The sequence below is a fragment of the Fringilla coelebs genome (genome assembly GCF_963513975.1).
Source record: "Fringilla coelebs genome assembly, chromosome: 10".
NCBI classification, from domain to species: Eukaryota; Metazoa; Chordata; class Aves; order Passeriformes; family Fringillidae; genus Fringilla; species Fringilla coelebs.
Window position 1 is genome coordinate 25,227,323 of NC_140036.1, and position 61,549 is coordinate 25,288,871.

The 61,549-nt window shown below is 51.8% G+C and overlaps 8 protein-coding genes across 9 annotated transcripts; 6 read left to right on the forward strand and 2 right to left on the reverse strand.

Moving 5' to 3' along the window:
• Positions 1–1,796: 1,796 nt before the first annotated feature.
• On the forward strand, positions 1,797–2,819 carry GPR171 (G protein-coupled receptor 171; the record flags this gene model as incomplete). The annotated part of the gene is made up of 1 exon (XM_084212285.1): positions 1,797–2,819. One exon carries the CDS (start codon positions 1,797–1,799, stop codon positions 2,817–2,819), a length of 1,023 nt encoding a protein of 340 aa, XP_084068411.1.
• Positions 2,820–9,297: 6,478 nt separating this feature from the next.
• Positions 9,298–13,934, forward strand: CLRN1 (clarin 1; the record flags this gene model as incomplete). The annotated part of the gene is made up of 3 exons (XM_084212204.1): positions 9,298–9,550; positions 12,559–12,738; positions 13,669–13,934. The coding sequence occupies 3 exons, from the start codon at positions 9,298–9,300 to the stop codon at positions 13,932–13,934; spliced, it is 699 nt and encodes a 232-aa protein (XP_084068330.1).
• A 2,069-nt stretch (positions 13,935–16,003) lies between these two features.
• Positions 16,004–22,430, forward strand: MINDY4B (MINDY family member 4B; the record flags this gene model as incomplete). Its single annotated transcript, XM_084212287.1, has 15 exons — positions 16,004–16,215; positions 16,469–16,496; positions 17,019–17,156; positions 17,404–17,576; positions 17,756–17,813; positions 17,879–17,998; positions 19,019–19,110; positions 19,222–19,243; positions 19,373–19,510; positions 19,899–19,964; positions 20,524–20,594; positions 20,755–20,824; positions 21,146–21,304; positions 21,378–21,558; positions 22,339–22,430. The coding sequence occupies 15 exons, from the start codon at positions 16,004–16,006 to the stop codon at positions 22,428–22,430; spliced, it is 1,620 nt and encodes a 539-aa protein (XP_084068413.1).
• A 2,523-nt stretch (positions 22,431–24,953) lies between these two features.
• Positions 24,954–26,491, forward strand: SIAH2 (siah E3 ubiquitin protein ligase 2). The gene is made up of 2 exons (XM_084212080.1): positions 24,954–25,351; positions 25,893–26,491. The coding sequence occupies exons 1-2, from the start codon at positions 24,980–24,982 to the stop codon at positions 26,448–26,450; spliced, it is 930 nt and encodes a 309-aa protein (XP_084068206.1). The 5' UTR covers positions 24,954–24,979; the 3' UTR covers positions 26,451–26,491.
• Positions 26,492–30,969: 4,478 nt separating this feature from the next.
• On the forward strand, positions 30,970–36,413 carry ERICH6 (glutamate rich 6; the record flags this gene model as incomplete). Its single annotated transcript, XM_084212473.1, has 9 exons — positions 30,970–31,182; positions 32,000–32,098; positions 32,175–32,332; positions 33,279–33,343; positions 34,136–34,527; positions 34,657–34,742; positions 35,085–35,237; positions 35,505–35,730; positions 36,156–36,413. 9 exons carry the CDS (start codon positions 30,970–30,972, stop codon positions 36,411–36,413), a joined length of 1,650 nt encoding a protein of 549 aa, XP_084068599.1.
• A 937-nt stretch (positions 36,414–37,350) lies between these two features.
• On the reverse strand, positions 37,351–43,627 carry SELENOT (selenoprotein T). The gene is made up of 6 exons (XM_084212398.1): positions 43,424–43,627; positions 42,148–42,258; positions 40,934–41,060; positions 39,611–39,698; positions 38,740–38,891; positions 37,351–38,070 (listed from the first exon to the last, which is right to left on the reverse strand). Exons 1-5 carry the CDS (start codon positions 43,585–43,587, stop codon positions 38,767–38,769), a joined length of 615 nt encoding a protein of 204 aa, XP_084068524.1. The 5' UTR covers positions 43,588–43,627; the 3' UTR covers positions 37,351–38,070; positions 38,740–38,766.
• Positions 43,628–43,737: 110 nt separating this feature from the next.
• Positions 43,738–56,859, reverse strand: EIF2A (eukaryotic translation initiation factor 2A). 2 transcript variants are annotated; one of them, XM_084212228.1, is made up of 14 exons: positions 56,826–56,859; positions 55,718–55,787; positions 55,362–55,436; positions 54,637–54,755; positions 53,519–53,618; positions 53,074–53,156; positions 51,868–51,941; positions 51,570–51,714; positions 50,483–50,599; positions 47,437–48,008; positions 46,092–46,208; positions 45,124–45,252; positions 44,240–44,305; positions 43,738–44,164 (listed from the first exon to the last, which is right to left on the reverse strand). In XM_084212228.1, the coding sequence occupies exons 1-14, from the start codon at positions 56,851–56,853 to the stop codon at positions 44,099–44,101; spliced, it is 1,761 nt and encodes a 586-aa protein (XP_084068354.1). In that variant the 5' UTR covers positions 56,854–56,859; the 3' UTR covers positions 43,738–44,098. The 2 variants fall into 2 exon arrangements, with proteins under 2 accessions (XP_084068354.1, XP_084068353.1); XM_084212227.1 differs by having other exon boundaries at positions 45,124–45,273.
• A 120-nt stretch (positions 56,860–56,979) lies between these two features.
• Positions 56,980–58,851, forward strand: SERP1 (stress associated endoplasmic reticulum protein 1). The gene is made up of 3 exons (XM_084212197.1): positions 56,980–57,146; positions 57,235–57,310; positions 57,473–58,851. The coding sequence occupies exons 1-3, from the start codon at positions 57,063–57,065 to the stop codon at positions 57,511–57,513; spliced, it is 201 nt and encodes a 66-aa protein (XP_084068323.1). The 5' UTR covers positions 56,980–57,062; the 3' UTR covers positions 57,514–58,851.
• Positions 58,852–61,549: the final 2,698 nt, after the last annotated feature.

Consider the following 61,549-nt stretch of genomic DNA (forward strand, 5'->3'; position numbering starts at 1 on the left):
TGTCTTCAGATCTGCCAGCTAAGGTGTAAGTGTAAAACAAACACCATGAGACCCCCAGAACCTAGAATTTCATGCAGGAGCGTTAAAACAAAGGAGGAACAACTACATCGCAAAGTCCCGATTTCAGACGGGTTTAAAATGTGAGATACACGTGGGGAAGGGGGGAAGCAGAGTTCCAGACTTACAAAAACAAAAGCAAAGGAACTGATGCCACAGTCACAGCCCGCACACAGCTCTCCCCCAGAACAGGAAAGAGAGGGCTCTGGGCTGCTCCGTGGGCACTTATTTCTCTCTGTCGCTGCTCTTCTGGGTAATTCCCACGTGATTCGGCTGTTTGAAGGCTGTTTGAAGGCTGCTGTGTTTCACTGCGTCAGTCAGCCCCTCTGGAAACCACAGCCCCGTTGGGCCGGCGGAGGCAGCCGGGGCAGGAGGTCACACAGCAGCCCGGGGACATCGGGGACATCGGAGCCTGCAGACAATGCTCGGGACACCCCGGGCCGCCAGGACAGGTAGGTGGCTTCAGTCTGTGTCTGTCACAGCCTGTTAGATCTCCAGGAATGGACAGCCCAAAACCCAGCTGCCAAGTGCTGCAGAGGTCGGGCTCAGCTTTGGCCAGCAGCCCTGTCACTGTCACAGCCCGGGGCTGCGTGTGCCGGGTACCCCTGCCACGAGGGACAGGGACGGGCTGGGCTGCCAGGGAGCCCAGCAGCACTGCCTGCCCTCACCCAAACCCTATCCACCCCTTCTCAGCACAAGGGACACCTGCACAGAGCCAGCTGCAATGACCAGACTGCTTTCTACATCATCTTAAACCGCTGGAGTATCTGCAATCTCTTTGCTTTACAAACTATGCAAATCTGGATACAATTTAACAGATTAAATTGAATGTGCAGCAGTTCTCTTATGCTGTACAAAATATTCCATACAATATATAGAAATAGAAGTGTTGCAGTCTGATGCTACTCAAGGCATAAATGTGTTGGTTCTGAGGAATTCAAAGGAACAGCCTTTCCCACAGCCTTTCTCTGTAGCAGGCTGGCACAGTGTAGCAAACAAACAAAAACCCCTCAGTCTTTGAGTGGTATTTAGTTAAATTAGGACCTTTTGTAGGCTTCTACTGAAGCCTACAAAAGAAGCGAGCAAAATTATTTCTTATCTGCTTCTTTCAAAATGTGCTTTTCCTAAAGGCTTCATAAAAACATAAGTTCTCTGTTCAAGCAGGAATGGAGAGCAGCTTGCAAACCTAAGGGCTGATGAGGACCATTTGCTCACCCATCTGATATGTCTGTATATTGGTTGGGCCCTGCGTTCCCTCAGAACTCCCAACTCATTTTTACAGAAAGGGGATGCTATAAATACTACTTTTTTTTCCAGGCATAGCTTCAATCCTTAGGTTATGATGTTTCAGTAGGATTGTTATTAACCAGATGCTTACATAGATTCAAACCTTTTTCTCTGGCATTTTGGCTGGAGCAGGGTGTTGAACCAAACACTGCCAGAAAAGCTGCTGTGGTGGAAATGCTGCTCAGAAGGCTCTGTGTTTTCAGAAACAAATCCTAATACATTCCTCATTCTTCCAGCATAACAACAAAGCTCTCCTGAATATTTGGGAAGCACCATGAAGAGAGAGAAAAATATTTCTTCCTAACTGTATTTTTTTTAAGAATTAATAAAAAAAAATTCTAGGAAAATAACTACTGTTGCTGAGGAAAGGCTGATGGCATTGATGTCCTCTTGGTTCTTTTGTAGGTCTGTGATTCCTCCTGTCAGAGAAGGCCAACTCACAGGAGTTTACAATGTCAAGCAATATTTCTGAATGTCATCTCTATGAAGAAATGGAACCTTTTACCTATTTTTACTACTTGATTTTTCTTGTGGGAATTATCGGAAGCTGTTTTGCACTGTGGGCATTCACACAGAAGGACCAGAAACAGAAGTGTATGAGCATCTACTTAATCAACCTCCTCACCGCAGATTTCCTGCTGACTTTGACCCTGCCCGTGAAGATTATTGTCGACCTGGGGATTGCGTCCTGGAGCCTGAGAATATTCCACTGCCAAGTCACGGCCTGCTTCATCTACCTGAACATGTATTTATCAATCGTATTTCTGGGATTTGTGAGCATGGACCGCTGCCTCCAGCTGATGCACAGCTCCAGGATCTACCGCATCCAGGAGCCCGGCTTTGCCAAGACGCTGTGCGCCGTGGTGTGGGCCACGGTGCTGCTGATAACCGTGCCCAACATGGCCATTCCCATCCAGCGCGTCGAGGAGCGCCCTGGCCTCGGGTGCATCGACTTAAAAACAAAATTCGGGAGAGACTGGCACGTGTTCACCAACTTCATCTGCACGGCGATATTCCTGAATTCCTCGGCGGTGATTCTGATTTCCAACTGCCTCCTGGTGCGGCAGCTGCGGCGGCACGGGCGCGGGGAGCGCGGCGGGCGCGTGCGGAAGGCGCTGGCGCACACGCTGCTGGTGACGGCCGCCTACCTGCTGTGCTTCGTGCCCTACCACGCCGTGCGCATCCCCTACACGCTGAGCCAGGGCAGCGCCGGCGCCGCCTGCCCCCTCCGCCGCGCCCTCTTCAAGGCCAAGGAGGCCACCCTGCTCTTCGCCGTCTCAAACCTCTGCCTCGACCCCCTGCTCTACTACCACCTGTCCAGACCCTTCAGGCTGAAATTCACAGAGACCTTTGCAGCCCCCAAGGAGACAAAGGCGCTCACGGCCGTGCAGGCAGCGCAGAGCCAAGGGCAGAGCTGCAGCCCTGCCTGTGGAACGGCAGCAGAGCCAAGGGCAGAGCTGCAGCCCTGCCTGTGACACAGCAGCAGAGCCAAGGGCAGAGCTGCAGCCCTGCCTGTGACACAGCAGCAGAGCCAAGGGCAGAGCTGCAGCCCTGCCTGTGGAACGGCAGCAGAGCCAAGGGCAGAGCTGCAGCCCTGCCTGTGACACAGCTGCAGAGCCAAGAGCAGCCCTGCCTGTGGAACGGCAGCAGAGCCAAGAGCAGCCCTGCAGCCCTGCCTGTGACACAGCAGCAGAGCCAAGGGCAGAGCTGCAGCCCTGCCTGTGACACAGCAGCAGAGCCAAGGGCAGCCCTGCAGCCCTGCCTGTGACACAGCAGCAGAGCCAAGAGCAGCCCTGCAGCCCTGCCTGTGGAACGGCAGCAGAGCCAAGAGCAGCCCTGCCTGTGACACAGCAGCAGAGCCAAGGGCAGCCCTGCAGCCCTGCCTGTGACACAGCAGCGCAGCATGCCCACCTGCAGCACCGACAGCTGCTGGGGACTGCAGCTGCGGCAGCACTGCTGACAGCGCTCCTGATGAGCTGTGAGCCCAGGCGGCAGGAAAACACCAGCAGGGAACTCCTCTGGCTGTGTGACCCGCTCACACAGCGCCCTGGGCGCACACAGCCTCCCGGGATGCCTTCACCCACAGCTCAAAGAATGGTGCTGACCCCCCAGGCATCAGCAACGCGTGAGAATGCATGTTCAGACTCAAATGTACCTTAGAAGTAATTATGGCAGACATCTGGACTCACCTTCAGCAAGGTAAATACTGTGCATTTACTATATTAAAGGACTTGGTGCTATCAAGTGAAGGAATTAGTAAACAGCAGTTCTTCAGCTGCAAAGCTGATTTGACAAGATTAACCAAAAAGCATTTTAGAGGGCATTATTTACTCCAAAAAGAGATTTTAAACTGCACTGATTAAAAAATATTGTATCTGCTTACACCACACCGGCAGGCTTCATAAATAAATTTCTTCCTCTTGCCAAGTTCCACTGTCTCTCCCTGCTGCTGCCTCAATGAAAATGAGAAAAGCTAACAGCATGTTATTGCACAAAATTCAAGTGAACTGCAAAAGGAAGATAAAAAGTGTAAATATCCATCATTTCTTTTCATCCAGGACTTCAGAGTCACCACATTTCTGACAGTTAAATAACTAAAATGCACACAATATCCCCAGCATTTGCATCTGAGGCCACTACACGTGTCACTCTCTTACCTCTGCAAAAAGTCCAGACTCACCCTAGAGTGACAGGCTTTTCCTATTAACTAGTTTGGTTAGTTCTAAGGTGTTTTATTTAATCATTTTAGCTTACTGATGGGAAAACAACTTCCAGGACCACTGTGAATACAAAAGGAGAGTTCTCTTGCCTGTGTAAATTCCAGATGGAACACAGCCATGGCCCTGTGCTTCCCAGAGCTCCTGCAGCTCACAGCCCACTCACAGAGCAGCATCACCACGGCCTCATGGTTTGGGGCTACCTGTGCAGGGCAGGACAGAGAAACCCCCTCAGCCACACAGCTGATCCCTGACCCAACAGCCTGCAGCTCTGCAGGAGGAAAAGCCAAATGAGCTGTGCTTTGGGCTTCCAATGTACACATTTGCTGTCACTTGCACACATGTGCTTTCTTTACAGTGTTCTCATATGAAATATAAGCTGGAAGCCAAAGAGAGAGAGTTTTCATATTGCTGATACTCAAATCAAAATTTTACCTTATGATAAAAGTTGCATCACAAAGCCAGTGAAGGATGATGTGCTTTGTGAGCAAGAGGAACAGGAGCAGTGTACCCACAGAGCCTCCACCCACTCACCACACAGGATTTACACACTCATTCTTCCAGACCTCCTCTGTCTGTTTCCAGGCTGTGACTTGTATCACACCGACACATTACAGTAAACAAAACAAAATACCCCCAACCTCTAAAGGTGTCATCTGTCAGATAGCCAAGGCTGAAAAACTCCCCAAAAGCTCCATTTTATTTCTGATATTTTAAAGAAACACCATGAACCCTGCATTTACAGAGCAGTAGTGGGATGTAATGAGCTTATATCCAGTTCTTTTTCCTTGGGTGCTCTGCTGATCTCACTTGTCCCTCCCAAGCTGGCCACCATCTCTGAAGACTTCAAAATATCAACCTGCAAATTAAAGAGATGGGATTTTCCTTCTTCCCCCAAGATCAATGGAAGCTACACAGAGCAGTGACCATCACAAGGGCTGGAGCCAAGCACAGCACCCTCAGCAAGTGAGCACTTCACTCAGAGTGACTGGGAATTACAGATCCAAGGGCATGGATCACAGGTGTCCCAGCTTCCCTCCTCAGGAAACAGAACACAAGTTTGTGCTGAACAAGGCTGCTGCACACACACAGCTAGGGCAGGGGGCTGGAGGGGAAATGCTTCTCTCTTGCCCAAATAAAGCAACATGGTGGCATCACCCTGCTGTGGTGAGATGCAGTCAGCTACCAACAGAACCAGGGATGCTACAGATTTCTGAAGACAGTGCAGAACACACAAAAGACTCTGCTCTCCACTGATGCAGACTTTTTTGGGCAAGTTGGCACAGCCAGAGCCATTCCCACTGGGTTCTTGGAACTCGGGGCCCTGGCAGCAGCTGGGACAAGAGAAGCTGAAGGGTCTGACCATCAAATACGTTGTTTCACTTTTGACTGCAAATAACAAATGTGGAGCCACACAGCTTCCTGTCTCACAAAGGCTGTACCTCAGGGCTTCCTCCCTCCCAGCACCACATTTATTCACACACGCTCAGAATGCATCAGCCTCTCGGAATAATCGGGCTCTGGGTTTGTCTAACCTGGGGTCTTGCACTGCAGCTGGTCTGGCCTGGACCAGCACAGACCCTGTGCCAGAGGGGCTCACACTGCTGCCCCAGAGAGCAGCAGCAAGGTCACAAGGAAAAGCAGGCTTGAAGCTCTGTGCTCCTCTCAAGGTCACGGTCAGTTATTCAAGCCACAGAATAAATTTTTTCATTCCAGAGAGATTCTGTACTTTAACTCCTTTAGATGAGCAGGAACCTGGTGTTGGATTTGCTAAGACAGTTAAGGATGAAAACACCCAGACAGGTAACTAAGCAATTTGAGCAACCAAAGCAATGCTAACTGCATTATTAAAATTATTACTAGACTGCTCAGAACATGCTCTACTTTCTCAGTGCTTGGGGAAACAGACTGATTCTGCAGATATTATTTTGCTCATCCTGTCTCTTTCCTGTCAGGCAGCCCAACACACTCAGATTTGGGTCTCTCACAAATGTAGTTACAAATGTTAAATTGAAGCTCTGTGACTCCAAGGCCCATCAGAGCTCCTTTCCCACAGTGGGGTGGGGAGTTTTGTTTGTCTGTGTCATTTCCAGAAAAGTGATCTCAGAAAGACAAATATCAACTCTCTGCATTTGTCACGAGCCCCATTCCTGAGAAACACATTCAGAACAGGACTTTTTCACTCTGAAGTGAAAAACATCTCTTGGCATCATAAGAATTCAGATGGACTTCAAAGACAACATCAGAAGCAAGACTAAATACAAGTACAGAGCCCTAAGCTTTAAAAGCAAAGACTCAAGTGCATAAATATCCACAGAGCTCCAGGATTCTATGTAGTTATTTCAAGAAATTCAACATCAGTCCTTAAAAACATCATCCACTCCCTTCTGTCACATAACATTCAATACTGCACACTGGCTAGAAAATCCTGCAGCTGAAAAAGCTGCATTACCAGGTATCCCCCCACTGCCGAGAGGTATTTTAAGCCATACTTAACCAGGCTGTATTTTGCTACACAGGAGACTGACAAGTTCAAGAGTTTCACCAAGCATTCTAAACATCTTAAAATGGATTAAAGAGGTGAAAAAACCATTCATTCTCAGTTCCCTTCCACGGTGGTACCTGTGACAGACTATGACAGATAATAAAATACATGTAGTTCAAGTGTTAGGTGAAATTTAAGTGGGTTTAAGCCTAGGAAAATGCCACAACTCCTCTGTGAGTTGTCACAGACATGAAAGAGTCACTACTGCATTTTCTAGATCACCCTTCTCAGGACTCTGTTTCTGCCCAAATCCACTCCTGCCCTCACAGGGACTCCTTGCCCAGCTGGGGCTGCAGATGAGTCACACGTGTTCCAAGTCTGGAGCAGTGGTATAATAAAATTGGTATAATAAAATTTATTCCAACTGAAAACTGTACAGTGGTGATACAGACTGTTTACTGGATTTACACCTTGACAATAATCACCTCTGTGAAATCATTCTGAGCTGTGCACAGGAGATGATCTGAGTCAAGGAAATGTCACATGGAAAATACTTGTGGCCAGAAATAAGGTCAGTAGTTTTCTCTGCAATCCCATCTAAAAAGAAAGTGAATTTACTGCTTTATGACACAGAATAGGTTTCTAGATTTTGAGTCCTCCTACTCAGGCAAATCTCCCGAGGAACCCACACAAGTGAAAGAGAACCAGGAATGAGAGGTCCTTTCATGGCTCAGGGCACACAGACACATGCACCAGGCAGCAACCCTGCCCCTGTATTCATTGTGATGTTACATCTTTATGGGCCATCAGACCTTCCCACCAAAACAATTCCACAGCTGCTATCATTATGCAAAACTTCATGAACAAAGAGCTGAGCCTCTGTCAGCTACACCAAGTGCTGGGTTTTGGGTTGCACACAGCCTGCTGGGAGCCCCTTGTCTGTATGGAAACCTGCCACACAAGAGCCAGCTGGCAGAGAATCACAGAATCATTCAGGTTGGAAAAGGCTTCTAAGATCATCACGTCAAACCATTAGGACAGCACTGCCAAGCCCACCACTAAAACACGTGTGATCCATGGTAAAGGCTCAAACCAAGATACTAAAACTGGAAAAACAGGCAGGAAATAGGTTCCAAACATGCTTCAGTTGGGCTTACATCAAAACACAGGCAGCGGACAGCTGTCCTTCAAAGAATATTTTTAACAACAATAACAATGTCACTAGGCAGATGTCCCAGCAGTGGACATGCTATTTACAAAACAAAAATCCTTACAGGCTTACATGAGCTGCCGGCTGAAAACAGTGTACACGACCTCGCCACTTACGGCCTCTTCTGCCAGCGAAAAGCAGAAGTTTATGAAGGAGAAGGAAACAGGAGACAAAAAGAAGACAAACAGCACCGCGCGTGGTGACATCCCCGCAGCGCGGGGAGCGCTCCACATCCCGCGGCCGTGGGGCGGCCCCGGCACCTTCCGCCCGCGGCCCCGGCACCCTGCTCGGAGCTCCGGGACCCTGCCCGGGGCTACGGCAATGCCCTCCCCTCATCCCCCGGGCCAGGGCAGGGCTGCCGGGTGCTCACCACAGCCTGCCCAGCAGGTGACACCTGAGCCTGCGCTGGTGAGGTGGATGTGTGGGTTCCCTGACCGTGGCAGGAGGATGGAACTGGGCGATATTTAAGGTCCCTTCCAACCCAAACCATATTCTGGGGCTTTGGAAGTTCGAGTGTCAAAATGCGCAGACACCATCCATCAAGCACTCTGCACCTCCTAGTCTAGTCAACTAGACTCAGTCTTTAAGCCCAGATGATATAAAATTCTTGAACCACCTGCAGAGCGTGTGCATACCAGTCATAGATCTGATTCAGAGAAAACCCAAGCCCCGTGTTTGCAGTGTCGCAGGCGGTGCCCCTGGCGCTCGCCCTGGCCGCACTGCAGGGGCCGCCGTGCCCGAGAGGAGCAAGGCAGGAGCCCAGCTGCAGCAGGACAAGAGACGCAGGAGCCGTGCGTTCCTGAGCTCAGGGTGGGCTGGGTCTTCCATCAAGTTGTAAGAGAAAACGTATTTGTGTATATTTGAAACCTGGACTGAACAGTTTGCCTGAGCATCCTGCGCCCTGCAGTGTACAGAACAGACACACTGCCCCTGCCAGAGAACACCCTGACACGGAAAGCAAGTGCCCAAATGCAACTGGATACTGAAGTGGGGCCTCCTGGCTTGACTCCTGTATGGTACCTGGGCATTACCTTAAAAAACACCAAAAAAGAAATACACCAGATGGAAAAAAAAAGAAAAACCAAATCCCAAAACCAAGAGAACAAAACAACAACCAAAATATACAAGAGAGCAGCTCAGCCTTACTGGCTTTAGAAGAAAACCAGCAAAAATAAACCCCCTGGAAACTTCCTTGATGGAGAGCAGATAACGAGATAAAGCAGCCAAGCTCGTCGTCTGAACCCCCAACTCATCCACTCCCCGGGGGCTGGGACGAGCAGAGCACTCATCAAATTACAGAGATCTGTCATCCTAAACCCTCGCTATCAAGTGACAGGGGATGCACTGAAACCCCTGAAAGCTGTACAGAAGGGCACAGGGAAGAAGAGCCTTTACAGCATCCTGCAGTCAGGGCTGGCCGGGCGCCGGGGCTCCGGGACGGGGCTGGCCGGGCGCCGGGGCTCCCGGCATCCGTGCCGCCGCGGCGCTCAGGAGCGGGCAGCGCCGCACGGGCAGCCGCGTCCCGCGGCCGCAGGGGCAGCATGCCGGCGCAGCAGAAGAAGGTGCTGTTCTGCACGGCCGGGCTGCTGAGCCTGGCCTGCGCGCTGGGCACGGCGGCGGCCCTGGGCAGCCAGCTCTGGGTGAGGGGCTCCATCCTCTGCAGCACCGGAGCGCTGCTCGTCAACGCCAGCGGCCCGGAGCTGCACAAGTTCATCGGCGACATCCAGTACGGGCTCTTCTCCGGGCAGCGAGTGCGGCAGTGCGGGCTCGGGGGCAGACCCTTCCAGTTCTCATGTGAGTACCGGCGGCGTTCGGGCTGCCTGCACCCCTCCGCTGCCGGCGGGACAGGGCCGCTCCTCGCTCGGGCACCGAGCCCCGCAGCCAAAGCAATGCTGCCCTTAGCGTGCGCTGATCTTCAGGGTCAATAACTTATTTTATGATGCTGATACAGCCTGCCTAATGTCTTCAAGAATCTATTACTGCAGTTACACAGATAGCCACATCCCAAGAGATGTACGATATTTATTTAAAAAGAATATTTGGAGGGTTCAGTGAATCTCTGTCGTCTTCCTCTGTGTGCCAGGATTACAACATTACCTCTGTGCTGTCAAAAAGAATTAACTAAACCAGCAAGAACCTCAGGAAAGAGCTGGGGTACTGGCTGCTATTGAGAAACAAAGCAGCCCAAAAGTTTGCAATCTGTGGCACTAATTGGAAGAAGGACTGGGGAGGCTGACTTCGTACCTGACACACAGAGTGCCAAAGTATTAGTAATGGCTTCACTTTACATTCATAGCCTATTAAGATTCAAGGATAAGAAGATCAATTAGAAAATTATAAAGTGAGACCCAATTGTATCCAGCAGCAGGCAGAACAGGCAGTAAAAGCCAGTTGCTGTGTGCACAATACCTCCCCTGAAGTTACTACAGCACACAGATCACAATCATTCTGCTACAACAGCACATGCAAACTCGTGATTTAATGCAAGGGAAGGTTGCCAGACTAGGTACCTGAAATTATTTACTATATAACATTTTCCAAAAATTGTAAACCAAGTTAATTTGATATAGTATTAGTATTTGCTCTCTCTAAATTCCATCACTAGTCTGTTTATGCCTCCAAAGTTCCCTGTTGATTGCTTTGTGTGCCATCCCAGTGTGCAGTTATTGCACCATGGCTGTGTTCCCAGAGGGGTCTGTGCAATCCCAAGGATTTGGTTTACTGCTGTAGGTGTCACTTAAGACCCAGGGCTGGTCCAGCTGCCAGCAGCTCTGGGGCTGACACTCAGGTTCAGTCAGTGACAGCTGTGAGGGGTCAGGAGCATTCACCTCAGAGAGCTGATCCTGCTCCCTGGGGCTGCAGCAGCCCCCTCCCATCGCCTCAGTACCTTGGAAGCTCACCAGGATCATTCCAGAAAACAGGACAAACTTCTAAAATACACAGCCATAGTTTAATGCACTCCCTGCACTTCAGCATGTCTGAGGAGAACAGACACAGAAAATAGGCTAAATGATTTAGTTCTGTGCTTGTTCCCATTAAGTGCTCCCCACTGACCACTGTATATCTTTTAATTGTAATATGAATTTGCTCTGCCAGCAAACCCAGTTCAGCTAGGGAAAACTTCTGCTCCATTTGTTCCCACTCATTCCCTTCAGTTTCTAGGTCAGTGGTTCATTTTCGAAAGGTCTCTGCCATGCACAGCATACATGGGTTCATTCAGGACCAAGAAGGAATGTGTTGCTTTCAAGACAACATTGCTTCTGGAATTAATTTTTCTTGATACATCACATATAAAATGTTAATAACAGAACCAGCTGTAGACACAGGTGCCCAGGGGAGGATTCAATACCATGACATAACTTGTTTTTTTAAAACAAACCATACAAAATTTCATTATTAAATACACAGTTTTGCATGTTTTCCCAAAGTATCAGATAGTGTCACAGGAACTAGGGCTATTCCTTGTAGGAATCCTGCAGAGGGTAGTGCTGAAAGGGGCTCTGAGGTCTCCCTGGAGCTTCCCTTCCTCAGGCTGAGCACCCTCAGCTCTCCCAGCCCGGCCCCCTCCAGGCTCTCGCAGCAGCTCTGTGTTGTTTGGATATTTGGGGCCCCGGGGCTGGGGGCAGCTCAGCAGAGGGAGCCCCACCTGAGCAGGGCAGAGGGTCAGAATTCCCCCTCCCCTGCTGCTCACCCTGCGGCTCAGCCCAGGGCGGGGGAGGCTCTGGGTGCCAGAGCCGTGGCCAAAGCCCGAGGAGCTCTCGCCCCGCAGCATCCCCCGTCCTGCCCCTGGGACAGCTCCCAGCACGTTCCGCTCAGCCTGCGTTTGTGCTGGCATTGCACTGGGCCTGGCTGAACTTCATGAGCTCTGCAGACATTTGTTTTGTTAATTTCCCTTTCATTTAGTCAGGGGGATAAATGGACTTGATACCTCCTGTCCTGCGCTCCTGCATGGAGCTGCAGAGCAGTTTGCTAGAACAAATTTTACACAGAGGAGTAATTGATGTGAGGCTGCTTTACTCTCCACACATCACAGCAAAACAGCACCAGGCATTATTACCTCACTTTAGTCTTGCCCCCATAGATCAGGAGCAGTGAAGTGTATTTCACAGTTCCTTCCAAAACACCTCCTTTTTGCCAAACAAACAGGAATTTTTAAAAATCATTCTCTCTTGCTCTCTGAATGTCTATTTCTGTGTCCTAGACAAGCAGGACCACAATTTGGAACAGTAGCTTAAAAGCTGCATAAAAATATTTAGAATAAATTATTCCTGAACTTGTGCATCCACAATCACAGCATAATTTCCTTTCCCACGTCACAAACCTTTGTGGGACCTCATGAACACGAATGAAAAAAGTCTAAAGAAAAATTTATTATCCCACTCCCAGAGAAGAGGGGATGGCTATGCCTTCAGCTAAGGGTGATCAGCCCCATAACACTGGCACTGGAAGAGACCTCGGGGACACCTTGTGCCAGACCTGCCTTCTCAAACACAGCTTCCTGGTTTGTCCCCAAAAGATGCTGATCACATTAAGGACCAAATAGCACCCTCAGGAAGGGGAGGAGAGGCTTTCCCTGGAGCTAGTCTCTCTCCCTCCTGGCCAGCCTATGCTTCTGAGTTCCACAGACTTTTTCTGCCTCCAAACATCCATGGAAAAACCATTTCTAGTGAATTATTTCATCTGGTCGCATTTAGAAGAGCAGGATCAAAACAATTATCACACACGAGCAGAAACCCCTGGCCCGACATCAGAGACAACTTTGCCTAGTGTGTATAATAATGTTGTGTTTGTTTTGTTTTCAGTTTTTCCAGATTTGCTCAGAATTATCCCTGCAAGTATCCATGTCAGCGTCATTCTCTTCTGTACAGTACTGATTGTCTTTGCCCTGGTGGGAGCAGGGTTCTTCATGTTCAACGCTTTTGGCAGCCCCTACGAGACGCTGCACGGCCCCGTGGGGTTGTACTTGTGGAGCTTCATCTCCTGTGAGTACCCCAGCCTGGGCACAGCCCAGCATCACCCACTGCTCAGCAGTGGAGGGCAGGTTAAACTGTGGCTGCTTTGGCTCTAAATTGGCAAAAGCAAGGCAGGCAGGAAGGCGTGTGGCTCTGCCACATCAAAACACCTGTTTTCCTAATTGAAGCTGGGAGATGAACTGGGGAAATCCCCCACGAGGGTGGGTGGCAGGGTGGGAATGGGCAAACAGCTGCAGGAGCCATGGCAGAAGAGCCCCAGGGACCCAGAGCTGGAGTGGCATCACTGACAGCCCACACAGTCAGAACCAGGAGCCACCCCAGAGTAGGAAAAGGGGGGAGAAAACAACCTAAATATGCCAGTGATGCAGCTGGTTCCATAACAGGAGGGTTCCAGACAATGTGAGCAAGGCCAGCACACAGAGCAGCACAGCCTTGCCAAGGTCAGGAGAGCTGAGCAGCCAGAGGCTGGCAGCAGCTCGTGGTCTCTGAGAAGAACCACTGCCATGCAGGGAAAACAGCCACACAACTGTTCTCTGGGCTGCTGGCTTGGCTGACAGGCAGATTTACCCTGACTTTACAAGGTATTACACATTACAACCACAATTTCACAAAGGACTTCAGTGCAAGTTTATGTTCAGGCACACAGAGAGCTCCATTATGCTCAATGGGACAATGAGCAACTTAAAGCTGAACATGAACACAGACACTTCACTAGCTCAGGGCACTAAAGCAGCCATGCTAAGTATTCCTGGTCCTGAGCCAAACTCAATTAGAAAAGCTTACCCATTTCAACAGCCATTGGCTTGGATTCAAAAAATAATCCCTGTTAAAGCTGTGTGGCCATACAAACATTCTCCCTGTGGTACTGGGCTGCAGCATACATCATGCAGCACAGCTGAGGGATTGCTAAGGTGATGAGCATCTCCCATTCCCTTTCAGGTTCCTGTGGTTGCCTCATCATGATTCTCTTCTCCTCAGAGGTGAAGATCCACCACCTTTCAGAGAAAATTGCTAATTTCAAAGAGGGAACTTTTACATTCAAGACTCACAGTGAGCAGTTTGCAAATTCCTTCTGGACCATCCTGGTTTGCTCCCTGGTGCACTTCCTCAATGCCCTGCTAATCCGATTTGCTGGATTTGAATTTCCCTTTTCAAAATCAAAAGAGTCAGGGACAATCACTGGAGCAGTTGACTTGATGTATTAAAATAATGGGATTTAAGAACATTTCAAGCAAAGAAATTTGTCACTATTGCATCAACAACCACCAGATGTACCAACTTGTGAATGATTGCTCTAGAGAAGGTAAAAAAAGGGAAGTTTCAAATAAGTGTTAATATGGCGTAAGCAGTGAACAAAAGAAGGTGTGCCGTACAGTAATGTCTGGATGGAAAAGCCCTCTTTCTTGGTATAAGGTCTTCTTAGGACATTTTTTCCTGTAAACTGTTTTAAAAGTGGCTGATATGAAGACAAATAGGAATCTCAGTAGCATTGCACTGAATCTGGAAAGTCCAGTCAATGGGCTGCGGTAGAAGCGCACACCCACCAGCAGCAGCTTTGCCTTCTGCCCTGGTAAAGGCAAGGATGCAGTCGTGACCATGTCAGAGCAGCAGGACCAAGGACACCCAGCAAGGGACAGGACAAGGCCCAGGCTCTGCCCCAACACCCCTCAGACTCCATCTCAACTGCAGTGCTCAGAGGGCACAACCCAAACACCTGCACTTTGATCTGCCTTCACATGCATGGCAACAGCATCATTTCTCTCCATGAAACTCTCTGGGGTTTTTTCCTTGTAACAAACCAAACTGTGCTCCAAACTCAAAGTCTTGGGAGCCCTTGTTTCCCCCAGCTGTTGCTGCAGCTTGCTGACAAAGCTGACACAGCACAGCAGATGCAGGGGAGATGCCACGTGCTTCTGCTTGCTTGAGGGAGGCAGCCAGGCTTGGCAGTGCTGAGCAAACCCTCTGCAGCTCATCAGGCAAAGGGCATTTCCCAGGGCAGAGCCACAGGAGTGAGCCCAGGCACCTCCACCTTCCACTGCCCCCTCCAGAGAACAGCCCTGCAAATTCTCATCAAACAATACAGATAAACCCGCCAGAACCCCTGGTGAAGGGCATCAATAGCACAGCAGGCAGGCTCCCTTGCAGGCTGCAGCTCAGCAGGGACTGAGGAACAAACACGGGAGGATCCGGCGTGGGAACCAGAATGGATGGACGCATCATCGGTCACCCCTGGACATCCCCAAGTCAGCTAAAACACCAGATGCTTCCCCAGGCAGAGCATCACACCACCAAACACTGGCTCTGAGGGCTTACCTGGGTGCCTTGGAGACGAGCTGCTCCTTGCAGGATGCAGAAACAGCCCTCAGAACAAACAGAGGCCGAGAGCCCCTGCCCCATTTATCTGCAGGGGCTGTGCCCAGCTGTGGGTGAGGAGCAATCCCTGCCACCTGGAGTGAGGGGCAATCCCTGCCAGCATCCACCCAGTGCCCGGGCACAGATCAGACCCAGGTACCAGGTATCACAGCCCTCTGCACTTCAGGATCTAGCAGCTCACAAGGCCTTACTGACTTTGCTGTCATTTTTTGTATTTTTACTGTGAAAGGCAAAGCACTGCCCAGTTGTTGCAAAGGTTTGTCAGCTGTATTTTTCCCAAGCTGTATTTTTCCCAGGACCTCCACATCTCCCTGGATTTTATCAGTGTGGAAGGGCTTCTGCAAGTCAGCACAACTCACAGCTTTTTTCATCATTTTCTTCATAAACTATATGTATATTCCTCCTAATGTTAATGTATGTTCTTAAAGCATAATTTGTGTTGTATCATGGTATTGTTTACTATACAGCAAACCCAAACACATCCCTTAACTGTGCAGACAAGAGCAGCCCCAGCCTGGGGTCTGGGAGTCCTCACAGGGGTCCCTGTGCCCAAAGCCTGGCCTGACCACCCCCACACCCCACCCTGCACCCGAGCATTCTCCCAGCTATTCCTAAGGCAAACAACAACTTCTTACCAGCAAAATAAAATGAAGACGATGTTTGTGGGTTTTACGGGCTGGAAGAGCAGGTATGGTGTGCCCAGTGCAAACTGTGAGGGAGCCCCAGCACAGACCCTGAGGGAACCCCAGGAAGGACCCTGGGGGGGCCCCAGTGTGGACCCTGGACCTCCTTGCACCCGTGAAAATGCCCCCGCTCCTGCCCCGTGCTGGAAAATGCCCCTTCTCCTGCCCCCACTCCCGGCAGTCCCCCCGAGCAGCCGCTCCCGCGGCATTAAACATTGATGCTGCCGGGCTCTCCTGTCACTCCACCCCGGGGCGAGAAGGGGTCGGTGCCTGCGAGCAGCGAGGGGCAGAGCGGCTCCGCAGCGGCCCCGGGAGCCGCGGCTGCCATGGGGGAGCGGGGGGCCGAGCACGCTGTGCCCACACCGCTGGAGGAGGTCGCCAGCAGAATCTCTGACCTGAGCAAATGGAGAGAAATCTTTAGCTTCCGTGGGTAAGATTTTTATTCTGCTTCTTTAACACAGTTTTAATTCCAGGTGGTTATATAATGCAATTTTTCAAGTTATGCTTTATTACAAGACTTATGTGACAATGACAAAAGGTCCTTGTGTACCCAGTAACATAAATGCTACAGGTCTTCCTCTTCCTTTGTTCTGGGGTTCTTGTCTGGCTGGACTCCAGTTTCTCCACATGCTAGTAATACCTCTGTTGGGTGTTTTCATTTGTACTTTATTTTATACTTTCAGCTTGGAAATCAACAGCACGACTCATCAGGTAACTCCTTTTCCAAAGATAATATTTTCTGTTTGTCTGGTGAGTTTTGGACTGTCCTTACATGGCACACTGAAGAGGTTACACATCCATACCTGCAGCCCAGCTATCTATGGAGATTCATTTCTCATGCCGCTTTTTTGAGAAACAGACTACAGATATTTTGAAGTCAAAGGGGCAGACCAGTCCTACACTCTATTAACCTTTCCATCAAAAACTAATGATTTTCACGGTGAGTTTTAGAAAACAAGCTAAGATCTCTAAAATGTAAGTATTTGGAAAGCCTGCTGTGCCCTTAGGTTGGGAGACACTGAAGGGTATTCCCTGTAATTCAGACAAACACAGCACTATTACCTGCTGCAGTCATCAGCTCAGAGAGATGTGTTGGGAATGTCTGAAAACAGCTGGAAGTCAAGGGAACACCCGTTCCAGGGCAGCCCATGCCCCCCAGCCCCCTGCCAGCCCAGGTGCTGGGTGGTGGAGCAGCAGCCCCGGGGGATGCCCTGCCTGGTCCTCTCCCCACAGCAAGGACAGAGCAGCGCTGGCCACGAACCGCCCGGAGCTGGGAAGTCCCCGGGGTCACAGCCCCCCTCCACCGTCCCCCAGCACCTCCTGATCCCTCAGGGCCTGGGCGGCCGCCCCATCTCCCCGGACACGGCCATGGTGAGCTGCCTGCTGAATTAACTATGAGCTGTAATTGAATCTCCCGAAGGGAAAGAGACCGGGGAGCCTTTCCTGGTGCCCTGACTGCAGGTTTCAGCCTGCTGTCAGCTGAACAGGGTGTGGAATGGAGATGGATTATTTAGGAGACTCTTAACAAACGTGGCTGGAATGCAACCTTAAAGCTGATACACAATAATTCTCAGGAGAGAACCACTCAAATGACAACAGGCAATGCTTGCCTGCGCAGGGGGGCTACCCTGACAAACACCCTCAGGACAGGAGGCAGGATCATGGAATCTTAGAATTTTTTGGCTTGGAAAGGGCCTTTAACAGCATCAGTGAGGGATTTCAGCTCCTGCTGAGCGCCTGGCCCCAAAAGCACTGCTGCCAGGTGCTGTCGTCCAGCAGCTCGGCAGATCTGTAGGCAATGGCAGGATAGGCCCCGGTGCAATCTTGCCCAAAATGTGCACTGTACCCAAATGTCAGTTGTTACACTACTACAACCAAGCTTCACCAGGTGGCTGAGTGCTGTGTGAAGTCCCTGCACTGAGCTCCAGCACTGCCTTTGCCCTGAAGCTGTGAGGCCTGGCTCTAGGCAGGTGCTGCGCCGCTGCTCTGGCTGAGGGCACACGCAGCACCTGCACCCCGGGAGCCCTGGTGGGACAGACCCTCGTGCCAGGACAAGAGCTCTGACCCTGGCCCCTCTGCCTCCTCTTCCACAGAGGCTGCAGCAGCTGCTCTTCAGGAACACGGCCCCCCTCTTCAGCTGTGAGTGGGCAGCAGCACACTTCAGGTTCCACCCCCCCCACTCTGATCTGGCCTACGCTCTGCAGGCAGGAAAGGTAAAAGTGTAACACAGCACCTGCCACAAGCTGCCTGCTGCCACAGACTCATGTGGGAGCTGGCAGCGGGGCAGGGGCCTCAGCAGCACACACACCTGTACCCCACACACCTGTACTCCACAGACTGCACCCCGCACACCTGCACCCCGCACACCCATACTCTGCACACCCGTACCTGGCACACCTGTACCCCACACACCTGTACCCCACACACCTGTACTCCACAGACCTGCACCCCGCACACCTGCACCCCGCACACCCGTACTCTGCACACCCGTACCTGGCACACCTGTACCCCACACACCTGTACTCCACAGACCTGCACCCCGCACACCTGCACCCCGCACACCCGTACTCTGCACACCCGTACCTTGCACACCTGCACCCCACACACCTGCTCAGGAGAGATGCAGCAGGTTGCAAAAAGGCTGTATCTTTTCTGAGAATTAGACTTACCTGATTATTCCTGCTCCACCTAGACATCCAACAAGTGAAGTCACCAAGACTATCATTTTCTCAGATGGAGGTTTTCTTCTTCCTTATTTACCATAACAACGCTGCGCCCAAGAAAGCAGAAGGCCAAGATACACACTGGAATTGTAAATCTCCCCACCTTGTCCGGAGGTTGGAATGCTGGCTACAGCCACGGGTGGCACTCCCTGCATTCCAGAGCTCGGTGCTCACGGAGGGGGCACAGCCCTGGTGGGTGCCAGCACGGTGGGGAGCTAGCACAGGCACCCCTGTGAGCAGCCTCACATCAGCCCCGGCCTGCCCCAGCACCTCTGTCCCTTTGCTGCGAGGCCAGAAGGGACGAAAAACAAACCTTGGGGTTTCCCAGCACAGAGGCTCCCTGCTCCCCCTTCCCTGGGACAGAGGAGGAAGGGCACCCACCCACAGGATCCCTGCTGCCCCTGCACATGGCCAGGGCTACCCTGCAGCTTCTTCTCCATAAGGGCTTCTTGTTGTCCCCCTGGCTCGTTCAGACTCCTCAGACGGCAGGGGCTGTTTTCCTGTTCCTAGGGAGGAACAAGAGCCATTCTGGTGGCTGTACAAGCACACATCATCACATACCTGCTCTTCACAAGAGAGACAGAATGTACTCACCTGGAAAGGTAAGTTGCTGAGCCTCATGGGACACATGAAAATTATTTCCATGCATTGCTTGGTCAGTGCCAGCCTCAGGCAAACCAGATCCAGGTTCAGGTGGGGATATGCATTGGGAGAGAAGCCTTGGCTGACCCCCTGGCAAGGCTTCTTCCCACCAAATCCTCTGATTTTGGGACAGTGCATGTGTCCCCCTCCTCTGTGGTGTCACAGTCACAGCCCCTGGCTTCCCCCTGGCACAGGCTGTGCCAGCTCGGGCGCTGGGAGCAGGGACAGGCACTGGCCACGGCCCTGGCAGAGACCCTGTGGGCAGCAGGAGGAGGTGGCGGAGCTGTCGTGTGCCTCATCACTGCCCCTATCACCACGATGCCACGTGAAGGCTACAGAGCCAGCAGCTTCACAGAGAGAGTGAGTATGGAACTGTCTTCTGCCAATGGGATTTTCCTAGAGATACCTTTGGCCTAAAACACAGAATCACCTGCACCTGCTCCCCCACTTACATTGCTCTACAAACAGGGATCACCCCAGACCCAGGTCTTGCTGTGGCCCATGATACATCCACCTCCCCTTCACCAAAGCCCATCTTCCTTCTCCTGCAGAAAGGACAGTCCTGTCAACACAAAGCTGCTGCCCTGACTCCCTGCACCGTGCCAGAGCCCGCAGCTGGGGAAGGGGCAGAGCAAACCTTTGCATTGTTCTTTCACTTGACTAACAGAACCACAAGATTCAAAAGCTCAGCTTTTTGGTATAATTCATGTCTCCTTTTCACCACACTCACGGCACCCATGCCCAACAGATCCGGCTGTTCAAGTTCTCAGAGAAAGCTGCTGCTCAGGAGTTCATCTCTGATCACATCAACTCTGTAAGTGGGGATAACTGCTGGGTTACTGGGTGCCCCCAGGGCATCACCCGGGGCTGCTGTGTTTTCTTGCTAAATTACATCTTATTTCCAGTTCAAATTGGGCATTTTGGACACAGCAGTGTTAACATCATCAGGACATTCACACAGTTACTGTACAGTTAGTTCATGGATCATTTCCAGCCTTTCCTATGGGAAGGGATCCTGCTCCCATATAAACCCCTGTGACTTTACCCATTATTCCAGCTCTTTCAGCCCACAAACACTGGGTAAACAGGGCAGCATTTTGTACATCATTCAAAGATGTGATTCCTTGCAGCCTCAGCAAAAAGATGGGAAAAATTGCACAAAACCCATTCAGCCAATAACTGGAAGTTTCTTCTTTCTTTTTTTACCTGATCCTATTAAACAAAATTAGTTACAAAATCTTCCTGAAATAACACCTTACTCATCTAACTCAACACACTCATCTAGAGCTGTATTGAAGCAGAGGAATTGTTTTAATTAAATATGATTTACAAGCCATAATTTCTCCCCTGTGATGCCTTATTTCTTTTTTCAGTTCAAAGGTGAAGGAAGCCATGGAGTGATCCTATTTTTATACAGTTTACTTTTCTCTAGGACACTTGAAAGGTATATTTTGCTTTTTAAACATTTTCCTGTAGTTTGGTTACATTTCCTGAAAAGCCTTTTCCTTTCCTCCCATTTCTGTTGGCCAGGCAGGGAGGGAGGTACAGTGTTGCCTCTGGCACAGGCCCAGTGCTGCCCTGATGATCTCTGCTTGGCCACACAGGGTCCAAGAGGATTTGGATGACACAGCTCCTCTGTTGAACATCAGTTCTGGAAACATCACCTGTACAGAGGTAGGATCACATGTCTCAGGTGTTCTGGTTTTATTATTCTCACATCCGATTTAGGAAAAAATTATCACTTGGTAATTAATCCAAAGGAAAAAGAAGCCTAAGTTTGTAAAAAAAATATTTTGGTATTTTAATCATGACTGTGCACTTAAAAAACAGGTGACAATGATGATGATGATGATGATAGTAGCAATAATTTCTAAAATGCCACTGGCAGCCTGGCATTCCCCTACTTGTGACAGACGTGACAGGGCTGGGAGCAGGCCATCGCCTGCACGGCGCGTTTGCCCGTGTCCCCAGGTGTGACCGGGCTGTTTCCCGCAGGCCGTGCTCGGCCTGCTCCTGACGGGACGGGCGAGCCCGCGGCAGCTCGGCGGCGGCCGGGAGCCGCAGCGCGGCGCTGGGGACGGCGGTGGCGAGGCGCCGGGGCCGCGGGGCCCCGTGGGCTTCCTGCGCTGGGAGCGGGCACCGCTGGAGCGGCAGGTGAGCGCAGGGGCAGCCACGGCCAGCGGGACCCGGGCACAGCCCAGGATCCTGGCAAGCGTCCCCTGGCCAGGTGAGCCCCGGGCTGCGGACGCCCCGGCTGCCCGTGTGGCTGTGCAGCCTCTCGGGCAGGCACGGCGTGCTCTTCGGCACCGACAGCCGGCTGCTCTCTGACTGGAAAGCCGAGAGAATGTTCCACCTCTACTTCTACAGTGGGCAGCAGGAGCAGACCCAAACTACCCATCTAACGATAGGTACGGACCCAGATTTACCAAGGACTGAGGTATGGGCATCACAGACAACTCAGTTCCTGTATTAAATACTAAGTTTAAACACACCAGGAAGCTGGACTGTTTCATGATTAGTTCAAAATTTATAATAACATTCTCTCCAGCTGCCGGGGTGTTACCCCACCCAGCCTTCAAGCCCCATGCAGCTGCTCACTCACTCCTCCACACGCAGCATCAGGGAGGCAATTGGAAGGGTAGAGGCTTGTGGGTTGAGATAGAGGCAGGGTAATAAGAAGAGCAAAAGCCACACACACAAGCCAAGGAAAAGAAAGAATGAATTCACTTCCTCCATAGGCAGGCAGGTGTTGCAGGGCCCCATCACACACAGCAGTGACTTGGGAAGACAAACACCATACCCAAAAGTCCTTTCTCTTCCTTCCCCCCAGTCCATATACTGAGCATGATGTCATAGGGTCTGGAATACCCCTTTGATCATTTTGGGTCCTCTGTCCTGGCTGTGTCTTCTCCCAGCCTCCCACGCACTCCCAACTTCCTCACCAGCATGGCAGTAGGTGGGAGCAAAAAGGCCTTGGCTATGCTGGCACTGCCCAGGAGTAACAATCACCTCTGTATAATCAACCCTGTGTTCAGCACAAAGCCAAAACACAGCTCCATACCAGATGCAGGGAAGGCAATTAATTCTATCTGATACAAAACCTGCACACCAACACAGCGAGGCTGGCATGGGCATGCAGCAGGGGCACCTGCCCGGCTGACTGAGGTGAAGTCTGTCTTCCTCCTCAGCACCAGGTGCCACCACGGCCCTCGTGTTCCCCACCAAGTTTCATATCCCCTCAGGAGGGATAAACTGCTCCTGTAGCAATGCTTGGGTTTGAACCCGGTTTTGTGCTTGGGGTGCAAGGTTCTTGTGTCTCTGCTGCTGTGCATCACTTCCCTTCCTCACTGGGTGCCTCCTTCCTTGCTCTCCTTTCACTGCAGCATTTAAAGCAAAGTCAGAATCTTGAAACTAAAGGGTAAATCTGCAGGGAAGCAGAGTGTTATGAGATCAACCGTCATGATACCTGGTGTGGCCACAGATCCTATCTGAGCATCTGCCCAGAAAAGCAATATGCAAACACACTGTGCAAGGGGCCCAGAGCTGCACTCAGAGCACCAGAATTTCCCGGGGGGGCCCACGGTGCAGGGGCAGTCCACAGCCCGGCAGGCCCTGCTCACCCTCCCCCTGCTCCCTGGGGCAGGACAGCAGCACATATACACCAACACAGCTGCAGAGGCTTCTGCTTTTAGCTGTCACTGAAGCCTTTTTGAGGGGGGTTGGGTTCTTAAGATTTTTTTTTAGGCATTTATTTTTCATTTCCTCTTCAGACACTCATTCGCATCACTGGGAAGAGGCTCAGAAAGAAGGCCCCTGCAGCCCAGGGAGGAGGCGCCCAGCCCTGGAGATGGCAATCAGGACCAAGTGGGCAGGTGCCACCATCAGCTGGAACGGGACAGACCCCCTCTTCTGAGGAGGGAGCAGCGTGGACCCCTGCTCCTGAAGGGTACTGGCATCTCCCACAGACTGCCAGCTGCACCGGTCACTGCAGTCTGGAGCACAAAAAGCTCTCTCCCCAGTCAAACAGCCTTTGGTGCTTTGAAGGGACTCCCTGTCCATAAGGCATCACACCCACTGCAAAAGCATGCACTGCAGGAACAGTGACTAGCAACCCTGTCCCACTGCACACCTTTTCCAAGTGGTAGGATGCAGGTTCTCCTGCTCCCCACAACAGCTGGCTGGAAAAGGAAAGAGTCAAGCCCTGGCACAGCTGCCATGGCAGTAGAGTCTCCATCCCTGGAGGGACTTAAAAGCTATGCAGATCTGGGATTTGGGAACGTGGTTTAGTGGTGGCCTCGGCAGTACTGGGATAATGGTTGGACTCATTGGGTCTTAGAGGGCTTTTTCAACCCAAACTGCTCTGGGGTTCTGTGAGTCAGTGATTTTACTGCCTTTGCCAAATCCTGGCACTCTACATTCACCTGACAAGCATGGGCAGGGCACATTGCCTCTAGCTGACAGAAACCACTATCCACTTCCTTCTTCATTGTCACTACTCAAAACGATCTGTAAGTCACACCCTTATTGTGTTGCTAACAACAATTGAGAATAATAAACCTTCTGCAAGTGATCCAGAAACTTGGTTCCGATTTATTGAATTTTACAATAAACAAAAAGAAGCCGCGGCACCCAGCCAGAGATGATGCTGGGCCGGGATGAGGAGATGTTGGTTACAGCTGACGCGGGGTCTGCGACTGCACTGCGGGGCCGCGGCTCAGCCCCAGCGCTGCGGGCCCCGGGCACCACAGCTCCCGCCGCACCGGAACAGGGGCAGGGCCGCTGAGGGGCACGGGCCCGCCGGCACGGCACGGTCCCGGCGAGGAGACACGGTCCCGGCGAGGGGCTGGCAGGTCACGGTCCCGCTGAGGGGACACGGTCCCGCTGAAGGGCTGAGGGAACACGGTCCCGGTGAAGGGACACGGTCCCGCTGAGGGGCTGACAGCACACGGTCCCGCTGAGGGGACACGGTCCCGCTGAAGGGCTGAGGGAACACGGTCCCCGTGAAGGGACACGGTCCCGCTGAGGGGCTGACAGGACACGGTGCCGCTGAGGGGACATGGTCCCGCTGAGGGGCTGACAGCACACGGTGCCGCTGAGGGGACATGGTGACGCTGAGGGGACACGGTCTCGCTGAGGGGACATGGTGACGCTGAGGGGCTGACAGCACACGGTCCCGCTGAGGGGACACGGTGCCGGTGAGCGGCTGACAGCACACGGTCTCGCTGAGGGGACACAGTGCCGCTGAGGGGACACGGTGCCGCTGAGGGGACATGTTGCCGGTGAGGGGACATGGTCCCGCTGAGGGGCTGACAGCACACGGTGCCGCTGAGGGGACATGGTGCCGCTGAGGGGACACGGTGCCGCTGAGGGGCTGACAGCACACGGTGCCGCTGAGGGGACATGGTCCCGCTGAGGGGCTGACAGCACACGGTCTCGCTGAGGGAACACGGTCTCGCTGAGGGGACACGGTGCCGCTGAGGGGACATGGTCCCGCTGAGGGGCTGACAGCACACGGTGCCGCTGAGGGGACATGGTCCCGCTGAGGGGCTGACAGCACACGGTGCCGCTGAGGGGACATGGTGCCGCTGAGGGGACACGGTCTCGCTGAGGGGACACGGTGCCGCTGAGGGGACACGGTGCCGCTGAGGGGACGCTCCCGCGCAGCGCGGGCGGTGCCGGGCGGGCCCGCGCGGGGCACGCCGGGAGCGGGGCGGGGGCCGCGCGCAGCCGCCGCTCGCCCAGCCCGCCCCGTCCATCCTCCTCCTCCTCGTCCTCCTCCTCCGCCCCCTCCCCAGCGCGGCCCGATGGTGGCGGCGGTGGCGAGGCGCGATGAGCCGCCCGTCCTCCGCCGGCCCCGGCCCTAGCAAGCCTTGCGGAAAGCAGCAGCAGCACGCCCCGTCCCCCGCTGCCGTCCTGCCGGGGACCGGCGGGGCTTCTCCGCCGCCGCCGCCTCCTCCTCCTCCTCTTCCTCCCCCCCAGCAGCAGCAACAGCAGCAGCAGGAGCTGACCTCGCTCTTCGAGTGCCCCATCTGCTTCGACTATGTCCTGCCGCCCATCCTGCAGTGCCAGGCCGGGCACCTGGTGTGCAAGCAATGCCGGCAGCAGCTGAGCCTCTGTCCCACCTGCCGGGGCTCCCTCACCCCCAACATCAGGAACCTGGCCATGGAGAAGGTGGCCTCGGCTGTCCTCTTCCCGTGCAAGGTAAGGATGAGGGGCTGGGCAGGGGGACAGGCGGGCCGCCCGGACCACCCCCGATCCCTGCACCCCTGCGGAAAACCCCCAGCCATCACCCCCGATCCCTGCACCCCTGCGGAAAACCCCCAGCCATCACCCCCACATCCATATCCCCAGACCACCCACCCACCCCCCAGTTGTTGAAACTAGAATCCTCTGTTCTTTTTAAAGAAAAGGAATGTCCAAGCCAGGAGACCTCTCCAGCTGATCTGGATGGATCAGATCTAACTGCAACAGCAGATCTAAGTACAACTCAGCCATACAGCCCATTTTATCTAAGTGCTTGTGTTAGGAAAAAACAACCACAAAAGACAAGAAGGATCCATTTTAAGTGGAAACAGAAACTAAGTAAAACTCAGCTTGAATCCAGGGCTCCATACAAGTAATGTAAACTTTGCAATGAGCATGAGAGCTCTGGTTGATCACCTGTGTTTGCAGCTGACAGGTGGGAGCAGCGCATACTAGTGCTGGTGCCTTTCCTGACGCCTTGTGTTTGGTCTCTTTCCAGTATGCCACAACAGGCTGCTCCCTGACCCTGCACCACACAGAAAAGCCAAAACATGAAGCCATCTGTGAGTACCGTCCCTACTGCTGCCCATGCCCCGGTACCTCCTGTGACTGGGAGGGATCCTTGGAAGCCGTGATGTCCCACCTCATGCATGCCCACAAAAGCATTACCACCCTTCAGGGAGAAGACATCATTTTCCTTGCCACAGACATTAACCTGCCAGGGGCAGTAGACTGGGTGATGATGCAGTCGTGCTTTGGTCACCACTTCATGCTGGTGCTGAAGAAACAGGAGAAGTGTGAAGGTCACCAGCAGTTTTTTGCCACCGTGCTGCTCATTGGCACCCGTAAGCAGGCGGAGAACTTTCAGTATAGACTGGAGCTGCACAGCAGCTGCCACCGGCTGACCTGGGAGGCGTCTCCCTGCTCCATCCACGACGGCGTGCACGTGGCCATCCGCAACAGCAACTGCCTCGTTTTTGATACAGCCACTGCACACCTCTTTGCTGACAACGGAAACCTCGGCATCAATGTGACAATTTCTATGTGCTGCCCGTGATGCATTGCTAGCAGACTCGAGCTGGCTGGATGTAGTGCTTCACTGGGGTTTGGTTTTGGTTCCTGTTTTTTTACACGGTTCAACTATGTCATCCTGTATGCTAAGGTTTCTGACTAGCCAACGGCTGTAACTTTGGGCACAAGAGGAACAAGAGTGTGCTGTAAGTAATGTGAGCAGGACAAGGTCTTTTAAAATTCTTGGGTGCCTTAGGAAGATGACACACACACAGTTACCTTTTATAATTTAATTATATTTTATGTAAAGAGTGCTTCCATTGGATATATGGTTTAAGAGGCTCCTGTTTGGAGCACACCTATAAGCCCTTTCATCAGCAGTACAGACTCCCTCTGATGCTGGTGAGCTTTAATAAAAGGCTTTAGTATCACAAGAGGGTTTGGTTTGGAAGAGACTATCATCTGTTCCAATCCTCCTGCCATGGCAGGGACAGCTCCCACTGCCGCAGCTACTCCCACCCCCGGTGTCCAGCCTGGCCTTGGGCACTGCCAGGGATTCAGGGGCAGCCCCAGCTGCTCTGGGCACTCTGTGCCAGGGCCTGCCCACCCTGCCAGGGAACAATTCCTAATTCCCAATATCCCATCTCACCCTATCCGCTGGCAGTGGGAAGCCAGTCCCCCTTGTCCTGTCACTCCAGGCCCTTGTCCAAAGTCCCTCGCCAGCTCTCTTGTAGCACCTTTAGGCACTGGAAGGAGCTCTAAGTTCTCATGATTTGCCCTTAGTGAAGCCACATTGGCTATCACAAATCACCTCCTTATTTTTTATGTGCCTTAGCATAGCTTCCAGGAGGATCTGCTCCAAGATCTTTCCAGGCACTGAGGTGAGACCTGACCACCTGTAGTTCTCTGGATCTTCCTTAATCCTCTTTCTAAAAAAAGAAGGTTATGTTTCCCCTTTCGGAGTCAGTGGGATCTCCTCTGGACTGCCTCGACTTCTCAAACACAATGGATGATAGTGGCTAAGCCACTTCCTCCACCAGTCCCTCTGAGCCTGCGGGTGCATCTCGTCAGGTCCCATGGACTTGTGCACCTTCAGGTCCCTTCAACCTCCTTGACCCCAGTCCTCTCCTGCTGCAGGCACTTCTTTGTTCTTCCACTCTCTGCCTTTGCCTCCTGCGACTTGGGCAGAGTGGCTGGAGCAGCTTGCCACAAAGGCTGAGTCAGAAACATGGCTGAGTACCTCAGCCCTCTCCATGTCCCAGGGAACTGGGGCTCCCATTTCCTTCCTTAGAGGGTCCACATTCTCTCAAGTCTTCCTTTTATCACTGATGTACCTATAGAGGTTGCTTTGCTTGTTGCCCTTGACGCCCCTGGCCAGATTTAATTCTTTCAGGCTTTAGCATTCCTAACCTGATCCCTGGCTGCTCACAATCCTCCCTGGCTGCCTGTCCTTTCCTAGTAGGTGAGAAAGGAAGGAAATCCAAGGAATCTCTCACAGGAGAAGCCGGGGGGAAACAGTAGGTACTTCAGCAGTGTTTCTTCATTCCCTGCTACCTTATGGAAGGGAAGGGTACTGGGTCAGCTGTGGTGGTGGCTTCAACAGGAAAAAGAGAAGGGGCTGGGGTATGGCATGGTACATTTCACATGGAATTGCTGGCTCCTGTCTGCTTTAGGGGGATCAGGCCAGGTACAGGTGCAAGCAGGAGGCACAAGTCCCACAGACCGCAGATGGCTGGAGCCAGAGACACAGGGTTGTCCACATGCAGCTGCCCTGGGACACATTCTACTATTAATTATTGTAAAAGATTCATAATATAGCAAGAGCTTTATGGCCAGTGTCTTGTCATTTGGTATTTAAGTTTTGTTGCCATATTTCTTTTATTTTGCAATAAATATTTTGCAAAACCTACACTGAGGAGCTGTGCTAACACACGAGTGCGCGGCAGCTGCTCCGCGGTTATGCCGCGTGCTCAGCCGTGCTGGATCAGCTGGAATGCCCTGGCATGGGCTGGCTCTCCTGCAGGAGTCCTTGCCCCTGCCACCGTGCTGTCACCACAACTGACTCTGCCTGCAGCTCCCGCCTTTGCCATGGGAATGTTCTGCTGGAATCACTACCAGCAAACAGCAGCTCCCTGTAGGGCTGTCCCGAACCTTGTCCCTGTGCCGTTTGGAGGAGCAGTGAGCCACGGGCTGACACTGCCAGGGGAAGCCTCACAGTGCTGGAAAATGGCAGGTAAAGGGACGGGTGAGACTTGGTGTGAATAAATACAATACCAAAGGAGGAAAACCAGTCCTGACTGTTCCTCCTGGGAGAGCTCTGGGGTTGTGTCCAAGTCCTAAGCAGCTGTCACCAGCACCTGGCAGCAGCCCTCAGAAAAGTGCGCAAGAACTAGTTTAGCCTCAGTGAAAGGAAGCTCAGTCTGGCTGCAAGAACTTGGAAGTAACCATGGAAAAAACCTCCCAAGGAATGCCTACTCTCTAGGCACTGAATACCAACAATTAAAGGTTCTACATCTGGTCTCACACTGTGCTCTGGCAGAACTCTGGCAGCATCAGCCTAGTGAACTAATTGCCTCCTGCATAAGCGGGATCAAAGTCAAGCCATGGTTCCAACACCTGTTACCACCTGCACTTTCATCAGGATTCACCAAGCAAGAATTCCTAAGGATTTGATTAATTTTTCTGTAATTCAGCAAAACTTGTAGTGGAAGGTAGTTTTCTTACTGACAGCTGGGACATTGGAGTTTTGCATAAAGCAAAACTCCAAAATGTGTCTTTGAATATAGCAGGATTAATTACTCCAGTGTTACCTGTAATCCACATTAGATAAGTTAACACACATTATCATTAGGTCTGTCCAGACCACTCAGCTCTGAAGAAGTGGTGAACTCTTAAAAAAAACCCAAACAAAATTAACCCATCACCTTGTGTTTTTCTGACTGAAACTGAGTTTAGGATAAGGAATACCTCAGCTGGCACTGCCAAGAAGGGAGGTGTTTCCAATTCAGGTCATTGTGTAGACAGGTGACATTGATTTCAGGATTCCCTCAGGTTTCAGGTTTTCTTCCCAAGGCAGCTGATACGACTTGCCAAGTAAAAGTGTGACAGTTCCTCAAAACATTCAGAAGAGGTTATTGAGGCCTGCCTTGAGGCCTGCCTGGTTTTCTGAACAGAGCTGGCCCCACTCAAGCCCTCAGACTTGAAAGGAGGGTGAAGCACATCCAGACAGAGCTCGCAGCAGACAGACCTGCATGCCGGGCAGAGCCCCAGCCAGGCTACAGCACCTGCAGGTGCCCTGCAGTCCCTTGGCTGCTCTCCAGCCCACCAGCAGCATCTGCTGTGGTTCTAGAGTTCTCCCTAAAAATTATTTCCACTTCAGACACAAATTAAAATGCACCTGTCCAGGGACTGATGAGTTTCGAGTGAGCAGAGCTCACCTCGCGGCACCTGGCCGTGCCTGGCACTCCGAGCCAAGGGCTGCGGCCATCCCAGGAAGCCACGGAAGTGATCTCGCAGTGCTGTGAGGAGTTCTCGGCACCGACACCAGGCGAGCCACCGATACAACTGGCTGCACCTCAACATGCTCTTTCCGCCTGAAAAATAAGTGAAACTGACTTCTCTGTTGTGGAACTCACGTGCTAGCAAGACACTGCGAATTCTTACTGACGGCGCAGGTAAAGCAGCACTCACCTGCTCTCCCGAGGGGAGACCAAACATGGCTGGGTTTGTGCAAGATGGTTTTCTCTCTTTTATTCTCCGAGCTGTATGCGCAGATTCCTTGGAGAGGTTCGACAGCGCCAAGTCCTACGGGAGAGATCAGGAAGATGTGTGACAAGCGTGTGACACAGGTGTAAGGAATCCACTCGGGCAGGTGTTCCAGGTGCAGACAGGTCGTGTCCGAACAGGCAGTCACGTCGGGTTTCTCAACGCGTGCCACCCCCAGTCCAGCTCCCAGCTGCTGACAGAAGCAGCAGCTCCGGGGCTCGGCAGGCGCGGAGCGCCGGGACGGCGGGACCGGGACCGGGACCGAGCGCGGCGGCTCGGGCCCCCGCCAGCACCACGGGCCCGCGCAGCCCGGGCGCCTCCGACTGCCCCGTGAGAGCCGCCCTGGCTCCGCTCCCGGCCGCGTGTCCCGGGCGGTGGGGCCGGCACAGCGCCCGTAGCCCCGCCGAGAAGGGCACGGGGAACGGAGCAGCCGCAGCTGCCGCCCGCCAGGGCAGCGCCGCAGGGCGGCCGGGCCGGGGCCGGGTACCGGGTACCGGGCGGGGCCGCCCCGCCCCGCCCCGCCCCGCGCGGTCCCGGCGTGCCCCGCGCCCTCAGCGTCGCCCTGGCAACGGCGGCGCAGCGGGCCGGGCTTGGACGGGCCGGGCGTGGAGAGACCGGGCATGGAGGGACCGGGCATGGAGGGACCGGGCATGGAGGGGCCGAGCGTGGAGGGACCCAGCATGGAGGGACCCAGCATGGAGGGACCGCGCGTGGACGGGCCGAGCGTGGAGGGATCCAGCATGGAGGGACCGCGCGTGGACGGGCCGAGCGTGGAGGGGCCGGGCATGGAGGGACCGGGCATGGACGGGCCGGGCGGGGCCGCGGAACTCAGCGGAGGGGCGGACGATGCGACGGGCGGGCACCGCTGGTCCCCGGCCCCCTCGGAGGGCACAGAGCACCCGGCAGAGTCGCGGTGCGGGACACCCCCGGCCGGCCCGCAGTCGACCCCCACGGGCCTGCCCACCCTGCTGGCCTACAGACCCGAGTCCTCACAGGCAAACGTACACCACGAGGTCAGTTGGGGTGGGCGCTCCTCGCTGCTTCATTCACACGGTTCCATGGGGAGAAAACAGGGAACCAACGCCCTTTGTCGAGCCCGCAAAGGAGTCCCTTCATGACAGGTTTTCCTTCTGCGAGGCTGTTGAAACAGCCCGGGCAGCAAGAGGCTATGCAGCGCGGCCCCCCCCCCCCCCCCCCCCCCGCCCCCATCCTCTGTTAAAAATTTCCCAGCAGAATATTTTGTCTAAATCAGACACAAAATGTATACAAATAAGTACAGCCACCTAATACAAGCAGGGCACAGAGTTCCCTGTAACCCCTAGCAGAGCAAAGTCACCAAAGAGTTAACTCGAGGCACGAGGTGGGGAGCAAGGGAATTCAGGATATCCAGTACCCATCCTCAAAGCACATCCTGCTTTCAACCTGGTTTGCATCTGGTCAGATGTGACCAGCTCTGTATCACCAAGTCTGCTGGTGCTTCCTCAGAAACTCCCACAACTGGAGTTTTTCTCTCTGTAATACATCCAAATCCTCAGCTCCAGTGTTCTGTGCTCTCAGCTTCCCTGAGAAGGAGCAGAGCTCACAAATACCAGTCATTCCCTTTCTTTGGGGGCATTTGTTGATTTATTTATAACACATCTGCTATTCTTTTTGGTGGTTTCCTGAACCTAGTGTTTTGAGTTAAATCGTTCCAAGATATCCCAGACACGGATCTGTTGTGAGCGCCCTTAGGTGCCTTGCCACATCTGTTGCATTTTCACCATGCTAACTGGGGATCTGGGGGCTGGTGCCCCACGTCCTTCCTCCCTGCTCTCCCCACCATCGCTGCAGGCAGAGGAGGATGCTGAGCCAACCTGCGAGTACTGTGGCAAGCTGCTGAGGCCGTTCCCCTTCTCTGAGGATGTGCCCCTCTCTGAGGACCAGGAAGACGTAAGCTGGCGGGGAGGACAAGCTGGGGGTTGCTGTGGAACGGCCAAGCTCACAGCTCCGCTCTCTCGCCTTCTAGAGATTCTGCTGCAAGCGCAGCCGGGAGCTCTATGAATTCATCATGAAGGAGAGGAAGAGGCTCGAGGATGCCGACAGCCTTCCCAGAGCTGTCAGCACCCAGGAATCCCTCAGCTCTGAAGCCAACCTGCTGCTGTCAAAGGAGCAAGACAGCCAGAGGTACTGGGAGAAGGGGGGATCACTGTAATGAACAACAGGGAGCTTTGAGGGGAAAAGGAGCATTAAGAAACTGCAGGGAGAGGGATGAAAGAAGAAAAACCTTTGCTTTAGGCACCAGTTCTGATTCTCTCTGGTCCCCCCTGGCTTCTCTATTGCCAGGCTGCACAAGGAGGCATGCGCTGAGTGAAATGTTAATTCCAATGCTGGCAGATGAACTATCTAGAGACAGGTAGAGGCAAAAAACCCCACAGCTGTGGGAAAAAAACAGTATTTGGGTGTAGCTTCTACCTCTGGCACTGAAACAAAGCTGGTGTTTGTATTTCTGTTTTGATCTATAAACTGTGTTTGGATTACAGTTTCCAGAGTCACACACAAGAACTCTTCAAGTTCTTAGGTTGTTTAGCAGGAGACCCAAAGCTTGTGCAAGAGTTTAAGCCTCCAGGGAAAGTCTAAGCCACAGGGAAAAGGAAAACTAAACCAGTACACCTGGAAGTAAACTGTTGGTCTCCTCAAAAATCCTTCGCAGTCTGAAGGTGCAAGTGCCTCCTACTATGTACAGAGCACACACCAAACCACTGTCAGCTTCATAGGAAGCTACACAAGAATAGTGAAAATATTCTTGGAGATGAGCTGTTTTCTTGATCTTCTGGGCATCTGTCCTTCTCTTTCACATAAAAACCTGATCCAAACCCCATTACAATATTCAGCTCTCCTGCCAGTACAGCTGATGCTACTGCAGTGGCACTCTGTTCACTGGACTCTGTGTGGGCACAATTCCTTGCTGATGAGGTATGAGTATTTTGGTGACACTCTGCTGCCTATTACTTGGAATTGTGAGCAGAAAGAAAAACAGATTCAGAAATTGTGTTCCTAAAGCAGGGGTATCCACTACTTGCAGCTTTCTAAACATGATACGTGAGGTGTCAACAACACTTCTATTTTCCAGGCAGCAGAAGAGACACCTGGCTAGAGAGTTGGCTGACCAGTCTTTAAGGCTGAGTGCCACTAAAGGTGAGCTGGTATTTCCTTATGGATTTGTCCATTTATCTCAACAATGCATTCAGTGGAATTGCTGGTTTTTAGCTGGAGGATTTTACAGAGCAACATGTTTGTTCATTCTGATATGCAATCTCATTAAATTAGATACAGATACAGCCATATTAAATCATCCCTCACACATGAGCACAGAGCAGGCATGTCCCCTTTGCACAGAGTTTGTCATGATTTTCAGTAGGTATCTGTGATGTTTCCAGCTGAGATGCACAGAACCTGACCTGAGAGGATAAGTTGGGAAAGCCAAGCCCTTAGGAAATAGGAACTGCCAAAATGAGGCTTGCCCATATTTTGCCTGATCAGGTGGATATTCCACCAATTCCTAGCCCAGGCTGTGGATGACTGAGCAGCCTTTGGATAGAGGAGGAGTTTTGACAGGTGAAACAGATTTACAATATGGGCACGTTTTCAGAGAGGATAGCAAGGCAGTGAGGCTTCTGCAGCACTGGGATCTCAAATGGTCAGTTCCAGTGTGTGGAGCCAAATGTTATCCCAAAAAGTTGCTCTTTACACAAATGTATGTACATATGTAACTGAAAAAAATGCTATCTTTTATCATAATCCTGTGCTCTGAAAGAGCTGAGCACTTCGAACTGCCCTTGTTAGAAAATACCCTGAGATAGACTGTCAGGATGGAGTGTTTCAGCTAGGAACTCCCACTCCCCCAGTTACAGCAGAGGCATCGGGCAGCCCCATGGTGGGCACTGCCAACCCTCTCCGCTGCACAGAAGCCCTCCCTGTGCTCTGCAGGCTCACAGCAAGCTGGATTCGTTTCCTACGAGACTTCCCAGGAGCTCACATCTACCAAAGGTGGGATACCAGTGCCTGTTGTAAGTGCAGCCAAGCCCGAGCCCTGGTCCAAGGAGAAGCCCGAGCCCGAGCCCGAGCCCCAGCCCAAGGAGAAGCCTGAACCAGAATCCTGGCCCAAGGAGAAGCCTGAACTGGAACCCCGGCCCAAGGAGGAACCCGAGGAGGAGTCCCAGCCCGAGGAAGAGCACGAGCTGGAGCTTTGGCCCGAGGAGGAGTCCGAGCTAGAGAAGGAGCCCGAGTCCTGGTCTGAAGAGGAGCCCGAGCCCAAGCGCGACAAGAAACCCATGTCCCGCAGCATCCTCTGCTATGAATTCAGTCTTCTGGGGAAGAAGGCAGGTACCTGCGGCCGACAGCGACGGGAGCACCTTGGACGTGTCAGCACTGTCAGGGCCTGGCAGTGCCCATTTTCACAGGGTAGCTGTGCCTGACTGCTCTCACCCATTTTATCCTTCCAATCTTAGGTGGGGAAGGGTAAATTGGTGCAGAAGTACTACAAAAATGGAAAGAAATTCCTTACCATGCTCCCAGACGGAACATCGCAGTTATTGTATCCTTTACAGGGTTCGCTTGTCTGCCTTAGTCCAGGGGTGTTACTAATTTTAAGTGGGTCCCAGTCCACTTTATTACAACCCAGCTCATCGCTCCCACTTGCTCTGAGGAGCACAGCAGTGAGACCTGACACATCTCCTGGGCTGAGTTTCAAAGAACAGCCAGCTCCAATGAGCACTATCTTCCAAGACCCAGCCCAAGGAAGCAGCACACCTTTAACACAGTGCTCTGGGTGATATATCAGTTTTTACACCCCAAAGTAGTACCCGGAAGTATTTAGTATGTAATAACAGATCAACCAAGCAAAGCAGGGGGTTACAAACACCTTACCTAGCAGCAGCTATCCATCTGGAAACCTGGCCATCATCATTACACAAGCCAGAGACCAGCTGATGTGCATAGTACAGGAAGATGAGCCAAGGACAGTCAAAATCCGAGCACTCTTTCAGTCTGATGGCAGGAGCACATGCTATTACCCTACTGGAGATGAGTGGTGCGTTCAGCAGCTTTGCTGTCTCCTCTGTGCATTGGCAATCCAAAGGCCATAAAGGCTATTTTTAATAGTATCCAAAAATAGACAAATTCAGCAGCTCACAGGCCCTGCTTCAGGTGCCCCCAGAGCGGCAAGGCAACCCAGCTGTGCCTTGAGAGGTGGGGGACAGACCCTGCCCCTGCTGTGCCTCTGTCCCATCCCTCAGAGGAATAAGAGACCTGCCACAGGAGCTTACAGGGTTCAGAGCTTCCATTTCCCTTTCTTTAGGATAAATATGAGTATCCAGGGTGGGCAGTATTTGGACCAAGCAGGCAACAGGGTAAGAAGGTGGACGTGGCCGAACTTGTTACGAGAACCCCAGGTTCCACTGAGCCCCATTTTCATCTCACTGAACCGCCACGTGGGGGTCAGGATCCTGGCCCAGGACAAGATCTTCATCTCCTTCCTCGCCATGGGGCGACAAGCAAAACTCAACATGGGAACCAAAGTGCAGGTAACTGTTCCTGTGCTGAGCCACTCCCCACAGCGGGAGCAGGGCAGCCAGGAAAGCTCCCCTCTGTGCTTATCCTGGGATGGATGCTCCTTGTGTTGTCCCATGCTCCGTCCCCAAAACGAAACCTGTGGAGATGCACGTATTCCTGCCACTCCTATGGAGATGGGGCACTTGCCAGCCCCAGCTCTCTGCAAGGGGCCACAGCGTGGGACTCCACTCCCAAGCAGGTCCCTGGCAACATCCCCAGGGTCACCCTGTCTCTGCCACAGGGAGAAGAGCTATGACCCATTTGGGCAGGGTGCACGGCAGCTCCTTTCCTCCTTTCCTCCGCAGGCTCCTGTCACAGGGGCAGGTTTGTCTGCTGGAGACGGAAGCCCCGTGCCCAGCTCGGGTGGCTCTGCTGACACATGTCCTCTGTTCTGCAGGTCAGCACTGACAGCCAGCTGCCTCCTGCAACCCCGCTGGGTGAGGATGAGCTCCTGCTGCTCGCCTTCCGTGTGAAGATCCTGCAGCTCTTCGACAAGATGCGGGGAGGCCTCAACTTTCCTTCCAGTGAGCAGTGGAACAAAATGCAGCCTCCCATGTACCTCATCAGCCAGGCTATGAAGATCCTGGAGCTCTGCATGGCTGCTGACATAAGTGACGAGCTGCGCAGCTCCATCAAGGCGATAGTAAATGCCTAGCAGCTCTGACCAGTGTGTGTGTGGTGTAAGGCAAAATGAGCCAGAGACAGTCCCTGATGCTGTGGCACCTGCATGTGCTCAGCAAGGTTTCTCCTCCAGCCCTGCCTGCCCTGGTGCAAGTTGCAGTCCAGGGCTGATCCGCACAGCCCCAAATGGGTCTTGCTCAGGGCAGGCGGTACCAGCCCGCATGGACACCACCTTGGTCATGGAGGCACGAGAGGGCTTTGCTCGGGCACAGAGACCCCGTGCTCCACAGCAGTGCACTGCTCCTGAGCAGGCTCCCTTCTGTCTCCAGCCCCAGCTGAGTAGTCACTTCAGCCCTCGGGAAGGCACGAGGTACAAAGTCACAGCCGAGCCAGGGCTTGGGACAGCTACACAGGCAGGTGTTTGCTCAAGTCACCCATACAGGTACTGCTCTGCTACTCCTGCCAAGAAGGTGGCATCAGCAGGAAGCCCCAGGTGTTCCTGGTGCCCATGCCCACGGCAGCTCAGCCAGCTACAGGTACAAAACAAGGTGGTTCCCTGAGCAGAGAGCGACAAATGCCCTCAGAGTGCCTAAAGCAATCATCTATGCTTGGCTCCAGGGAGCACCAGCTGCAGCCTGGGATGGGCTCTGATTCAAGCACTGCAAATACAGAGCTACCAGTAGGTGTTTAGAGGCTCATGGTGCTGCAGTCAGCAGTGAGGAACCTCCCAGCCTCTCAGAGCTGCCTTTGAAATTAGAGGTTCACCTGGCCAGCCTCCCCCAGGGAGGACACACCTGAACTGTGACAGGTGCCTGAAGGGTAAGACCAAGTCCCATCTGTCCTTCCCCACACTGGAGGTTCTTAGGGGCTTACACATGACAAATACAAGGTCAGTCACTTTGGAAAGTTGGCTTTTTATGCAGTTTTTCAATTGCAGTTCCAAGAATGTCCATCGGTGACAAACAAGGTACTTCACACAAGAAATGGGAACTCTTTATTTCAATTAATGTTCTTGGGTTCTGTTCAGGACAGCAGGAAGGCCCAGCTCATCTTTCAAATGGCCAAGGAAGAACTGCTGGAGCTGGTCCACATGATTAAAGAGCAGCTGATCTTAATATTCACTGAAGTCACCAAGTGATGTAGCAATTCCGCATATAATTTTGCTTATATAATTCAGTATATAATGCACTGTTTGACTCTGCCATAGATTTTGAAAAATATACAAACCTGTTTTAACCACATTAAAGAGATTTGATAGACAGCTATCAATTACTCAACAGTTTAGGACAATATCAGACACTCCTATAACTTCATTTTAAACTACAAAAAGAACATAAATTCATATAAAATACAACAGATTAAACAAACTTCTCTTTTTCCAAGGAAAAATTAGGTATCAACTCAATTTGCCATAGTGTGAAACATGAATATAAAATAAGTTACCATTAGTAATGCCTGCATTGCTGATCTATGAACTGGTCGAATGAAGTCTTAAAAAAACTATACAGTATTATTGCACTCGTGGCTGTGCAGTGTGGACTGGCCAGCACTGAAACAGGGCTCATTGAGTGTTTGTCCAGGAGGCACAACGTGGCTGCAAGAGAGGCATCCAGCCTGCACCAACAGCAGCTGTCTTCAGTGCAGGCCTTCATGGGTCTGCACCACGTGGCCCGGGAACCACCACCCAATGCCTGTGGAGAGACACCTTGGTTACAGTCAGCAACGCTCCTGCACCACAGCAGCACACCTGCACTGAGCCTGGGCCACACCTGCATCGAGCCAGCCCCAAGATGGGACATCATAAACCATGTGTTTTGAAAGCCACAAGTGACACAGGAATGTGGAAGTGCTTTCTCATAAAATACCTACAGGATGTGAACTCCATGCTACCAAAAGCCGTGGAGGTTTTGCAGAGGAACAGGGCAGTACACCAGAGCACAACAGTGTCCTGCTCTCCAGGGTTAAGCAAGGAATAGACAGCATCCTGTTCCCCAAGGCTCTGGAATTCAACTGGGTTAAAAGCCAGGGAGACCTTAAGGCCCTGGCAGAGGCTATTCTAGTGCACAAAGCAGTGTTTCTGATCTCTGCACCACACACTTCATTGACATTAGGCCTTCTGCTGCAGTAATGCACATTCTCCTGCCTCATGAAATGCCAACTTCCTGCTCTGAGACAGCAGAATGAGCCACATCCCAAAACCTCCCACCCAAACAGCCTCTGTGACACATGTGGCAGTTTAACATCATGGGAGCTGGCTCTCTAGAAAAACATTTAACTGAACAAACGCACAATCCTAAAATCCAGTCTCCAGTGTGCCTGTCTTACCTGGGCAAATGCACTGGTGACTGGAAGAGACTTACGAGAAGTTTCAGTGCTGATCGATGGGGCTATGATCGATGATGGGGCATTGACTCCATGTGCACATTGAGCTTCATCTCGTTATCAAGGATCTGTACAAGCTGCTGCATGGAAGGGAGGTGGCCAGACTCCAGCTTGGACCACACTGGGACATCTAGCACAGAACACAGACGGGAGAGAAGCACTGTTACACTGGGAGCATCAGAAACAGGCAGAGCTGGTGTAAACGTAGGATTGAGAAGCTCCAGGAAACTGTCTGAGCTGGTACTGATCTGTGTTGAAGAAAGCATCTGAATCAACATGCTTTCAACTTCTGGCTGCGCTGAATCCCAGCCCAGCTAGGAGAGCAGAGTGTCTAATGCGTCCATTTAGAAATGTATCATATTGATGGAGAGGTGCAAAGTATCCACTGACATTTCCCTCTACCTGAAAAATCAGTACTGCTGCCCATCAGTACTGATAACCTGGTAATAGTAATGGATTTTTTAGGATTCCAAAGCTAAAGCATGCTGCAGAACTGACAGGGAAAGCATCTAATTGGAAAGTACATGTCCTTAGCTGATGGTTTCTTATTTAATGCACATCACACACAAAGAAAGAATATAACGCAGTTATTCCAAGGCACCAAATATCCCTCTGAGAAAGTTTTTACAGAGCTGTTCTAGAATATCTGACATCTGTATAAATTGCTTTATAAGACTTCTATGATTTTCATCATTTATTTTGACAGGCAACAGCTGAAGATCCAAATGGATGGCAATTTCCACATATTACATTTGGGACATAAATGTCCTGACAGCATCCCTCATTCTCCACACCCCACAGCCCTCAGATATGTGTATGTGACATCCCTCAAACAAAGTCTCAGCTCACCATTCAAAGTGATTTCAAAAGCCCCAGTGGACATACACTGGTTCTCAATCATGTTGCTCAGGAAGAAGACCATCATGCAGGCGTACACCTGGAAGGGAACAAAGATCCACACAGACCTCAGCCATGTCAAGTACACCTGCTGTTGTTCATAGGTGCCTCTGGACTCTGTTTGTGATTGCTCAAGGAATGTTCTCATCTACAGACACATCCCCTTCCTCCTTTTACAGCCTGTGCCTTCCCCAGAAAAGCACCAAACCAGCTCCAACCCCACCCAACTCACAGCCCTCTGCACACCTCTGGACCCAGCACAGGGTCCAGGAGGGCTGGCAGTGGGACATGGAAACTCAACCACTCCCAGACACAGCCTGTCACTGTTACAGCAATCTCCAAATCACAGAGCCAAGGGCCCGGCCACAAACACCAGAGCAAGGCAAGTCACGTGCATAGGAACCATCAACCCTCCTGCACACCTCCAAGCTCTTCATCTGGAATTTTCTATGTGCATGGGTGACTAAGGAGGAAAGGATAGCATCTTCAGCAGTGCAGCTCCTCCCTCACCACCAGCACCTCTCTAATTTCCTTTTCCTATTCACAGGCACACTCACACAAGTCACTGCAACACCACAGAACCTGGCACATGGACAGGAGCCACACACTGCAGCCAGCCCAGCCAGGCATGGGGTTGGCCCATTTAATTCAACTGGAAATATTACAGCTTCTGGGCATGCAAACCGGCCAGTGAAAGACCCAGGGCACTGGGCAGCTCAGCATTAAGGTCTGTAAATTACTTTAGTTTAGTGGAATAGATCTGGAACAAGGTTGTTCTAAATCAGAGTACAACACCCTGAATTTACTGGCATCATCAGTCCTGACTCATGGGAATATTCTCCCACAATGCCACGCCAGTCTCCTCTCCAAAAACACCCACAACATTTCAATTTCATTTTTCTAACGCCCTTCTAATTGCTGCCTAATCTATCAGGAGTCTGATGGAAGCATCAACTGCAAAACCGTTACGAGACAACAGAGAAGGGAAACTGTAATTTTAACATAAACAATACTGGTTTCTTGAGCTCTAAAAAATAAAGAACTCTTTTATCGTCTTTGTCAGCACATTAACCTCAGCTGCCCCTCTGTAGTAGCAGCAGCTAGGAAAGAGATCCCAGAAGCACACCTGGCTCTGTCGAAAGCATAAAGCACAAGTGGTAAGAATTATTCCACCATAAGGCTGCAGCATATGAAAGGTAAATCAGTCAGAACTGAGGGACTCACAGAGCACCCTCTGAAGCTGCTTTTTCAGACTAAAAGAAGTGTGTCCTTTACCTTGTTTTCCTGGCCCCACTGCCAGATGCTTGGAGCTTGCATGCCAAAGAAAGCAAACGGGTCCTTGCCGACGATGATTAAGCCAATTAATACTAGTTTGAAGACAGACAGGAAGGATGCTATGTGCCTGTTGGAGACAACACACACCAGTGACTGAAAGGTTCAGCTCCTACTTCACCATACACAAATGTAATTCACATCACTAGGAGACACTACAATCAAATGTTTCAGGGGAAGTACAAAACTTTCCAAGCTTTACCTCACTGAAAAAAAAAAAACCCAAACCAAGTCAAACCAACAAAACAAAAAAACAACACACAAAACACCTCCAATAAGGCCCTGCTTTTGCACAGCACCCCAGAATCCCACCTTCCAGTAAACCACAGACAGATTCTTTTGCTCCTCAGCAGACTTCAAATGGGACTCTGCTTTAAACTTATATATGCCTGAACTGGATAACAGAGTCAGTTTCTAAAGCTGTTCCATATTACAGACATGTTTGACTGACGGGCACCACTTCCTGTGGAGCATTTCCCAGTGATGTACAACTCCCCACAGCCAGCCCACACTGAGGCACTGCGCCCCGCAGCCTCCCACCACCACAACCCTGCCAGAAATCGGGCCAACGAGCACTCCAGGAGCCATCCAGTAACTATGGCATCACTCCCCAGCGTGGGCACAATGCTTCAAGTAGCAGGAATAACACTGTTTTGCCTTCTTCTGAATTTCTTTGGGCTTTCCCCCCACAGCTGCAGCAAAGGCCACTCCTGCAGCCCCTAACCTGCGGTGAGCTCTCCCTGATTCAGATGTTAACACTGGACTTTCCCTTCATCTGTGTCTTTAACCCATTACAGGCATTTGTCACTAAGTGCATAAGCCTGAGCAACAAATTGAATTTATGTCCAGATACAGCATGAAGAAAAGCTAAGAAAATTCACTGTTTCAAAAAAAGTTTGGTAATTTATTTTAGGTTGGATATGACAGGCCTTATCATACAGATACCCAGATAGTGATACTTGTAAGGAAAACTAAGGCAGCTACCTTGAATGCAGAAAATCACATACAAGAAAACCATACAAGCATCCTTGTATGCAATTGCAGTAGAAAATCCCCTCAACTTTACATTTTCAGTATTATTTCAGTGTAAATGCATGTGTTTTGAACTGGAAAGCAGACAGACAACAGAGAGCACACGGCATGAGGCACACGCTCACCTATAGATAGGTTGAGGAAGGTAGTTCTCCCCTTCGATTCGGATGTCTGGGTACCGCTGGCTGATGACCCGCATGTACTCCTCAAACACCCGCCTGTAGCCTCAGGAGACACTGAGCACAGATAGCATTGTCACCACAGCTCGAGGGCTGCGCTGCTCAGCAGCATTCACCCTCTTCAGAACCCCGTCCAGTTATAACAGAACTCACATTTTTTATGGCAGAGAGAGAACCTCATCTGCAGTGAAATTACACATCACAAATCCCAACAGGTAAGCCTTGGGCGTGACACTGATTTGCTCCACATCCCAGCACAGACACAGAGCTCTGGAAATACCCACTAAGCATCAAATCACTCGCTTTCCCTGCACAAATCTGTTAAGTTACGATTAATTTAGGAAGCAATCCCTTGCTCTGTGCCGAAAAAAAAAATCTTCAAACGGAGCCGCCTGAATTCCTCTCTGGGACTACCCAGACAGGCAATGGCGCTCCCAGCCATCTCCATGTCAGCACGACACGGGAACTGCAGCAGTAAAATATTCTCGAGCTGTCCTCTGCCTCGCCTTTCAGCAGCCGCGGTAAAAACTGCGGTAAACCGCCGAAGACGCCGAACACAGCACTTTCCGCTGAGCGCTTCTGCGGTGCCTGGAGGGCCCGCAGGGCTCGCCCAGGCTCTGCTCCGGCCTCCACCTGGCCCTGCCCACCCCGACGGCCGGGAACCGTAGTGACGAGTGCTCCGGGCCTGTGGCGTTTTTTTTCTCCCCGCCAACAGGCTCCGTGCTGCTCCGGGGCTGCCTGAACCCTGCTCGGAGCTGCTAACACCATCGGCAACACCGCCAGAATGGTGCAAAGGTGCCCGAGCGCACCGACTGCAATACGGGCACTGAACCAAAACACAAAATTACAGCCATTACTAAGATATCGGTTCCTCCCAAACGTTAGTCCCGCACCAGCACAACGCCATACACAGCATTAAAGGGCCCGAAAAGCGCGATTTTATGGCGGGCGGCCGTAGAGCGGGACCCACTGAAAGAGCCGCCGCCCGCGGCCCGGCGCCCGGTGCCGCCTCCCACGCTCCAACAAGGCCGGGCGCCCCGACAGGTCGCCTGGGGCGAGGCAGCCCCTGGCCCTGGGGCAGGCCTCTCCACGGACAAGAGCGAGCGAGGCCGCCGCAGCGCTGAGGGAAAAGAAAGGAAGAAAAAGGAACGAGGGAGGGAGAGGCGACGGCCCGGCGGACGCCGCCATTTTGGCCGTCGCCATCTTGGCGGAGGCCCCTCACCAGATCTGAAACTTGAGCAGCGGCCCGGTGGCGTAGGCCATGCGCAGCTTCTTCGCCGGCAGCCCGCCCTGCTCCGCCGCCGCGGCACCGCCGCCGCCCGGTGCCGCCGCCAGCCCCGCCAGCAGCAGCAGCAGCAGCAGCCGCCGCAGCACCGCCGCTCGCATCTCGCCGCCGCAGCCGCCGCTGAGGCACTGCGCGCGCGCCGCCTCGCCACGGTCACGCGCGCGGCGAGGCGGGGCCACGGCCTGCGCCCCGCCCCCGCGCGCCCCCTGGCGGTCACACAGCGCTCGGACACTCGCTGCTATTAAACGCTCTTTATTTTTATCTACAGCCCGTCATCGCGTAAAGATCGCATCTCTTCTTAAATATAATAAAGCTATCAAATGTCTTTATCGCCTTCCCTTCTCCCACCCAAATTAGGAAAAACAATCTGATTTAGGCAGTATGTTCTCAGAAAAGGAGCGCATTTCTCGTTGGAACGGCAGCAGAACTGGCTGATGGATACTCATCGCTTGCTTATGGCTTCATGTCCACAAATCCTTAGGAAAACTCTTTTTTAAAGGCAAATGAGCAGCAAATCTGTGGACTGTCGAACCCTTGGCCATTTGCTGAGATGTTTAACAAAACATTTTGCATGAACTTTGTGTTAGCACCACACTGGAGCTCGAGGAAGATTTAAACACCTAGTTCTAGGTCTTCCAGTTCCTTAAGGAGAGCAGCTTCTTTCTGAATCTTCTCCACCTAGAGCAGAAAATGTCATGGATGTAGCTTATTATAAAATGAACCTGGAATAAACTGTATAGATCTCAATCGTACCTGATTCTTCTCCAGCTGTTTGCCAGCAGCTGCCTGTTCTTTCAGCTGCTCAATTGCCTTTAGTTTCTGAAAAAAAAAACCAACAACCAACCAAACAAAAAATATTGGTGAAACAAGAACAGAAAATAAGTCTTAGAAGTTGCTGATGTGTCTGGAGGCAGGTCTCTGTGGAAAGCACAATCCCGTGAGCATCTCCAGATGCTTCACCCAGAATTTCCCACCCATAACAGACATTTCTTTCAAGAACAGAACCTAGGAACAGCAGGCATTGTCTCACTGAAGGGCTAGATCCAAAACTGGAAATCACTCCCTCACCATCCCTCTTCCCCACACATTTTCCTCAAAAAGCCAGGAAAGTTAATCCAGAGACTATGAGCAGCAGGAGGCAGCAAGATAAATGAGGAAGATTCTCTAGCCAGAATTTAACAATTTCTATTCTGGAATTATTTAATGCAAGAATTCTCAAGACTGGCAGTAAACTTTGCACTCATGCCACAAGGCAAAGCACAGGGCACTGTTCCCTTGGCAGATGCAGGTCCCAACACCCACAGAATGCACAGAGCTCCTGTCTGAGCACCAACAGCTGCCAGGGCACCCTGACCCTCAGCTGGGACTGGCTGCACCTCCACAGCATTCCTGGCCAGAGCCTGAGGGTCAGTTTTAAAAACTCCTCCCTGTACTGCCACCTCTGATGGGGCCTTCAGGAATGCTGGCACACGATGGCTGCACAGGTGGGAGGGCAAAGGGAGGTGGGTACAAATTTGGGACAATTCCATGAAGGTTCCTGCATCCTCCTGAACTCAGCTCACCTTACACTTGCACTAGGTCTGACAGACCACCTTGGAGGAATACTGTCTGTTAGAAATCTAAGAATCTCTCCACACCTTTTTCAAATTCTTTATCTTCTTGTCTACTTCAGGATCTCCCGTGGTCATGGCTGGCACAGTGTTCTGCAGGATATTCTGTGCAGTTCTGACCTGGGCAGGGCCTTGGTGTGCATCAGCTTTGGCCTCCTGTAGACACATAAACACAATCTAGAAAATACCTTTGATTAGAAAGAGAATGAAAAATGTCTTTAATCCCTTTAGAGGATCCATTTAATATTCCTTCTTTCCCCAGTTTGCTGGTGTATTCCAAAATCTGAGCATGACTTGTTGTGAGGTACTGCATTATCTATTGATCTGCCTTCCATGGACAAAAGCTTATGTGGAACAGCTCACACGCTGTCTCTTGTTTAATTTCTACTTCCTCAAGATCCCAACCACACACGGCACAGGGAAACATCAGTTTAAGGGTGATTTGACAAACACATACACAAATATTTTATAAAGCAGACTGGGTCATTGTCTCTGAAGCAAAAAAAGGGCTCAAAGCCAGTGCTAGAAATTTTTTAAAATAGCATTTAAAGAAATTATTGCTTCAGAGGTTTGTAGTAATTGGAAGGCTAATACCAAAAGTTGACTTTTATCTACCTAGTCAATGAACAGTAAGTTCAGACGTGACAGACAGGCTGTCTCTGCTCTGCCCTAAAAACACACCTCAGCCTTGACCTGCAGGGAACACAGAGCACCCAGCCGTTCCTCCCTCCTACCCAGACCCAAACTGCATTCTGCAGGATGTGAGAAGCCAGAATCACCTTGTCTCCACACTGATTTTAGCTAGCATTCACAGCGACTCAGCAAAGCTGTTACTATTGAATCACCCTTCTGTAGCTGCTCTTCTCTGCCGCTGGTTAAACTCTGCTGTCCTTCCCACCCTGCTGCACGAGCCACTGCTCTGAGACTGACCACTGCCCTTTGGGGAAGCTAATTAACTAATTAAATGATCCTTGTAACGACGACTTTTGCAGTACCTGTTTAGCAGCTTTCTTAGCTTCATGTTTCCTCTGATTTTTGAGAGCTGTTTTAGACACTGGCTTATCACTGCCTCCCAGCTGGGCTTTCATGTTCTGGGGTGGCTCATCTTCATGCTGCAGGATATGCAAAATGGTTAAAAACCCCACATTCCACGTTGGCACAGAAACCCCAAAATCTACCTAAGACAACATCATATGCAAAGATGAACCAGAAAGAAAAAAGAAAAAAGAAAGAGGAAGTGGGGGAAAAGTAAGCACTCCTTGGAACAACCAAAGAAGGGTGAAAAGTGTTTCAAACTCATCCACTCGAGTTTGCATGGGTGCATGTGTGCCCCAACGATTTCACAGATTTCCAGTAAGGAAACAAAATCATTATGCTTTCTATCTCAGGAAGGAAATAAAATCCAAGAAGAATAACCCAGCACAGAATGACTGGAGCCTGGCATTTTGCTGTTGCTGACAGCTTTGTAACTCAAACTCCTGATGACCAGAGAGGAAAGGGTGAGTGCTGGGAGGGGAGATGGGGGGTTCTTGGGAGGCAGTGGGGGCTGAGAAAGGGGGCTGTTCGGTGTTTTTAACATAACTCTCAACTGTGGCACTGTATTTTTTTAATGCATGTGACAAAACTTTCTGCCCATATAAGTAAGCAGAATTAATTTACTGACTGTATCTTTTCCCTACTCCCTCTGCTCAGGGATGGTTTGTGAGAGCAGCCCTCAGCACGCCTAACAGACTGCTCGCAGGCTGAGCCTCCTGCAAAAGCACCAGGCTCAAAATCAAAGCTCTCTGGGACCCAAACACCAAGGGGGCAGTTGTTACATGGAATTAGCTGCTACTCAGCCTACTCTGGAAACTTACAGAAAGAAACTAATTATACAAGCAGATCGCTGTACTGAAATGTGTTTGAGCTGCAGCTGACCTGCTACTGATCTAAAATGTACATTTACCTTATTAAAAACAAAAATAAACCAAGAAAGAATGGCTGTTGGGAGGTCACTCATGTCAAGTCAAGTCACCCAGATCAGAGGCTTCCGTCCTAACCAGAGCACTCAATTTCAGCACAAGTCACACCTGGAGCTTAGTGTTTCAGTGCATGTTGCAAAGGGTACTACAGAAGTTTACAAATGCTTTGTGAAAGGACAGTATTTGGGCCAAAGAGATGAGAGCTTTTACATTCTTGCAAACTGTGATCGAAGTGCCAAAGGAGGTCACTAAAAACCCTCCAAACCCCCACAGTGCTGTCAACCTCCTTACTCTCCTCATGCACCTCCTCAGTATGTGAGGCCAAGCCCCAAAGAGACAGGAGGCAGCGGGCCAGCTCGCCCAGGACAGTGCCACTCACCAGCTTGGAGCTCGTCACGGGTCTGTTGCGCAGGGCGGGCGGGCGGTACGCCTGCGCGGGGCTGGGCGCGGCGCGGGGCAGCTGGCTGGGCACCGCCTGGTACCTCACGGCCCTCTCGGGGAACACGCCGTCCTGGAAGGGCTGCCAGAACACCTGCCACATCTCCTCGTCGGCCGGCACCTCGTAGGAGTGCAGCACGGAGCCCGTGTAGTGCCAGATCTTGTAGCCGTTGCCCACGCGCAGCCGCGGAGCGCACGTGGCCGTCACGATGTGCTCCCCGTCGGGACACCAGGCGAAGTACGTGGAATCCGAGGCCACCGGCTTGGAAATCAGCTTGTAGTTCTTAACGTCCCACACTTCCATCTGTCCCCTGAGGTTTCCAAACCCTGCCAGCACCAGGATGTGTCCGTGGGGGCTATAGTAGGCAGCGTTGCGAGGCCCGGTGCCAAAATCAAACACGGGGTCACATTTCAGGTTAAAAACCGTGGCTTTGGCAGGCATGAAACCATACACAGCACAGAACTCGACAGAATTGGGGCTCCAGGCAACATCGTAAATAGGGCCATTTTTGGCTAAAGGAAAAGGAAAAACATGCAGCTGTTGGGAGACTGCATTTTTTCAGAGGAAGCCAAAATAAAATCCATAGTGACTCTTCATGCTTTGCTAAAATGCTGTATTCTAATTATTGACAGTGAAAATCATTTCTGCTAACAACAGAGGGAAAAACAACCTTCTATCTTCTGATAACTTTAGTTACAGTTTGCAACGATAACTGCAGTCATTCCAAATTACCTCTGTAGGGCCAGCACCAACACTTTAACAGTAAGCATAGCTTGACATGTAAAAAAATTCCGTTTTTTTTTTTCCTCAAGTATGACCTCAGGACCTTCTCAAATTGCCCCACTGGAAACCTGCGAAAACAGGAGTTTTATACCAGCTGGATAGTTTCTCTTCTTTTAATCTAAGAAATATTATGTAGTTCAGCTTTGTAGAGGTAAGCAATAGTGACCTGAGTTATCTTTGGACCATGCCCATGCACAATATTTTATAAGTCACACTTTAATGTGGGTGAGCACACAAAAATGGCTTTACATGTAATGATCAAAACTTGCAACTGTTAGAAGTTACTCTGGGGGTTGGAACATTAGGATATACTGAAGAACAATGAATTAGTGATGAAAACTCAGGTAAAAGACCCAGAGGTAAATACAAACCACAGGCCATTATAACTTTTCATCATCTGGGTATATTCTGATAAATGCCAAGTGCATTACTGAATCCTTAAACCCAGAGTTGTCCCAAGATGTTCAAATTGATTTAAATGGTTCATGCCTGTTGTCACTCTGAAGTCTCATTATCTTTAGAAACAAGGTTGTATAATCACACTGTGTGTTCCCCTTTGAGACCTTTTCAGTGACATTAACCCAATGCAGCTCAGCTACAGAGGTGACAGAAAATGACATTTGGTGACAGCAGCAGCTGGAGAGATGAGGGCAGCTCCATGCAGGCTTCAGAGCTCTGCCAGAGCCTGCAGCAGCACCACATCTTAGTCAAAAATTAAAAGCCCTCTGCAAATGGCAGAGTGGAAAAAAGCTTCAAAACTGCACTTCAAAAAAGATCCAACTCCACAGGGAATGAGGCACCTCTCAGTCCAAGTGGCCACCACTTGCTTTTATCAGTTTGGGCTTTTCCTTGAAAAGGAATAGCTAAATTAAATGAAAAGATTTCCTGCTAAATACAGATGCAGTAGAAATAAAGAACATTTTAGTAGTTATGCAGTTAAACAAGTAGTGCTCTTAAACTGGGTTAAACTACTCCCAAAGAGATTCTATATACTGAGTCATGACCCCAATTCTCCTTCCCCAGGGGAGTTACTATCAACGGGGAATGGGGCACAGTACTCATCCACGAGTTTTGCAGCAGAAGGCAAACTGGAAATGTTCCCAGCCAGCACTGTCATGGAAATTACATTCACAGTACGTCCAGGAAAGGTGGTCCACATCACCCCATCCCCAGTGCTCCCAAGCACTCCCAACAAACGAGCCTCTACAATCCCAAACAGGCCAGATGTTTGCATACAATAGCAAGAGCGTGAGAGAAGGAAAAAAGACCCCCACAGGGGAAGTTAAGACATGGACTTCCAGCTCAAGCTAGACACTGGAACTAAGAAAATTCATCTGTTGTTCCCCAATATGTCATTTTAATGTTTTAAAATACTTTCAGTATTACAATACAAAATAAAGGAGTTTTATTTTCCAACCGACTTTGAAACATTGCTCTCACTGTGCCCTGGCTCATTGAGGGCAGTATCTTGCATGTGTTAAAGTGCAGGTAGGACTATCTGTTTGGTGACATTGCTGCCTGTTATGGATTCTCAGACATTAACCTGGCTCCATTGTCCAGGTGTTTTCTCAGAAAACAAATTTAGTTCCCTCCCTGTGCACCTGAACACCTTCCCAATGAAACTATTAGTGTGCATTAACTGGAAGCGTTTGCTCTCTGCCACTAAAATGGTAAGTCTATCAAAGGTAAGAAAATTCAGCTACTGAAAAAAAAAACACACCAATCCAGAAAACATCAACATTTCCCTGCAGAGGTAAAAAAACTAACAAACAAAAAAAAGGTGAAGGATTTTTTGTTTAGAGGATTTTGTTCCGAAGGTCAGTTCATGAGACTAAGAAGCCCAGCAGAGGCAGGAGCTGCATCCCATCCCATCCCGGCCCATCCCATCCTGGCCCAGCCCATCCCAGCCCGGCCCATCCCATCCCAGCCCAGCCCGGCCCAGCCCAGCCCATCCCAGCCCGGCTCAGCCCATCCCATCCCAGCCCATCCCATCCCGGCCCAGCCCATCCCATCCCAGCCCGGCCCATCCCAGCCCAGCCCGGCCCAGCCCATCCCATCCCATCCCAGCCCAGCCCATCCCGGCCCATCCCAGCCCAGCCCATCCCATCCCAGCCCAGCCCGGCCCAGCCCAGCCCATCCCATCCCAGCCCATCCCAGCCCATCCCGGTCCATCCCATCCCATCCCAGCCCAGCCCGCACTCACGCAGCTGCACCACGGCGCTCTCCCCGCTGGCTGCCACGTAGTGCAGCGTCTGCTCGCCGTAGTACGAGGCGCCGCTCTTGTCCACCTCGGTGCTGGCAACCACCAGCACGGCCGTGGCTGTGAACACACACAGTTACTGCGGCACAGCTCCTGAAAACCGCAGCAGCCACTGCACCAAACACCTGACAGAGCAAAGCCAGCTCCGCTAGGAGCTCCTCAGTGTGTGGTAGGGCTGGTATCGTTCTCTTTTGAACTGACTTTCTCCTAAATGCTAGCACAAAAGCGCTGAATACCTTCCTTTCTCAGGTGGAAAACATCAGCTCAGTCTATTCATTTACTGTTAGATCACAAGCAAGTGAACATCCTTTGCAGCTATTAAAAAAAAATTAAACTATGTCAGAAAGCAAACATCCTGATCAATCCTTGACTGAAACATTTCTTCAACATCTGTACGCACATCTGTTATCCAGAGCTGTGGAGGAGGTGCAGGACAGGGCAATGTCTCATCAGGGCAAGGCCCAGCCTGTCCCTTCCCACAAACACATGCACCCCAAAACATCCTGAGCAGCAATCTTTGCTGTCTCTCACAGTACCCCCAAGCGTGGTTTTTACATGTGTGAAACACCTTCCTTATATTCCAAACTATGTGGGTTGAAGTAAAATTATTCTGAAACCGCTCATTGCTAACAAACAACAAAGCACAGAGGCCTCTCAGCTCACCCCAGTTATCATATGTATGCATACAGATAATTCTACAGATTAAGATCATATCGTCACATGAAGTGTTGTTATGTTTACAATCCAATTACATTATTGACACAGAATGCAAAATTATAAAGGAATTTGTCATTCAACTGAAAAATTTACCAGCATGTATAGAATATTTTCAAGAACAACACAAAAAATTATGAAAGTCACAGGATAAGTGCTGAGCCCACCAGGGTGTACAGAAATGCCCCTCAGCAAAGCATTAATGGCTGCCCTCAGGATTTATCAACATATGCAAATTAAACACAAACCCCACACAGCACACAAAGTCAATCCAAAATGAGCACAGCATTAAAGTCTCAGTACACAGCTGCTATACCTTTTTTGTTCCATAGCATTGTCACCTTGTCAGCTTTAAAGAAGCTTTTGTTGGCTAGTGCTGACTGCGGGCCCCCGAAGTTGGGGTACTGGTAGAGCCTGACAAAGGACGGAGCACCTTTGCTGCCTGGGACATAAACAGCAACCTGAAACAGCCACAAGATTTCACTGCAGGTTAGAGCCTGGATAGCACAGGGCATAGGTACTAAAATAGTTACACTGTACTAAAATCACAGTGGTTTTGGGTTTCTTCTAAGAAAACCAAAAAAAAAAAAAATTGGAAGCTGGATCAGAAGTACCTTGGTTGGCGGTGCTCCTGGGGACAACACGAAATCACTGACCTTCTGCAAATGCAGCTTGTTTGCAATGGTATCTGCCAAGAAAAAGGCCACAGATGTCTGATGTTAACAACAAACATTACCTGGATGTCCTAAGCACATCCTTCTATAGGGCTAAATCCTAGCTAACTGGATAGACAATCACAAAGAATCTCTTTTTCTAGGCAAATAACCATTATTTTCCTATTTCACCTACAAAACCAACTTGAATCAAGCCTATGCCTGAAACCCAGTACTTAGTATTTGGAAGTTCAAAAAGGAAAGGAAGCCTCTGAACCCAAGGTGGATGCAGCCTGTGTCTGAAGCAGATATTCTTCACCTTATCTGTGCCGGGTTCAGTCTCATTCAGGTGCCATCCCCCCACACCTCCATGGGACAACTCTTTCCAACAGGCCTGCTCAGGGCTCAGCACTGCCCCTTCCCACAAACAACTGATGGGAACAGCATCGCCCCACAGCCCCACAGCAGCCAGGAATGTGCACTGCCAGCAGACGTCCTGCTGAGGCTGACATTCCATGCTTCCCACAGCTTGGTTAACAGCAGCAGGGCTAATTCTCAGGAAACCAATCCTCTCGTAGTCCTAATTCTTCTGTCAACTTTATATTTAAAACAAAACAAAGAATACAAAACTAAAACCGCATGCTGCTGTTCCCCCCTCAGTTTTCTTTCGCTCCTTTACAATTTTGTTCTAATTAATTTTTATCATTCTGCATTTTTCTTCCCCTTTCCCTTTTCAACACCTATTGACTCCAAATATTCTATCACCAACAGTAAATCTCTGTGGTAAAAATCTTCAGGCCTCACTATTTCATTTTTCCCACCAATTTTTTAGTGAGCCATTTTTAGCAGTCTATTGACAGAATATATTTTCTACAAAAGAATTTCCTGGATCTCATTAAATGAGTAACAATATAGAATCAGGCCTTTTCAACTGAGAATCAGATGCATTTCATATCATGTCAGTCAGTGAAAAGGTAAGTAAGAAAGTGAAAACACACTTCATTGAAGCATAATGATTCTGAATTCCAAACTGAAATAGAATGTAGGCAGTATTTAAAATAAAAGGCAAGCAAATGAAGAAACAAAGAAAAACCTGAAAACAAAATCCACCCCTCAAAAAAACCAGCATTTATAGAAGGAATGAAATGTAGAGAAATACTCGCATACTGAAGTTGTTATTTTCAAAGAAGTGCACTTCATTGTTCACATTTCTGGCACAAATGCTTTCATCATCTGCCCAGCAAGGACACCTGCACATTAGGGGAAAAGTCAGAAACACAAAATGATGCTCATCATTAGCACTCCAGGATTGTTTCTCCCCTCTATTGTGAACCCAGTATGTTCAAACATGGTACATTTAATGTGGATAAATGCCATCTGCATAGCAAAAATATACAAGTGGACTTAGCTATTGTCTGCTCAGCTTTCCTCTGTGGTGCAAAGTGAGAGTGAATTCACAATGAACTACACATTGACACTCACAGGCACAGACTCTGGCTTTCAGTTAGCAGCAGGCACTGCTTTGAAAGCCAACACCACACTAACAGCTCCATTTACCTGGATCAGATTTTGAAAACCACATTTCTTTGTAAACAATTAGCATCTTATTTACCAGTTCTGCATCTTTTTCTGCACAAAAGACTTTAAGCATTTTCCAGTTCTCAGATCATGGAGCTGCAGGTTGGGCACCCCTGCTGTGCCATCCTTACCAGCTGCAAAAAAACATAGTGGTATTGAGGCTTAAATCTGCTTCACCCCAGCATCCCACCTCATGGTTCTGCATGAACTTCTTGCAAGCATGCAACTTCTGCCTCTTAGAGACCAAATCCATGAATGCTGACTGCTGTACCTATTAACCTCATCTGTTTGCAGAAAGAACTCACATTCAGAGCTGCAGGGTTTCTACTCCCCACTGCAAGGCTGCAACCAACACCTGCACAGCTTTTTAATCCAAACCCAAAACCATCCTCAGGACAAACAATGGAGGCATGTTCTCCATGCCAATGTTTTGCTCTCACAGGAATGAGATGATTTTGTCTTTTCCACTGCAGTCACAGCTCTCTCTGCAAGCCATGCAAAATGGTTCTGCTGCTTTTAAGCTGTCTGTACTCTCCTCCTTACCCTGGCTAGCACAGCCTGCCTGCTGCTGTCAGTGATTTACAGCAGCCCCAGAACAGCTCACAGATTGTGCTGCCTTCTCTTATCCTACAGCCTGTCCCGGTTCCCAGTCTCCCCACAGCCTGGCCAGCTCTTCCCTCCCAAGGCAGCATTTACACTGTCTGTGCCTCAGACAGGACTGCAGCTCTCAGAACCAGGATCTCAAACCCCCAGAGAGGCAGAGGAGGGTATAAAGCTCTGGACATGGAGAACCCTCCAGCCATGGGCAGGACACAGCTCTCCAGGACAGCACACCATCTGCCTTGCCTACCCAAGAACACAAGCTGCCTGCAGGGCACACTGCACCACACCACTTCCCAAAGCTTAGGAAGCACATGCCTGACTGACAGAGAGACTGTGAGCATGAGCACTCTGACAGAGCCTGGGTGAGCATGGCCAACACCAGCTGCACCCCTCCCTCTCCTCTGCTCCTGACTGCCCACAGAACTTCCTGCACCTTTCTCTACTGCTCATTTAGCCAACACACATGCTACAGAGGCCACAGACATAGATTAAGACCGGCACGAGGCCTCCCAGCTGGCACAAAGCTTCCCCAGCTGGTACAATACTCACTTGCATAGGCCTGCCACGTTGCCAGAACATTATTCTTTGGCGAGAATTCAAGGCAAACTGTCTTTGGGAGATCAAAGGAAAGCAGTAACTCAGCTCTGGTGACATTAACAACATTGACTCTGGAACCAAAAGATGTTATTTCAATAAAACATGCTTACAATAGTTAATGCTGAGAGAATTGTTCAAGTATGCAACAAATTTGGCCAATGTAACAAAATTGGAAGAGCTTTCCCCTCCCCCCCACCTAGTCTTTACTAAATTTTTCCAAGAGCACATTTTAAAACCAGACACCCAAACATGACAGAAACCACCGGTCAAAACATAACATGTATTTTTGTACGTAACACATAAGCTCTAAATATGGGAGTAAACTCTATAATGCACCTGATCTATAAAAAAAGAAACTTGTAATGTTCACAAGGTGAATACACTCATTATTTTCTGTGGACTCTACTAATGGGTCAATCCCAGAATCCCAGAGACCAGATACTGGGAGCCATGAATAAAAAAACGACCAAAGAGAGCATATCCAGACTGCATGGGAATGGGTGCATCATGGCTGCACCAAGAACACAAAATATTTCATCTGATAAACTCCATTTAAAGTGTACATGCAAACACCTGCATTAACAGCAATCACCTTTACACAGACAAGAGTAAATGAGGCATAACTGATTACGTTTACTTCATATAAGCTAAACATAAAGGTAATAAAAGGCACTCACTTTTCTCCATTGCACCAGGCAAAGAGGGAGCCATCCTTGCTAAAAGCAACAGCTTTGCAATTTTTTCCAGAATCCCTAAAGAAATAAGAAATCCACATGAGTACCCAATAGTGCCATAGTTAAGGTTTTGCTAACAAAAAGCAGCACAAGAACTTTCCTGCTGTGCTCCTGAGGAGCCCTGTGTCACAGTGCAGTCCCTGCCCAGGGACTGTCACCTGGCAGTGAGAGCTCAGGCAAGTACAAAGCCTTCCAAGCCATCAGTGTTCTGAACTCACTTATATTCACACATTTTCCAGTTCCACAGTGTACCCTTCCTTTTCAGAAAGCAATTTCTTTAGGGCCAGTGCCAGCAGTACCTTTGGAACGCCACGCTCTCAGTGAAGCTGGGGGGCCCATTCACCATGTACAGCCCCTCGGAGCCTCTCACTGCAGGAGGAAACAAACAACTCATTTCAAATGCAGGAAATTGCCAACGCAGATGATCTTCCAACTTGTGAACCCTGAGACAAGCACAGTGCTTCCCATACTTGCTGTAAGGAAATTCCAAGGCCCAGGCAGGACAGGCCCCTGGAGCTGCGATCCCTCTGCAGGACGTGCCCCCGGGGTGGGCAGCCCCAGCCTCGCAGGAGAACAGCTCTTCTCGTGCCTAAGTACAATTGTACAGGGCTCATGCACACCACAGCCCCCGGAGACCCTAAGGGAACCCCTAACACACCTGAGGTGTGACCCAGGACCTGCGCAGCCCTGCTGGAGCGTGTTCTCCAGCTCTCCCGTCACGCTTCCCTTTAGGATCCGAACTCACAACAGACGGGAGAGAGCAGCCCAAAATGCACCTGAGCAACTGCAGCCCCCACGGGCCCGAGTGAGGGGAAACGGGCTCGCGTTTAAAGCTTACAAATAGAGAAAATGACAATACGCATCCCTTACGTTAGGGGCAGTTCAAACAGCGGGACACGGAAAGGGAACACGACTTTCGAGAAGAGCTTGCCAAGCGGCAGCCAAAGCCCGCGGAGCGCAGCGGACACGCCAGCGGGCTCCGGCCGGCAGCTGCTGCCCGCGCGCCCCGGTACCCCGCGAGTAAATCACCCGCGGCTGAGGAACGAGTCGGCGACACGGGGCCCGAGGGCCCCGCGGGACGGGGGGAGGCGGCGGCGGGGCGGCTGCTCGGGCGGAGGGCCGGGGCGCGACCAGGCCCTCCTCTGGGACGCCGCTGCTCGCCCCGGCCCCGGCCCCGGCCCAGCGAGCACAGGCCCCGAGCAGCGCCGGAGCCGGCAAAGCCAAGACCTACACGACCGGGCCCGGACTTGGCCACGCCGCGGCTGCGCACGCTGGGGAAGAGACGCGCGGCAGACGCCGACGGGCACCGGAGGGGCACCGGAGGGGCACCGGAGGGGCCCCGAGCCACCCCACCCCAACTTGGCTGGCATCTCCCGCGCACCAGCCCCGGGCCCGGGCCCGACGCACCTGCGAGCAGCGGCGTGGGCGGCGCCATCTTGGGGCGAGGGCGGAGCGGTGTTTCCGGTTCCGGGGCGGCGGCGGCGCAGCGGCCGCAGCGCGCGCCACGTTACCGGGCGGGGCGGGGCCCGGGGCGCGTGCGCGGGTTGGCGCGCGCGGGCCCCGCCCCCGGCGCGCTCCCGGCGTGCGGAGCGCGCGGTGCTGACGCGGCAGCGGCGGCCGGGCCGGACCGGGCCGAGCGCGGACATGGTGGCCAAGCAGCGCATCCGCATGGCCAACGAGAAGCACAGCAAGAACATCACCCAGCGAGGGAACGTCGCCAAGACCTCGGTGCGCGGGGCCGGGCCGAGCCGGGCGGGCACGGGCGGGGGTGGCGGGGCCGGGCCGCGCTGCGCTGACGGCGGTGCTGTGCTCGCAGAGAACGGCCCCGGAGGAGAAGGCGTCGGTCGGACCCTGGCTGTTGGCTCTCTTCATCTTCGTGGTCTGCGGATCAGGTGAGCGGCCGCGCGCGGGCGGCCGGACCCGGTGGCGGCTGCAGGCCCCGGCGGCGGCTCGGGGCCGGGCGCTGCCCCTCGGGGCCGGGCGCTGCCCCTCCGGGCCCCCGAGCGCGCTGCTGGCGCTGCCCGGCGAGCGCTCCCCTCTCCGCTCTCTTGCAGCTATCTTCCAGATCATCCAGAGCATCCGGATGGGCATGTGAGGGGCCGGTGTCGGGCCATGGCCCGCCGGCCCCGGCCGCCGCGGCAGCTGCCGAGGAGCGGCGCGCGGCACCGGCCGTGTCGCATTCCAGGTCCCTTCACGAGTCATTCCGAGTTTTCTAGCCCGTGCCACAGTGCCTTGAACAGCACCACATGTATAAAGCAATAAAAGTCTGTTGTTGATCTACAATCGTGGACCTACTTATTCGCTGAAGATCCGGCCTGGTCTCTGTAATACGTGGAGCTATACGCGACGTAGGTCCGTAGGAACTGGCATCTGTTTAAACAGCGGTCCCAGATCAGTGCCACCCTCGCTGTATAGCTGGAAATGGCTTTATTTGACGCTGGAAGCCAGGATTCCTGTAGAGGCTGGAGCCCGACTGTGCAGCAATTTCCCGAGGAGCCTGCCTTGCTCCGAGCCCCGCCGTGCATCCTCCCGTGTGCGCCGGGCGGGCCCACTGCAGCATGGGCAGTGCTCGTCCCCACGCCACGGCACCGCCTGTAGCTTTGTCCTAATCCACGCAAAACGCTTGTCTGTCCAGGGGTGGTGGGTGTGAGGAGCTGGCACGGCCGGGCAGCAGCTGCTCTGGCAGGACCCACTGCTGGAGCTCCATGGACTGCGGGAGCACCCTGGCCAGACCTGTCGCTCCCCAAGCCTCTCCCGGCCCTGCCTGTGCTGTAAATACTTCTTGGACAACTTTCAACAAGTGGTGATAGTTTTAAATTTGACAATGTTGTGTGGGAATATTGGGTGCGGGGGGGGACACACGCTGCCTCCCTGCCCACAGTTCTGCTTCTGTATGTGCAGCCCCTGCAGAGTGTGGTGTGTCTTGCAATATATATTTAATCCTATTTAAGGTAAAACCTGCCTTCAACTCGATTTCTTTTAACAATGGATTCAGTACTTAACTGCTTCCCTACTGGTGATCACAGTTCCTTCTTCTGTAGACGACTGTAACTTGAGATCACATGGAAAATGCTGCTATTGATCATATTTCCCTGCTGATGGCCCTGAATCCTGCTGGCTCTGCTGTCTGCCTGGTGACAAAGGTGGTGGGAATTGCTCTGCTGGTGCACACTGTTGCTAAAGGAAGATTTCTTTTCTCCAGGTTTCTTATAAGACAAATTTTAAGTCTGGTTACACTAGAAATAATAGAAAACAAAATGGGTTGAGGTTACTGAATTGCCTGTTAGCCATGAAGGAGCAGATCTGTACGTATTGTATTTCCATGTGGAATCACTGGGACTGCTGTGAGCTGGGGCTGCCCAGGGCACGGGGACCTTGTGTGCTGTGACAGCAAGGGAAGTCTGTATCATTGCTGATTTTAAATAAAGTTCTTTTCAAACGCAAGCTGTGTTCACTCTGATGTGGGCAAGGCAGGGCTCTGCTGGCTGTTGAGGCTCGGCCATTCACACCAAGCAGGGATCGATTGGCTTTTCCCTGAGAGGAGCCATGGTGGCTGGGCCAGGCTGGCACCAGGGGCCCCGAGCCGGGGCTGCCGAGGCTCTGGATGCACCCGGCTGCTGCTCCCCTTCCCGCTGGGACCGGCCATCCCCCCACAGGGCTCAGCAGGTGCCTTCCTCTCACCTGCCACAGCGGCCCCAGGGCTCTGGCTGTGCCAGCGCAGCAGCTGCTGGCAGGCTTGTGCGAGTTGGTTCTTTGGAGTTCAGTAAATCCTTGCCTCGGTGCAAGCTGGCCGCAGAGGTGTGTGCAGCGCTGTGCCTGCAGGGTGAGGGGTCCTGGGCAGCTGCAGTGCCAGAGCCGGGGCTGGCTGGGGGCGTCTCTGGAGGGCCCTTCTGGCCCAGCTGCGCTCTGGCTCCACACATCCAACAACAAATGCTGCAGAACACCACACCTGTTTCTTTCCCAAACCTATGAGAGCAACACCCGCTTATTTCCCCTGGTGAGATGCAGCTCGTCCTTCCCGGGCCCCGAGAGCTGAGGCGCTCCGGGGCGCTGGCCGTGACCCCGTGCCACAGCCGCGGCTGGTCGGGCTCTTCGGCGGAGCCGAGCTTGCTCAGGTGACGTCATTAACCACCTGCAACACACTTGTCTCTCAATTCATTTTTTCCTTTTCTCCTGTGAAGCTTTCTCAAGGCTGGCTGCAGGGCTGCGCTTCAGCAACGCATCAGGAGGGGCACACGGTTTGCTTCCCGGGCGAGAGCTCCCCGCTGTGCTGCCAGGCCTCTCGCAGCCGCTGGCACCGCGCAAAGCGCCGCAGCCACGTCCCCGTGTCTGTGTCCCGCCCATCTGCGCACACGCAGCACAGAGGGGACCCGGCAGCGACAGGAGCCACGTTCTCCAAGAACGGCCGGCGGAGTGGGGACAACCCCTGCGCCGAGGCGGGAGCCCGGGACCGGCGGCGGCAGTGACGGCGCGAGGGCCCGAGCGACGGGCAACCAGGCCGAGGCAGCGGATCCTGGGCTGCGGATACGGCCCGGGACCGAGAACGAGAACGGGAACGGGACGAGGAATGGGAACGGGAACGGGAAAAGGACCGGGAATGGGAACGGGAACGGGCGGGGCGGTGCGGGGACAGCCCCGCGCCGCTCCACAGCGCCGCCCCGCGGCCGCCACGGCCCACGCAGGTCCCGCTGCGCCACGGGCGGACCCGCCCGCCGCAGGGAAGGGCCGGGGGAAGGGAAGAGTCCGTGCCGCAGCCGGGGAAGGGTCTGTGCCGCTCTGTGCCCACCTCACCCGGCACCTGCTCCAGAGCCGCCTCACTGCTGTGCCAGCCTCCTCCTATACATGCTCCCCTCTGAGCCAGGGCCGCGGCCTTGAAGCTCTCCTCAGTAAGCATTTCCTCCGCATCCTCCACTGTTTCCGTAGCTTTTCCCCGCATCTTCTGTCACGTCCGGTCTGAGACGCCGGGCCTAACTCGGAGCCTCTGCCCAGCTTCGGTGCATTCAGACCTTCGGTGACACCACGACTGCAGCCCGCTCCCCACCCGTGCTAAAGCACACGCTGCCGTGAACGCAGCAGCTGAATCCTTTATACCAAAGCTATGGAACAATGTCGAAGACACGCGCTAGAGCACCCGCATCTGGTGTGCAGAGCCGGCTCCCCCAGCCGGCTCGCCCCCGAGGCTCCCTGCCATGGGCAGCCGCACATCTGCTTTCACCACGGCGGTGTCACTGTGAGAACTGCTGCTCCTTTTCCTCGGGCAGCCTCTGGAGAAGAGCCCGCAGCATTCGCAGACCCTTTCTGCCAGTTCACGGGGCTCTCACAAGCCGAGCCGCTGTCCAGAGCTGAATACAGCTTATCTCTACTCGAAAACTAAACACAAACCCCCAAAGCAAACCTGACAGGAGCAGAGCAAAGCAAAGGCTTTCTAACAGATCAGTTCAATCTTTGTTTCATCCCCTTTTTCAGATTGACTAAATGCTTCCTGCTTTTGGAGAGAGCGCCTCTGCAGCTCGCCGGTGTGAAGGATGCACCCATCACTGCCCCACAGCTCTCAAACAGAGGAACAGCCATTCCGAGGGCAGCAGAGCCTGCTCCCTGCTCCCAGCAGAAAAACCATCACCACCTGAGGCAGCTTCCGAAAGTTGTCTCTGTTCTGTTTCACTCAAAAGCAAACTGACAGGTACAGTGTATCCTCCAAGAAGTTTTAATCAACTACTCACCTGAGGGACTCTTGTTCCCAGAAATCCCCGATTTGTCCCTTTTTTCTTACTTTACCAGCATCATCCTCACTGTACAGCTGGAGTGAACCACTGATCACACTGCAGGGGAAACACACAGAGCTACTAGAATATTTTGCTTTCTAATCTGTGGCACTAAAGTCTCTCAGCAGTGCTCACAGCACAGGGGTGCAGCAGGCAGAAAACACCAATCCACAGCTAATGGAAAGATCATTTTGGTGCTACTTTAGCAAGAACTTTTCCATAAGCACACAACACAGGATTTGTTTGAACTGTGGTGAACTGATGCTTACCAGGAGGAGATGCTTCTTGGTTTCCAGGACATGGACACTTCTCTGAGATATGAGGACACCAAAAATTGCACTTTCCGATGTTTCCTCTGTTTTACCTTAG

Coding starts and splice junctions, on each gene's coding strand:
- SIAH2 (XM_084212080.1), top strand. CDS start 24,980: ATGAGCCGCCCGTCCTCCGCCGGCCCCGGCCCTAGCAAGCCTTGCGGA. Junction 25,352..25,892: donor CTGTCCTCTTCCCGTGCAAG/GTAAGGATGAGG, acceptor GTCTCTTTCCAG/TATGCCACAACAGGCTGCTC.
- EIF2A (XM_084212227.1), bottom strand. CDS start 56,853: ATGGCGCCGCCCACGCCGCTGCTCGCAG. Junction 51,715..51,867: donor CAGGAGCACCGCCAACCAAG/GTACTTCTGATC, acceptor TGGCTGTTTCAG/GTTGCTGTTTATGTCCCAGG. Junction 50,600..51,569: donor AATGCTATGGAACAAAAAAG/GTATAGCAGCTG, acceptor GTGTGTTCACAG/CCACGGCCGTGCTGGTGGTT.
- SERP1 (XM_084212197.1), top strand. CDS start 57,063: ATGGTGGCCAAGCAGCGCATCCGCATGGCCAACGAGAAGCACAGCAAG. Junction 57,147..57,234: donor GGAACGTCGCCAAGACCTCG/GTGCGCGGGGCC, acceptor CTGTGCTCGCAG/AGAACGGCCCCGGAGGAGAA. Junction 57,311..57,472: donor CTTCGTGGTCTGCGGATCAG/GTGAGCGGCCGC, acceptor GCTCTCTTGCAG/CTATCTTCCAGATCATCCAG.